At 42.3% G+C, this 72,089-nt stretch overlaps 1 protein-coding gene and 1 long non-coding RNA gene across 5 annotated transcripts; one reads left to right on the forward strand and one right to left on the reverse strand.

Annotated features, from left to right (window-relative positions):
- Window positions 1-7,049: 7,049 nt before the first annotated feature.
- ISX (intestine specific homeobox) lies at window positions 7,050-36,619 on the reverse strand. 4 transcript variants are annotated; one of them, XM_026118036.2, is made up of 6 exons: window positions 36,543-36,619; window positions 35,266-35,556; window positions 26,980-27,216; window positions 13,170-13,321; window positions 8,721-8,837; window positions 7,050-8,008 (listed from the first exon to the last, which is right to left on the reverse strand). In XM_026118036.2, the coding sequence occupies exons 2-6, from the start codon at window positions 35,441-35,443 to the stop codon at window positions 7,772-7,774; spliced, it is 921 nt and encodes a 306-aa protein (XP_025973821.2). In that variant the 5' UTR covers window positions 35,444-35,556; window positions 36,543-36,619; the 3' UTR covers window positions 7,050-7,771. The 4 variants fall into 4 exon arrangements, with proteins under 4 accessions (XP_025973821.2, XP_025973820.2, XP_025973818.2 ...); XM_026118035.2 differs by having other exon boundaries at window positions 35,266-35,653; window positions 36,543-36,594; XM_026118033.2 differs by lacking the exon at window positions 36,543-36,619 and having other exon boundaries at window positions 35,266-36,178.
- A 185-nt stretch (window positions 36,620-36,804) lies between these two features.
- Window positions 36,805-45,367, forward strand: LOC112993901 (uncharacterized). Its single transcript, XR_003261811.2, has 2 exons — window positions 36,805-37,255; window positions 43,645-45,367. It is a non-coding gene; the product is annotated as an uncharacterized LOC112993901 (long non-coding RNA).
- Window positions 45,368-72,089: the final 26,722 nt, after the last annotated feature.

Here is a 72,089-nt window from a genome sequence, read left to right on the forward strand (position 1 = left end):
CTGGGGCAGAGGCTGACAAAGTCTAGAAGCATTCCTGAGCTTTGCGTGCCACCATCAGAGGGTCTGAGGATCTTATTTTTGTAAGCACACAGTGCCAAACACAGTGTAGTAGTGTGACCCGATCAGGCCAGGCACACAGAAAAGGAGCCCTGCATTAGTGAAACCCACAGTGTAAGCCAATAACTGAGTATCCCATAGGAGCTTGGTGGCACCAGTAGGGGCTGAAACTGCCCCTCATCCTGTCTCAGAGCAAATCATAGTTCCCAGCTCTTTGCCACACAGCTCCATCCTGTCCTGGCTCCACAAAGCCATGGGAGGGCCCTCCGAACTTACTTCCCTAGCCCTTCAGCGCGGTCTCCTCATCCATCCAGCCTCGATCTCCTGCTCATGCAGTTACTCATCCTATTTTCCCTCTCTTCTTCCTGGACAGTCTCCAAATACAACTCCTCTCTCCCAACTCACCTCCCCCTGAGGAATTTGCTCCCTCTGTTAGACTTGGGGAGGTTCCTCTGCTCTCCCAATCCCACAATCAAGGCAGTGAGGCATTCAGAAATGAGGAGAAACAGGCTCCTGTGGCTATCTTGATAGTCCAGGCCATGCACTGTTTGCAGCAAACCAAGAACTGAGCTTGCAGGGAAAGTCATGCTTAGCTGTCAGACTAAGCATTGCCAAGGAGCATCAATTCCCTGGAGAATATAATTGCTATAATCTGAAGAACAGAGACTAAATCTGTGCAAACTGATGCTCTTCAAAGACTGATATCTTGGCCAGACAACAGTAGTTGGCAACAATGACAGCAAAGAGTGTGACTAAAAGAAAAGGCCACGTCCATGTCAGATTTCAAGTTCCTGTTCCAAACATTGTTCCCTTTTGAAAAGGTACCAGAATTAGTCAAAACAACAAAACAACACACTTTTCCTGGCCTCCTTCTCAGAGATGACTGAACTTTTTAGATTTACAAAATCGGTCTGAGGCACGCAAATAACACAGAAAAATGTAAGCTTGAAAGTTAAAAGTCACTAAAATTAAAAGTGCCTGAGAGCAGGGGAATTGAACTGAGGAGTGCTGGATACCCCACCCTGTTAAATGCCATCAATAAGAAATCACCTAGGCACCTGTGATGCAGACTGCTATTTAAGACTCATTAGCGGGGACTTGCTTTTCTCTGATTATGAGAGAGAAGAGCCTGGGAATCATATGCTTGCTAGATCCCCAGCACCATGCTCCTATATAGTGCTCCTTCTCCCCTCCAGGCAAAGAGGGGAAGGCCACCTATGCAAAGCACCTGTGAGCAGCTCCCTATGCTAGCAATGATTTCATGGCAGTAAGGAGGTGCTTTGCATTGCCCAGGGGTTCAGTGGAAAAGACAGTGCGCATATTCCTGTCCGGGAAATCCTGACAATTTCATATAGGATGGCCCTAAATTCAGGGCAGCAAAAAGAGATTAGCAAGGGAATATAGCAAGAGTAGCGGTAGCAATTTTTCTATCAATGCATTTGGGAGACAAAAGAAAGGAAAGGGGGAATAGTAAGGCTTCAGAGAGACTGGATTGGACAGTTAGTGACAAGCAAGGTTGATATTGCTGAGGGCCCTAAATGACTCCTTAGCCTTGGTGGACACAAACAAAGCAAAAGGTACCATCCCAGAGTCAGGAACGTGTTTCCTGGATCAAAAGAGAGAGAAGTGTTAAATTGGCTTTTTCTATTGTTGAGAAGCAAATGAAATGGCTCTTTCTGCTATTAGAAGTGTTCAAAATCATTAAAAGCTGACAAAGCCTGGGGTCTAGAAGGCTGCAAATAGCAGCATGTATATTTAATCGAAGATGATGAAGGATTCAGTGAATTGCTTCCTTGTAAACTTGACATCCGCTGTGTGACAAAGGGGAGGAATGAGGTGGCAAAGAATGTGATTATTGGAGAGTTCTGAAATGCAGAAGATGGGACAGCTACTATGAATTCCTGGCACGCAGTTACTGGCCAACACTCTTTAATTCTTAACAGGCTGCAGATCATTCAGGTGGTCAACACGTACCACTTGATATGCTGGTCCCAGTAAGGGTCACAGGCCCAGTGCCAATGCAAGCTATCCCATGAGAGGAAATTCACCTCCTGAAATGCTTATGAAAACATCTGTCTGAGTATTGAATTCCTTGCTACTCTGAGATGCAGGTTTTTTTTTTTTTTTGACATGATAAAAAAAATCTGTTCAGGTTTTCTTTTAAAGCACTTAATCTGAAATTGCCTTGTGGTTTTGACACCAGGTTCATTTTTGATCATATAAATGAAACAACTCTGGAGTCTTTTCAGAAACTCCCAACTCTGAGGAGCTGGAATGAAAGGCATTCTTCCCTTCCTGCCCTTTTCATACTGCTGGGTATCAAGAAGCCAGGGGTGAGTTTTTATTGCTAGTCACCTGAAAACAATGTAAGACTGTGTAGATATTGTCAGACAGACACTGTAAATGATGGATTTTGGCAAAAGCAAGAAAGTGCAAAACATCATAGAAGTGGGTTAAAAACTGGCCCAGGAATAGGGCAGATTTGCATTAATGCAAGCAAGGAGAAAATGCAGCAAGAGGCCTTCTTGGAAGAGCCAAGCTCTCCAGGCTGGATCAAAGCCTGTCTGAATTATTCCACTGACAGGTGTATTTTGGATCTAGGCTTTTGTTTACATTCAGTCTTTTGGGGTGATCCCCCTGAGATGGGCAGATCTGGGGTCATTTGGTACCTGAGCTAGAAGAGGCAGCATTTTCTGATTCTGAGACAAAAATACACCAAAACAGTGGGGCGGGGGGAGGGAGGGGAAGGGAACAGAACAAAGAAGAGGAGGTACTTAGGCAAGACCTGTAGTCCAGACTAAGGGGAGAAATAAGGTAATGGAGGAAGGATACTTTGCAGTTGCCAAGCAAAGGTCAGGTCAAAGCATAGAGTGGGAAAAGGACAGACAGCTTGGTCAACAGGCATGAGAACCAGATGTTTAGCTGCTTTAAATCACAGCTTTTTTCTTTTGACCTAGGGTCTTTAGTGTGTACCTGTCTGGAATTGCAGAGCAGAGAGCATCCCCTCTGCACACTGGCTTTCTGTGGTCAGAGCATGTGTAACCCTGGTTAAAAAAAATAAGAAACCCTCAAAAGCAAACAGCCCTGTCCAAACTCCAACTCTCTTTTCTCACTGCCACCACAAAACAGCAACAGTAACAGTAGAAAAGCGCTCTAGAAACCCCTGGAGTCTCTTACTGTGATACTGCTAAAAGCCTTGAAATCTGGAAACTCCAGCTAAGGGTAAACATCTCTCCCCCTGCCCCCCTTCAATATTAGCCATTGATCAAAAAAAGCAGTCTTTGCATATGTGCCTTCTTGCTCCCCCATGTTTGATTTTCAGTCTGATATGCAGCAAGTTTTACACATAAATTTTCTAAATAAGAGTCAAGTAACCTCATAGTCCAGTGTTTATGTGAGGTTCTTTTTAAGTCCGGCTTTCCGGTCATACAATGATGTGCTCTTCTCCTTCAGCAGCACACACCGTGCTCCCTCTTCTAGGTACGCAATATGTTAGCAAAGCTGGTCCCAACCCCACTGACTTGCTGTGCTCTCCATCCCCTTCTCCCCAGTGTGTATTTACTATCCCCTTTGGACTTTGTCCCAGTCTCCACCCTCTTGATTGGTGCTAATTTACCATGGTTCTCGGACCTTGCTCATCCATCTAATTGTTTTTAATCCAACCGAGAATTTTGCCCTCAATATCTATGTCCCAGAGGAATTTACAGGGACAGATTAAGGACACTAGATAGCTAAGTGAACTACAGAACAAGTCAGGGTGGTCTGAGGGCTCTGAGATGTCTACAGCATGCAAACATCATTGGCAGGATGGTGTCTTCCTTGTGCTTGAACAGGACTAATTCCCCTGAAATTGGTGGTCTGGGTCACACAGAACAGTAAGTATGAAAATAAAAATCAGGGTCATAAAGAGAGAGGAGGAATTGTTCAGGTTACAGGGGGTTTGTGGAGGATTAAAGGATGAAACTCTCATATGGAAAATGTAAGCTGAATGTCATGGAGAGCTGTGAGAGTGTGGAGGGGTCTCTCCAGAGGGGGGCTGTAAGCCCTGTCACTTGAGTCTTTTAGAACCAGGTGAGGCAAAACCTTTCAGCGTCTACAATAAATAATGATCCTTCATTTTTGTCAGGGACTAGGACGGCATTCATTTCTGAGATGCTATTAGACTAATGTAACCTGATCCATACGACTGTGGCAAAAGCCCTTCAGGATGTCCAGTGACAGGGAGTGTGCAGCTCCATGCTGTCATCTGCCGTTGTTGTTGCCTTGGAGAAGTTATTCAGATCTGCTAAGGGAACAAAATGTTATTGTTACCGGATTTGAGCCCAAGCTCTGTGCCAGGCCCTTCAGATAGAGATTATAGGTATGCTTTTTTTGAGAAGTGGGATGAGGCTGCTGAGATGAATCCAAGATATTTCTAGCTGGGACAAATGTAGCACAACTGCAGGGTGATTAGATGGACAAGTTCATTCTGAGGCAGCACAGCCAGAGCAAAGCACCAGAGATGAAAAATCTGACTCCTTTTTCCAACCACCTGCTTGGAGAGGTGAATCACTTATGCTCTCTTCCCCCTAGTGTCTCCCTGTTCAAAGTATGGACAAAAAAGTCTGCTTTGTAAAGGGTTTCCAGAACTTCAGAGGAAAATAGCTATGTAAATGTTAATTATAGTTTGATGATTATAGTTTGATGATTATTTCTGAGACTACCTCAGGCCATTACTCTGAAGTTAGAATGAAACTACAGCTGTATTTTTATGGGAAGGTCTTGTTAGTGAGTGGTCAAATGACTCATTTCGCTGATGACCTTTTGCCAGGCACGTTCCAGATGTATTTATGCCCAGAGCAATATTATAAGTCTGAATGATTCTGTGGAGTTTAGGGTGCCCCAAAATCTGGGTGTGCCCAACCTGACATTTTCTGAAAACAGTGCAGAACAGTGCAGAAATAGGATCCTAGAGACTAGCGCAGGCATGAAACAAATGGGCCTTTTCTTTCCTTGCTTTGATCATAGATAGGGGATGCAGGGGAAGGGAAAGATGTCATTATCAGACAAGATGGGATGAAAATTGGAAGACCAGGAGGTGCTGGGCTTCTAGAAGATGCCAATGCCAGAAATTGCCCCAATAGTTTGTTCTGCCTGCTCCTCAAAATAAATTTACAAATATTATGAAAAATAAACTGAAAATATCAAGTCGCTCTTAGGCTTGACCAGCTGTATGTGAGTGGAGATGCTACACATATTCTGAAACCTGGAACTGCTGTTTGGTGGTGAATTCTGAAACTACATAAACAAACAAACAAGAAAAAATGTCCTAAATCAGAACAAACCCTCCAAGTATTGACACTGCTTGTGAAAAAAGGAATTCTAAGGTATAAAAAGGAAAAAAAAAACAAACATTATTTAGTTTTGATTTTTCAAAATGAAGTCCATAAAGTCTGTTCAGCAGCTCTGCTTCTCATTGCTCTGCCTCAAACAGGGCTTCTAGATGACCTCAGAATGATAAGACAGAGCTTCCAGATTCTGGCACTCCCAAGCATCTTTCTGTGTAGGAACCTTAGCAGTGGGGTTATGGGATAGATGTGTGGAGAGGTAAGAAAGTAAACAATAACTCAGGAAAGCTGCTTGGTTTCTATTAAAAGACTGGTGAAATTGAAAAAAACCCTAGATCCTGACAGAAATAAATCAGAACTTTATGATCAGCCTAGAATCTGCCTATATACTACAAAGATCCCTTCACAGGAAAGGCTATCCCCATGAGCGTGCTGGATTGCAGCCCTGGTCCCCTTGTGCAGGATTATGCCTTGTCTGCTTTAGATGACTGCAGTGCTATATCCAAGCTAACTGTTGCACTGAGACAGTTCACAACTGTGAAACTGCACTAATGCATGGACTTCACCCAAACTGTAGACCTAAGTGTGAACACTTTTGCCTCCATAAAGTGAGCTCAGGGTGCTTACTATAGACACCTAACGTTGCATGAAGTGAATACCATAACTAATTCCTGTTCATTTTAATCAGTTAGGTGCTTAAACTCCTTCATTGAGCTGAGCTTTAGCCCTGTATCTGGCTGGACCATCTTTCAGATGCTAGGTAAGATGCTGGGGATGAAGAGGACACTGACTAAAGAGCCAAGCAGAAAGAGGCAAAAGGTCTTGGGTAAGACCTCTAGGAGGCAAGACAAAGTATATCAGATTTCTGCTGAACTGTTTCAGTTTGGAGAAATGAAACCCATCTAGGGTGTGCTTTTGCCTGTCTTCCCTTCCACCCTCCCCAGCAACCAGATGATCACTAGCTTTTAGGTCCCTCAAACCTGAGGATCAGCATAGAGAGCTAGTATCAGCCAGTAAACAATGCTATTGATTCACTGTGACCTACTAGGTAACTAACAATTAGTAGCTAGGAGAAAGCTGAAGTCTTGGCAGTCACAGTCTGGCCAGAGGGATTTCTTAAATAAGCAACCTGTTCAGAATCATTAATATACCTGCACTCCCATGTGCACAGCACAGCTTCTTCAGCAAGCCTTTGGGTCATGATTCACTTTGCTTTTGGACTGTGTCACTAATGGCTGCCCTTACAAGTGATATGTCTGGGAGGGAGACCACATTTTAATGGCTTTGCTCAGTAGCTTTCCCTGTCAGTGTGCAATATGTACTGTGGCCACAAGACTGAAGAAGATGTAGCCTTTAAATAGTGCTTTCCAACAGTGCTCCCTATGAATGCCAGTGGAGACATCAGTGAAAGCAGGATTGGACCCTGAATAAGCAGAAAAAGCAGCCATATGTTGGAAGGAGATGAATATTATGTAAATAATAAGGCTTACAGACATTTGGTATATGGGCAGGCCAATCTCATTATTGATCTACAATTAAACCAAACGATGGGGTCATACCATCCTATTAGGTCTAGTAGATTAAACTCACTTAAGCTGTCTCTTTTTGTTATTGTTTCTGATGGAGTTTTAGAGCTTTCTTAATTCAGGTCAAAAAATGAGAGGCTTCCTCATAAGCATTTTAATTAACAGCTGAAGAATTCTCTTGCCTCCAGAGACTGACAGTATCAAATCTAGAGCTCAGTACTGCTCCCCCTCTAAGACTGTCATATTTAAGCTCAAATTGTGTTTATGCCCCTTTATTTAAGTCAAAAATACAGCCAGCAAATCAAACCCACCCCCCTCCCTCACCAGCTCCTAAGGAAAAAAAAACCTTAGAAGTTTGATTTTTGACCTAGACATGTTCTTTGTCCACGCAGCAAATGAGGACCAGAATGTACAAGGAAAGCAACCCAAATCTACTGAGGTAAGGCCTTTGGGCTGGACCTCAGGGCTGTGCACACCTCATCACAGGTGTTTTCTCTGCCCCAAGCCATCTGTGTAATAGGATCATCCAGTGTTGTCTCAGGGCTGAGCAGAACTCCAGTCCTTTCACATGATTGCTCGTTGCACTTTTTCGCCAGGTAGAAGCTCTCAGTTAAGCTATTTGGTTGCTACAGAGCATGCTGTTCCTCAGATCAAAGGGGAGCTCTTTCCAGATCTGCGGTGGTTCATGTTCATATTTTCTAGGCTTTGGCTTCTTGCAGTGGCATTTCTGTGCCAAGCTGACTTCACTCCACAGGCCATTCATCATCCCGTCAGCCTTGTTCAAGGAGACACCTCACCCCAAATATGATCATGGATGATAAAAGAATGCCCTCAAAATTCGCTACTCTGCCATATCCTCCTCTATGTGGAGCTGGCACAGATACTGCTCCGTTCCAACCTGTGGGGCAGCAAGGTGCTGTAAGGAGGATGGTAGCTGAAGACCAAGTAAGGTTTAGGGAAGGGCAGCAGCTCCAAGTGATGGGGACCAAAGGAGAGCATGCTGGGCAGCCAGGCTGTTGTCAGATGCCCTTGTAGCGATGAGTAGTATCCCACAGCAGGGATGGTAGCAGTGAGCTTTCTGGGCACCAAGCTAGGAACCTTTCAAATATAAAAATGAAGTCTCAGGTAAATTGATACAGACTTTTAGTCAGATATAATTTACAAACAACCTTATTCATTTCCCCAGTGCTCAGTAGTTAAGAAGAAAAGTTTAAAAGAATGGACTCCCTAAAACCTAGTGATGTGTTGTCACCCAGTGAGAAGAGGCAAATACCCTTTCTTCTAACTGTAGAAAAACTCCTGGCAGGGAAAGAGCCTGTGCGCCAGCCTAGATAATACTGACAGTCCTGGACTTAGCAAGTACTTGGTCAAGGGCAAAAAAAGCTCTGATCAGCCTAACAAGGCTTGACATAGTAAAGAGATAGTAACTGTCAAAATAAACATGGTATTTTGGTTACAAATGTCATATTTCTTCCTATTTAGAAAATTTCTGGTTTTAAAGGTTCTTTGACCCAAAGTATGATTTAGAGGGAAATGGTTTAGAAGTAAAATGGGGAAGGAGCTTCCTGCAAGAGGCACCTTACGGCATATATACAAAACAGTTTTCCTTTCAAGAAGAACGGCATAATATTTATTCCTAAAAAAAAAAAAGGTATTATTCGAGCAAATTTTCTGAGATTTATCTTGTTCATATTGCTATTTTCTTTCTGTCCTGTCCTCTGTCTCTGGGCTAGCAGCATGTGAAAAGGTGACCTGGAGAAGAATAGCTTTCTCTCCCTCACTGGCTTTATACATAGCCTCCAATACTCACTGTGATATCTGCTTTGGGAGCAGGAATGAAATCAACTTCTGTCAGATGCTGAAGACCACCAAAGTTGCCAAATTTTTCGTTTTTCCTCCACTTTGCTCGCTGGTTCTGGAACCAGATCTGGATACAAGGAAGTAGAGGTGAGAAAGAACAGGCACAGAAATGAACAGATATGGAAAGAACTGCTCATATCCAATTACTTTCCCTACACTTTAAGTGATGATGTGTAGAAAATACTGACCTCCAGCTCAGCAAAGCCAGAGGCTGAACCTGGGGTTTGACACAGCACATGCCTCACTCTCACTCTGTATAGTGCATAGGATCTCTGGACTATTGTGGCAGTCACTTTTCTTACAGCTCACAGAAAACATAGGATCTCCCTGTTCAAGGAAAGACAGTGACAGAGGGTGCAGCAGGTCTTCCAGTGCTTTCTTGAGAAAGCAAATCCTTGACAGTTAACCCTTGACAGCAGTCAAGGCATTTGGCATTCTTCTTTTCCTAAGAAGTGCACCTTGTTGTATGGCAGGGCCCTTCTACCTGGTAGGTGAACAGTTTGGGAAAAGGTCCACCTAGAGGTTCTGCTGGGCTGCAATAAAAGTGTCACCAGTGGAGCTGTAGAAACAGCATTCTTTCTATATTTAGCTAGTAACATTTTGAAAATCACATAAGTGACCCAAGCAAAGGACCCAAGGGGATGCAACCTTCTAAATCACTCAGGACTATGAATATGTTACCTGCCATCTCTTTTGCACTAGACAACAGACAACTAATTTTCTCAAAGGAGTTCCTTTCATCTGTCGGCTGATTTGACCTTTCTGGCTTCTGGCTGAGCCACACAAGTATTTATTGTGCCATCACAGCACTGCATCTTATTGCACTGCAGTGAAAAGTTGCATTCTCCTTCCTTTGTAGACAGACTATTGCTATTTGAATGTAAGCATTTCCTTTCTAGGCAAGTAGTTCAAGTGAACACAAGGTCTTAGTGACCAAAAGCAGATGCTGTTGAATGCATGTGTGTGTAAATATAAAAATATATACCTGTGTGTGTGTGTGTGTGTGTGTATAGATATGTATGTATGTATTTTAAATCCAATAATGAACAGCTGAGTTACTTCTGCATCTCTTGTCCAGGAAGTAATGGGAATGTTAGGAGCCCTCTGCTATATTGCTGATAGTTAGAAGTATCTGAGGTTACTGAAAGGCCAGCCTTGTTTATCTGGGTTTGCACATGTTTGAGAACTGCTTAGTCTGTATGAACTGCTCCATTCCCTTTCTACTAAGCAGGAGTTATATAGTGAAACAGCACCATGAAATGACTTCTCTCTAATACTGATAAAGTGATTGAGGGCAGAGGGGGGACTAAAGCCAAAATTCACCCTTTGAAGTGTTCCTTCCAAAGTCTGCACATGGGCTAAAGTCCTCATTTCAGGTATTTTTTTTAATAAAAGGACAGCTCTGTTAACAGCCGACACTGTCTTTTTTTGCCCAACCAGCCCTTGACCACCCTTACCCCAAAAATGTTTCTTTTTCAGTGTTCGTCCTGAATCTCCCTTACTGAGATTTTAATCTATTCCTTCATGCTCTATCCACCACAGATATCGAGCTACCAATATCCTTTACTTTCTGCACTCTATTAACCTTCAAATTTCCAGTGTTCCTGAGTGATGGTACTGAGATAGAATACAATATGCCAGTGTGTGTTTGTGTAAGTCACACCAGTGCTGAAAACAGGTCCGAGTCCCTCAGCACCGGCCAGGAGCAGGGTGAGGGAGGGAGCTCAGTAGACTGTCTGAGGAAACAACTAACAAAAGAGTGCAAAGTGGCGGTGGAGTGCCACATTTCAGAGGAATGGCCTCCCTTTGTTAATCTGTAAGATTGTCCCTTTGTTGTTTTTTTGCAAACACATGATCAGTGATCCAGAGCAGGCTGTATCAATGACCCAACCTTTTCATTATTTACCATCCCTATAATCTTCTTACCATTTGCTAACTCCATCATTAAAGATTTCACTGATTGTGTAGCTCACATTCAGCTTTGTGTCAATAAACAATTCCTATGGGACATCACCTTGGAAATATCCTCATCTGCTATTGGACACCTGTTAGGTATCCAGATTTTTGTGTACTGGGACATGCCCTCTTGACTTGGTCTGCAACCTCAGTCCAAATGGGATTCTGGACTAAGTCAAGGTCCTTACAGAGACTTGCCATCAATGCTATTACCTCTATCAACCATATGTACAATCTCATCCAAAGATGATGAGTTTGACAAGATCTATTTTCTATAAGCCAGTGCTCATAAGTATTAAATGCATTACTACTTCTTTGATTCTTCATTAACAGAAACTCAAATCATCTTTATCACTGTTTTTGCCAAAAATCAATGTTTGGCTGACAGGCCAATCACTATCCAGTTGTCCCCTTTACTCTCTCAAATACTGACACAATATAAGCTCTCTTCCAGGCCCCTGGAACTTCTCCTGTGTTCCAGGACTGATTAAATATCAACGCTGATGACCCAAAGTGTTTCTCAGGCAGCTTTTTAACTACTACTAAAGGCAAGTCACCTAGATGTCTCAATTTAAAAATATCCGTCTGTAGCAACTGCTGTTTAACATTGTCCTGAAGGAAAGTGTTTCATCATCCTCACATGATGCTACTAACTTCGTCAGACATATTTCCAAGTATAGAGCAAAAATAATGATTGACCATCTCTACCATTTCTGCATTATCCTGGACAATATCATTGTTTCTATGGAGTAACAGATCAACAGAATTGTTCAGATTTTTTTGTTCTTAATGTACTTTTATTGAGTTTCTGATGATCCTTAATTCTTCTGGCCACAGATTTGAACTGTATCCTGCTTTGTTTATCTATTTCTTAAAATGTATTGCTTCTACTGTTTACACATTCAGCATTCTTGATTTTCTGTTTTATATATGCATTCATACATGCAGGGATATAATTCCATCTATCCACTTAGGCTGTTTCACAGCAATCATAGCTTTGTTTCTTGATTGGTGGACACTAGCTATCTTTTTGCACAGCTATGAAATGTTTCACATGGCTACTCCAGGAGATGATCACTTTTATTTTGGTGAGGGGGGTAAATTCTTTCTCTAAGGTAATTTGACTTATAGCTGCTTTTAACTTTCTCAAAGCTATCATTTCAAAGAACCAAGAACATATATGAATTCTCTGCACTTCATTTTGTTTGTATGCAACAAGTGCAATCAAAATTAATTATAATAAATGATAGCTAAGTTAATGCTAATTTTTAATTCTGTGGCCAGTTTCCCTTTATCAGCCAAGATAGGGTCAATTGCAGAACTTCCTGCCTTATGTGTAACAATTTCTGAATTGGCTGTCTGGAATTTTGGCACATAGGGCCTTTTCTCATAGATGTCTCTCAGGTTGATTTTTCACATGATAACTCTTTTTTTTTTTTCTTCTACATATTATAAATGATTTCTTAAAGAGCTGATTATCTTGGTCTTTCATGTGATTTGGTGTTTTGTAGAGGACACTGACTAGTAGCCCAGCTTGCGCTTTATATCATGGGAAATACGTATTTTTGGAAATGCATTGTGGGTGAACTGATATCACTAATGGGCATACTACAGCTCTGCTGTTCCAGTTCTCCCTGTCACCTAACAATGAAGCAATATCATCATGGTTAGTTGATAATCCCATGCATGTCACAGTCAATAAACTGCTCTGTTGAACTTTGAATGTTAGAGTAGGATATGTATATAGGAATACAGTGGTAACTCTAGCATTTTGGCAAATAGAGAAACTGTATCTTGCAAAAATCATCATGACAGTGACTGGTAAACAATATTATTTTCCAAAACACAGTGATATGTGTATTTTAATGTAGCAGATTTCGTATGCAGTAAGTGTATGTGGTTAGATTTTGAGCTCAGTCAACAGGACTGCATGTCCCCCACAGCTTTCCATAGTTTCCATATGCTGAAATTACAGACAGAGTATCTGTAGTCTGTGTTATCAAAATATAGAGCAGGAGGAGAGCATTTGGATTTGTGCAATTATTTTTGCTTTTTTGAGACCCTGCAGAAATGGAATGTGGATGACAGTTTATACCAGATGTACATTAGTCTATAAAAGATTGATAAATGATTAATAAATATTTTCATAAGTGGCTGATCTGTTGCTACAGAGTCCAACAGGTGGACCATAACCATCTGTAACTCATATTTGTTATGCATTTAATATGCTTAAAGCTTCTGTTAACCCTTTTTTTAATCCTATTTTGGTGACAAATACCTTTTCCCTATTTGTAAATGGAGAACATGGATACTGGCCTTCTCTGTCAGGTTACACAGAGATCACATATTTCATTAAAGGTGTTGCTTAGGCATAAACTGTTAAGAAAGTATCTTGAATAAAGAATTGGTGTGGTGAACTTAGCTTCTTGGACACAGAATATACCTGCACTCTGGCTTCTGGGAGATTGATCTTTGCTGCCAGCTGATTGCGGATATGGATATCAGGGTAGTGAGTCACTTGGAAAATCTTCTCCAGTTCTTGGAGCTGCTCGGCTGTGAATGTTGTCCGTATTCTTCGTTTCCCTTTCCTCTCATCTGTGCAAACAAGAAAAGGTAATTACAGTTTATAAAGAAAGGGTTTATTCAGACAGGGCCACAAGAAGATTCAGGGATCCAATTTCCGTTAATTGCTATGCAGTGGGGATGGCATCTCCAACACCTTCTAGAGATGTGCTTACCATAGGTGACCATCTCTTAACTCAGCAGTGAATGTGGACCCCATCATTCAAGGGGTGAAAGGTGTCCATTTCTAGTGCTAATTTCATTGGTCCATTTTGTGTCAACTGCTACACAACCAATGTGTTTTAACGACTCTGACCCCGTGACGAGTTTGCCATCAAAATTAGTTAGTGTTAGACAGACCTTTGACCCCTTTTTGCTCATGTCTATCACATGCAGACAGCACTTCTTTCTAAGTCATAATCCTTTACAAACCATTTATGAACAAACCCTTATTGAAAAGGGAACGAATAACTAGCTTACTCCATTTTGCCTTGGTGCTGTTCTCAGGCCTCTAATTAATCACCATTTTTCTTTCAGCTCGTAAGTTTTCCATCCCTATCCCCTTTCCTGTCATATTGGTCGTACTAAGCTTTCCTCAAGCTCTGAAATATAACACACTCAGAAGAGTAGTTTGAATATCCAGGTTCACCTGCAGCCTTTTATTAAATAAAATAGAAATCCATGTTTTCCTTAAATTTCATATGAATTTCTCCCTAATCAGAAGACCATGAATCTTTTTGGGCAGAAGAGGAACTATGAGTAAATGTGGTCACTTTTGCCCTTAGCAGTCACCCACAGTACCACCATCGTCACCATTGTCCCACCACCCAAAGACCCCCATTACTGCTTTCCCCTGTATCCTTGTGACCAAAAACCTTCAGCTGTTCCTTGCCCTCTAACATCCTTCAGCAACACTGCTCCCACCTTTTCACCCTGCTGCCATGCTCAAGTCAGTCAGTCTAGCCCTACTCTATATCAGCTGACTCCCAAGCTCCATGGTACGCAAGCTAAGAGCTGTTGAGAAATTACAATGTAAGTGGATATTTGCTTGGCCTGATTCTGAATTTATGACTAGGTTTTATTCCTTTGTTACTCCACTGAATTTGATGACTATGCTCCTCCTGTATGCCAGCAAGATCAAGAAATACCCAAAAAGTATGAACACGCAGAGGCAAGTAATTCACTCCAAATTGACCAACTGTCTTCTGCTCTCTCCCCCTATCATTCTTTCAGCAGTGTTTAGTGATAGTCAACAGTTTCATTGCAATTGGTAAGCAGTGTGATAGCTGCTTTAAAAATGTTACCTCACAAAGAAAAGTCATGGTGGTCTCTTGATTGCACTTTTGTGATGTGGGGACCTTCTGAATGAGCTTGACCTTAAAAGCTGCAAAGCAGTGACCTTAAAACCCACAGACCAGTGTATGGAGAACTTCAGGTGGTAAGAATACCTCAGGGACCTCTTAGACTGCTCCACTCCCTAATTTGCTGCAGTGTGACCACTCTAATAGGCTTTTCCCTCAGTACTCCTACACCATTTTGAAATGCCTTCCTACACTAGGGTGTTTTATTTAGAACATGAACTGTGTGTGCTACTTGGTATAAGTTAGAATCAGGCCTGGGCTGGTCTGACATGATGCTGAAGGGCTAATGTTTTGCAGGGAGAAGGAGAAGGGAGTAGCCTGGCTTTCTGGTGCACAAACAGAGAATTTTCCAGCTGATGTTGAATTATCAGTGTAAAAAAGCCCTGGCATAAGTATTGTGAGTCACAGGGGTTTTTTACTACTCAGCTTTCAAACTGCAGCCTGATAGGAGCATAAAAATTCTAATCTCACTGTTGACTATGATGAGCTTGCTACTCAATGACCTGAGGTAATTGGCAATGACACCATGTTGCTGGAGAAAATGACCTTTTTCAGTAATTGCTTTTGGTTTTCCATGGTCTGCTGAGAACTACCAGTTCATACTTTGTAACTAGATGCATACACTCCCTAATGGGAAAAGTTACCAGAGAAGGTTAGCTAAGGCCCTCAAAGAGATTTTGCTCTTTTTTTTTTCTTTTATTCCCCCATAAGAATAAACTATTCCTTCTGGGGGCTAAAGCAGTGAAAAAGGTAACTAAACTTCCTGGCCAATATAAATTGGACTCTGAGCCAACCAGAAATAACATCTTTCATTCTGTAACGGAAACCTCCTTGTGACCATGCTGACACAGAAAACAAGGAATAAATAATTCTGTCACTCCACTTGTAGGAAGATGCCTAGGATACGATATTTGGGGATCAGTAAGTGCATATATTCCACTTTGAGTATTTCATCTTTTTTAAACACTTCAGGCACTTTCAAATGGAAACCAGTTATGCAAGAATAAGTGAGGAGCATCATTTATCATAAACACTGTCAATATTCCCTTATCTCTGGAACAACTTAATAAAGCTCATGTCCAACACAGTTACATATCATTGGACTTTTCACCAGCCTATCAAAGTACCACTCATTAGACTGCATCCTTGGCTTCAGCCCCCAGGAAAAAATGCCATTTAAATTGAATTTGGCTGACACTACTGGGGCAGTGATCTGAAATGAGAAATATTTTTGTGCATATATACTGAAGATAGCAATGGGCTTCTGTCTCCTAGAAGCCCTGATTGCAAAGTTGCATCAGCTTGAACCTTCCCAGAAGACTGCTGTAAGGAAAGGGAAATTTATTCCCATATGGAGTAAGAGGGAAATAGAGACTATCAGTGCAGAGAATATGAATCTCAGGACACTAAGTCCACTGTGGGTATGGCAGTGTTGACTTAGTTTGTTATGGTGTCTCTTGTCTGGAAGATTTTCACCTCACACGTCTCTGTGGTCACTGGTCTTCATATCCTCCTGGGAGACACTGCAGACAGGTAAGATTGAGTACTGAGGTGATATTTTGTTAAGTACATCATGTTCTGTCATGCAGTAATGAATCCCTCTGCTATATTTGTATCACTATAAATACGGTATTTATATTTCTTTAGTACAGGGCAATTCAAACAGAGTATCCAGACAACAAATGAATTTTGCCCTGACCCTGGCATCATCTCAGACATCTGAGGTCTCCCTGAGATGTCTTATACATCTCCCTGAACACTGATCTGAGCTCCTGCATCTTGCCAGAATGGGAAACTGGCTCCCTAAACCTGGGAAAAGCTGCAATCTACCTCCAATGTTTCCAGAGTGGAGGAAGTGATCCAAGAGCTCTGGAGCTCAAACTATGACTACCTTTGTTCCTGTGTTCCCAACAGTACCAATAGTCAGAAAGCCTTCAGGAGAAAAAGAGGAACCTCTCCCTCCTGAAAAATTTCTGAATTAGCAAAATAATACATTTGTGTGTTGGTTTTTTAAATGTATTTGTTTAATGAACTGAAATATAATTTTATGAGTATGCAAAAAAAAAAAAAAAAAAAAAAAAAAGGAACTATTGACATTTTAAAATCTAAGAAATCATACCAGATGAAAAAGTGTATTTTAGTATTCTATCAGAATACAGCAAACTGGTTTAGTCCAGTATAAAACTTTCTGCCTCATCTATTGACCAGACCCTATAGAATTAGGATAACTAAAGTAGACTATGATAGGAATGAAGTGAAGCCAAAGACCAGGTGGATCAAGACCCCATTGCAGTCAGCACTATACAAACAGCTGGCAGTCAGTAGTTCTTGCCTGCAAGTGCAGATATGACAGCTATCGCCACCACCTCATAACTTGGAATTAAAGCTAAAATCGAGACATCTAGTGCCCAAACCAGAGGATGCTATCCAATCTAGAAAGGAATTGCTTACATTATTAGACCATAAAGGCTTCTGTTCCGTAAAGAATATGTCATACATACCTGGGACAGAGATGATAATGTGGATATCTACCCATGGCTACCAGCTTAAGAAGTTCTGACTGCTGGCATGACACTGGGTGCGGAGTTCATTGGATTAATCAACCTAGACAGACTCAAGAAATCAGGTGTAACAAGCGATGCAGTACCATCTCTAGAGAGACATGGTGTGAAACAAACTCAGTAGTGAAGTTCAAGAGTCTGTTTAAGGAGATGCAAAATCTTCCCTAAAAGAAATATATGAGAATGAGAAGATCAAGACTGTGTGTAGCTGGAGCAGAAACTTTTAGTGGAGATGGGATGTCTTAATGCTCCTGAGACACATGGTATTTTAAATCATGATGGAGATGGGTTGGACAACAGGACTACCAGATCATCTCTTAATGTTCTCTGTCACACTGGCAGCTGAGAACTGTCCAGGACCAGATAGCAAGGCTTCAGAGAGAATAGGCCCTTGAGCTGCTGGTGTATCATATCAGCTTCTTTAGTACATAAGTGACCCATATAATTCGGTGATGAGCAGAAGAACCCCTTGCATCAGTGCACTTTTACATTCCCCACATTTGTCCTTCTTGAAAGGGCGTGGTGAACTCTTTTACCGACCACATGCTTACATGAGGGAAGCATCTATGCAGTGCTCAGAAGTGTCACATCTACTGAAACCAGATTTTCAAAGCTGGAACTCATCAGATTGAACAAGGTCAGTGATGGTCAGTGATGGGCCAGTAGAGACTGAGGGACAGCCAGCCTTTGATTTCAACTGGAAATAAAATTAAATTGCTGGCAAAATAGACTCCTGTGAACTAATCAAGGTTTTGCCAGCAGGAAAGCTGGAAGAGCACATTTTTTTACTATAACTAATCAGTCATTCTATTTTTGTTTCAAAAAAATCTATGAAAAACAGAAAAAATCTGGGATTGCATGTTAGCATTTTCCCCTGCAAGAAGAAACTTTCTCTGACTGTAGCTTTGATACTCTTCTTTGCCTTGGGGCCTTAGCTTAGAGATCCCATAGCAAACAACAGCATTCAGAATTACAGTCTAATAAAGAATGTGTGTGGAAGATATAAGACTAGAAAGTGTCAGAAATGTAACATTGGCTTTACAAATGCCGCTGTAGGGACTCTGGGGAAATAAGACTCTGTCTGAGTTTCCTGAGCTATTTTCTATGTAAAAACTGGGGATATTCAAGTGTGCTTTTATGCTCTGTGAAAGTCATTTGCAGGTTAGCTGACTGCTGAAACCAAGCCCCCAAATACCATACAGCTAAATATGTCAGCATTTGCTGATGCTTAGAGATAGGGCTGTCTATACTTTGCTTTACTGTTGACATTGGCAGGGCTATATTCTTCAAACTGATAATGCAGTATAGCTCCTTTAAGTTCAGTAACAAGCACATTTGCCCTCTGTGAATTTGGCTTTATTATGAGGTCACACTTGGAACAAGTTGAAACACTTGAACTTCATAAAAATAGAGACTGTTTTTGGAGAAGTCCAGTGAAAGAATAAGATACAATGGGCACAGGTTGCAGTAAGGGAAATTCTGATTAGATACTAGGAAAAATATTTTTCACCAGGAGGGTAGTCAGACACTGGAATGGAGGCCTGGGGAAGTTGTGAAATATACATCCTTGGAGTTCAAAACTTGACTACACAAAGCCCTGAGCAACCTGATCTAAGCCAGCATTGTTTTGAGTGGAGGCTGGACCAGATGACCTCCCCAGGTCCCTCTCAACCTACCTTATTACATGATCTCTGGTCTCTAAATATCCCTATGAATTGCAGTCATCTGAACATTCCTTTCCTAAAAAGCCACAGCATTTCAGGCCGTAATACTACTCCAGCTCAAAGGGTCTGATTTGCAATGCTTGTTTACACTATTTTGCCTTAGCCTATAATGACTTGTTTCTACCACCCAGTAATAACACAGCCACAAGGTATCAAATGTATGAGCAAGACAATACTTAAGACTGCTGCTGGTACCTGAATTCGCTGGGTAAAACCTGTGTAGCTGCAGCAACACCATGCTTCGGCAAGTTCATTCTAGACTGTGGTCTGTAGTAGGCAAATAGCCTATGCTGCACCCTGTGCTGCTGTGTCTTGGCTACTCTCTGTGTACCTGAACCAGCTAGATAAATGCTGTGTCAGGGAGATCAGCATCTGCAGTGCTGCAATTGCATCTCCCATTTGCACTTAGTCCATTAGCAGGTTAAGAATGTATCAAGTCTACTTGGTCTCATTATGAGGGTTCATACACTGGAAACAAAACCCCTAGAAGAAGGGCTGGAGGTCAGTGCTGACACTTCTTCTTTGCTTTGAGGTATGTAATCTAGGTAGATGAAAACGGGTGGGATCAGTTTATCTTGCCGCAATCCTCTGTCATTTCTGGATAAACACCCTCTTGCTGCATGTGATAACCAGAGCCAAAGATTTGGCCTCTTCTTTGACAAGAAGAGAGAAAGCAGTTACATAAGTAAGCAGTGGCTTTAGCTATGTATCCTCAGAATGACAAAGAGCCTCATTATATCTGTTTGGGTTCTGTTTTTCCCTTTTAGCCTCTTTAAAAGAAGTTCTTCTCTCCCTTTTAATTCAACCAGTTATAGATATTTGAGTCTCCTAAACAGTTCTTTCCTGTGGCTCTTCTTAACACTGTACTCTTGTGGTGACACTCTGTTCATGGTGGCTAAGCCCCACAGCAAAAACAATTGAGATTGTATGATAGAGTGCTAATGGCATCAGGACAAAATGTGCTTGTCTATGTACAGAGATGTGTCTGTGGCAGTCCCTCTCCTAGTTAAAAAGATAGGTCACAGCTTTCAAAAGAGCTTGTGCTGCAATACTTAGGTGGGAGTATGGCAGTGTGGTTAATCTTTACTAAAGTGGCTCCTCACCTCTTGTTAAGAGGGACTGGCATAGCCAGTGAGACTGATCCTAATTGGATATATCCAAGTGCTCTGGATTGAGCCCCCTGCTAGCAAAGTGTAGCATTTAGCATCCAGCTGCTGGCTGCTGAGGCATTGCAGAAGTTGAAGCAGAACAGCAGGACTCAAAACTTTTAGAGGCTTGACTTCCCTCTCTTCAGTCCAAAACTCTTTGACAGAAAGTTGCCTTTCACCCAGGCACAGAATAACAGTGCCTAATTACCGGAGAGCAAGGCTGAAAACCAGAAAGGTACAGACTTGAGACAGTGAGACAGGAATGCTAAAAAATACCAGGCCAGAAACCTGTTTAGACAAGCTGTACAGTGGCTATTTTCTCCTTCAGTGAGAAACCATTACACAGTGACCACCATTTTGGCACAGGATCTACTGAGCCTCAACTGATAAAAATGTGAGGAGCAAGGGAAGAGAAACCAGGCATGAAAACTAAGTAATCAAATCAATTACTTTCAAGATGGCTAATGGTAACTGATAACCAGTTTGCTTTTAGCAGAAGAGCAAGCACCTTGTATACTGTGTTGTTCACATAATGAACTCTCAAGCTGAGGAAACAGAGCACAAATAAGTAGATGTGCACATGTTGTACGGGGGAAAGAGCCACAGGGAAAATCCTACCCCTTTTGAGCACTAGCTTCCTTCAAAATCTGCCCACATTGGTATCAAATGATGTCTACATCCTGCAAAGCACTGTTTCTCCACAAAACTAAGCAGGGATAAGAATGATTATCTTATTTAAAGACAGGGAAACTCAAAGGCCACAGGTGTAAAAGGGTTTTCTCAATCTGTTCAGCTAAGAAACTATGTCATAAAACAAGTGCCCATCAACACATTCATTGCACACGACTCATCTGAGACTTGGTTGCTATGTGGTCTGTGCAGGAGTGTACGAACTCCCTGTACGCAGCCTGCCCCTTGAACACATATACGCAGGGGGAAACAAGACCACCTGCCTTTATACAGTCTTCCTAAGGCAGCTTCCAGAGCGAAGATGAAAGTTTGGCACATTTCTTTACGCTTTCATCTGAGGTAATTTTCTCCTGTGCAGGCAGCAGGACTTACCGACCACCAGAAGACAAGGAGGAGGTCAGGGGAGCTACTTAGTCTACTTTTCAGAGGAATCAGCTGGTAGGAGATAGCACATGTGGAATGGTCCATGTGGACAGTTCATTGCTTAGGATGGTGCTCACCATCAGCCTGAGCCCTTGGTGAATTTAACCCTTTCCATCTGCCAGAGAAGATATAATGATGTTTCAAATGCTGCTGGGTAGTTATAAGTGTGGTTTCCCCACTCAACTAAGTCTCAGTATTGAAACTTACCCTCTGAGAAGGTTTTGCAGTTTCCAAACATGCACTCTAAAGGTGCATGTTTATTCACAGACAGTGAATAATGAGAGAGAAGTGACCAACCTAATCCAATAATGGTTCCCACAGTAGAAAATAGGTTCCCCACTGCTCTCCCCACACTCTCTGGTCAACCAGCTCTGTAAGAAACAGCTATTTGTTCACAGAGAAAGCTGAGCTTACTGCAGGTTGAACAGCCAGCCTGTTTTCTGCTTTGTTCCTTCTCTTTGTGATTACTTGTACCTGCAAACCTCTAGACATCAATCAGGCACACTTGTTTACATCCCTGTCTCAGAGTCTCTGCTTCCTCCAGAAAAGCATAATTCCATCATTATTTTAGTGTGTAGTCTCTGCTGTTTCCCATTTCAGCATAAAGCAGTTGCTAGTATAGTAGATAAAAGGCCTGCCCTCAATTTTAAAGAAGAGTAATTAAAAATATCAAATCCTGGGGGTGTCATGAAAAGTTCTTATACATTTGGGAGGAGCCAAAAAGGTACTCCTAAGACCTTTGAAATAAACTTATCAAGATAGGCCATCAACTTTACAAGTGGTCACATTACCCACATTTGACTAGCAGGAACAAATTAACCTCTGGCTCCTGTGAAATGTGCCCTCTATATCCAAAATTCCCAGGAAAGAAGGGGCTGCTGGAGGGAAGCACTGAATGCTGTATTTGTTTTACTTAAAACAAAAACAAAAACAAAAAAAAAAAAAAAGAAGAAACAACACAACCAAAATTTATGACAGTCTTCAATTGTCAATGGTTTTGCTTACTTCAGTGCTTACTTGTATTAGTGAGACTTGTGTATGAACGTAGTCTGGAGGGTGGGAATAAAAGATTCAGGTTTTGTGCCTTCTATTTAATATACAGGGTGTAATTATACACAGTCAGTCTTGAAAGAAGGAGAAAAACAAAGAATCAGCCTTCAACAATGCCTCGGGTAAACCCACCAAAACAAGGACAATAGTCTACTGCATTTCTAAATTTATGTAGGAATATTGTACTTCAGAGGCACATGGCTGCTGGGACTATTTACACTGACAAGCAGAAGACTGGTGAGACAGCTAATGGCAATTAAATTAGATATATAGGCATTTATTTCCCCCCTCCCCCCTTCCTGTTCATTTAGAATTGCTTCTTTTTGTTCTGCAGGACAATGGGATGTTTTTGCTCTTTTTCTTAGTCCCATTGGCATATTCTGGGCAGCTGATGTTTATCTGGGATTGTGATTATACAGTGCCTCATTGTCTCTCGAGTATTTTATAAATGCATTAAGATAAGTCAGCATATTGGAGAAAAGGCTGTTCTGTGAGTGATAAACCATGGCATTTCACAGAGATACAGGGATTTGACCACATTGTCCAGAAATGAACATTACAAATGAATTTATGGCTTCAAAGAAAATGAAAATGCTAAGCTAAAAATGCCTGCAACTGGCATCAGTACAGAGGGGACATGACTTATACTGGAGATTCTCCGGGACAGGGATCATCTCTGTATTTCCTAGTGTCTTTATGATTATCACCAGAATTTGGTAATATGCTTTGAGGTCAAAGATGCTATTATAATAATAAAACTATCAAAAAAATAAAAAGATCCTTGAGCTCACAGTCAGAGGATCTCTGCTATGGAAATATTTGGGTGATGTTGATTCACTATGACAGAGGACTACAATGAACAGTGGAGGCATGGGCTGCAGGAAATAACATTGTCCAGTTGTTCCCATGCTTTAAAATGCCCAGTTTCTGGAGGAATTAAGAGCCAGCACTATTTATGGAAGCCTGACATACCTTGTGCTTGAATTTTTGCCCAGAGAAGAAATCTCAGCAGATTAGACATGCATCAAAATCTTAAAGTGATGCTGCTGTCTTGCTTCTCCAAAGCACTAGCTGCTCTCTAGCTGGAGCAGAGGACTGGAACCATCACCCAGGCTTAACAGCCCATGAAATAATTGCAATGCTGGGCACACTCATCCACTGCCTTGTATAAAAAGTTAAACAAGACACACACACACACACACACACACACACATACACACACACACACACGAATAAATCAGACCCAACATGCATAGAAAACATCTGAATTGCCCATGAAGATCTGAACTAGGCTGGAATCCAGTATGTGGCAGTATCCAGCAGGAGCTGTTGTAGGTCAGGCAGGCATGATGGGCTGTAATCCTCTCAAGCTCTGGTGTCTGTCTGTACTGAACTGGTGAAGTCCCAATGATCTTACACAGACAGAGCAGAGAGAAGGAATTAAAACAAAAGCGGGAGATCAGTATTTAACTTAGGCATTTGCACATTACTGCGATGGGGTCTGACTGCCATAAGAGTTTGCCCTGCTTGTACTTGAAGATCCTGGCAGCTATGATAGTTGCACATGGCAAAATGGCAGAAGTGAGCCATTTCATGGAGAGCTGGCCCAAGCAGTTTCTGTATCTGTGGCTCCAAAGTAAGGACCCTCTCATTCTGGTCTCCCGAAACACATTTCACTATCACTGCTTCTGAGTGCTGAAAAAATTCTGCTGGGCTTTTCATGCAGAAGGAAACAAGTGAAAGCGTTCAAATTCAGAATGATGGTTTCCAAATTCAAATACGGGTTTAGCAAAATTAAATATCATTGTAAGCATACTTCTAGCACTGGAGGGCTTTTCCTTTTTTCTGACAATGCAGCCTCAAAGGTCAAAGTGCAGGAGGCATTACTTCCTGTAAATAGTTTGTGAGAAGGACATAATTCTGATTAGTTTAAATGACACTGCATTTCTAAACCACTTAGTGGCAGAGGCCATCTTGTGGGAAAAGTAAGTTTCTAGGAACACTATAATATTATGGGCTTGCCTAGAGGTACATTCCTAATCCACACTTAGGAGTCACAATCAGCGTGTTTTCGCTGTCTCAGACCACTGACTGTGAAGGGCATATTACCAAAACAGTCTCAGTGTCCTCTTTATCTTTCTCCTCCTATTCAGAAAACCGCCAGACAAACGCAGGCTCTTATTCCTCCATGAGGATTTTATAATGTGCTTGTTTTCTTCTGCTCTCTGACAACTCCACAGACAAGTATACTTAGCTGGGGGTCTTGTGGCCTTCTTTGCAGATTACATAGGTGTTTTATATAGATACAGGCAGTCTGTGAGAAAGGGCTGAAGAAGCCCCTAGTTAAGGACTAATGTCCATCGTGTCAGAAGCTTTCCAGGGGACTTGTAGCATCCATAAGTACCTCAAGGCAGAAAGAGCAGAGAGACTTTCCCAGTCCTGAGGCTGGTCCTGCTTCAGGGGATAATTGCTGTAGGCAACCTTGGTGTGGGTGTGAGGGAGTCCTTGGGGATCCCTTCTGGGTGTATGCATTGGGCATTTGGCACCACCTTGGTACCTTGTTAGAAGACCCCTAACAGGCCCATAGCTACTGTTTCAAAAGCTTATCTGAAGCACTGCAGAATGAATGGAAACAGAAGTTTATTAGCTATTGGCTCAAGCTGTAAGGATTATAGACTACTCCCTGAGGTGGCTGTCAGTCTACCTTTTCTGGAGATACTGCTACTGACCACATCTCGGAAAGATGACTCCTGCTTCAGCCAGAGGCAGGGGTAAAAGAGCCATCAGCTCTTCTCCCCTAACATCAAGTGGAGGAAGGATGCTGGAGCTTATGAGCTCTAGCTCTGTGCTAAGAATGACACAATGTGTGAACTGGATCTGAAACATCATTGTTTGTGTGTTGCAGGGAAAATGCCAATCCAGTCCTTTAGGATTCTCCCCCTCCTTCAGCCTGTTTCTATCAAAAGCTCAGCAACCACAGGAACCAGTATCCTAGAAAATGGCAGATTATTAAATCTCTGCTTGGTTTCAAAACCCAACTGTCAGCTGGGAACAGAGGGATTTTGTTTAAAAAGTGTTTAAAATATAAGTTGTCATTGAAAGGATCTGCTCAGCTCAACTCACTTTCATGCGGGTAATTACCTCCTTCCCATTTGCTTTGCTGGTATTCAACCCTGTGCGAGTCAATGATGCTGCGTGCTGAGCTGGGACACTGAGGCCCAGCCTCCCTCCCTAGTCACAATGGGAAAGCTACCTCCCAACTTATATGTGTCCCTCATGGCTTGGGATTCCCTTCAACATAAAATACACTCTTTGTTAAACACTTTTAGAGGAAGTTCTGAGTGCCAGATACGTATGATGGCAGGGCTGGCTGAAAACATAGGCAAAGTATGCAAGGCAAAAAGGCAGCTGCTGAGGGAAGACTGAGGTGTGGGGGGCAGTAGCTAAAGCCAGTATGAGAAGGAAGGGGAATGGATCCTCTCGGAAACAACAGCTGCCAAAGCTGCAAGCCCAGTTTTGCACCATTTTTGCTTGGCTTTCCCTCTCAGCTCTCTTTTGTCCTCTCCTCTCAATGGAAACAGCACCTCAGCCCTGGCTCTTGCTTGAGGAGGCAATGTGCACTTTTGCCCTGCTGCTATCAGCTGTCTGATGAGCAGAGATGGGCTAAAATATCTGGTTATCTTACTATGCCTCCCCTGCGTCAAGGAGGGGGTGATGACAGTTTGTCACAAGACGCACATATACCATAGCAGCAATAAGAAAGAGGCTTTTCTTTCAGATGCATTTCACAGGAAGAAATGTTTCCCCTTCTGACTTTAAGAATATGGGCTGAGGAAGCTGTTTGCAGTCACGTGAGCCCATAAAGAACACTCAGTGGTCTTCATTGAAATTGCACTGTTTTTTGTTTCAGAAAGGACTGACCAGATAACAAACTATGCAGGAAACATCTTATTACTGCTGCCAAGAACCTGTTTTATCAAGTGTATGTCTCTACACTTGTTGGTCTCTATTAACCCTTTCTGAAACTCGAAGAACTTAAAGCATTTTTTGTCATGCATTACTAATAAATTGCAGTTTGTCTATTATGAACTTGTCTCATTCAGCTACTGCAGGTCCTGCTGTGTACATGGTCTCTGTGTAACATGGTGGCAAAACATATCGACATTGGCCTTTGCTGTGCATGAGCCATAGACTCAGTCACAGACTGCTGTTTAGGACTGCTTACAACTAATGAAATTAGCAGACCTGCCAACATAGTCAGGTCTGAAAATGTGTTTGCCGCATCCTGCATGCCAGATCTATTGCACATCAACCATTTGCCTATGCTTAAGCTGATGACCTCTTCATCGCCTGTGCAGTGGGTCCAAGATATACAGAACACATAGAGCTGATTCGCTGCGTTCAGCTGACTTGCTCCTAGCTTGTGCAATGCGCATTTCCTGGTAACTCCGTAGATCACCACCCAAAGTAGGAGGGCAATAGACTAACATATAAAGCAGTCCCTACCACTAAAACTGGTAGAGCTTGACAGGTCCGAGCTAGCACTTTAGCTCAAAGGGTGGGTCTCCATGATTTGGATGGTGAGACTGAAGGATCATCGCTGTGACTCAGCCAGGAGTTTAGGAGCAGAAATATTTGTGATGTCTGTTGCTGGGTGTTGCCATGTAACAGCATGTAAGATAACAACTGTGTTTTTGGGCACTCTGGGAGAATGTTGGATCTAGAGGCACTCACCATGAAGTGGATGGTCTGCTGGTAAATCATACAGCTGATCTTCCTCATATTTTCTTTTGCCTTCTAGGTGTTCATGTCCTCCATCCTCACCCAGGAGGGAAGCTGGGCAATCCGTAGGGCTCCTGCAGTAAGCTGAATGCACTGTCTTTGCCTTGGCTGTGGGTGTAGTGCACATGGCTGGGTGAAGCATTTTGACTGAACGTAACTCACTGCCTAACTGACTCCTGCTGCTGGAATCTGTGAAGGACACAGCACAGGAAAGCTTTAGATAAAGGACCCATCATTCAGTGTACCTTCCAGTTTGTAGGAAAAAAAGAAAAAAACAACGTGGATGTGGTCTAGCTGTCTTAACAATTCAAGCCTGATTGTAGTTAAAATGGCCTTCATCTTTCTGTACTGTACATCAATGCCAGGTTGACATTAGCTTGATGTCTATGGTGCAGGGCATGATCTTGGTGAATGTTTGTGCTCCAAAAATGTAACCTCTGTTTTCCATTCCTCCCACCTTAATTCTTTCAAAGGTCCTTGTGGGAGATTTTCAATAGAGAACTGCACAAGCACGAAAACAGGACCTAATGATCAAGAAAGCTTCCATGTTAGCATCCAAATTGGTGTCTGGCTTTTCTAAAGAATTCAGAATTATGCTAGATGTGGAGCTGTTCTGAAAAATCTGTCAGCAAGATCACTGTGGAATTTGCTGAATGCCAATTGTTTTTAACAGTCTGCTGCTTTCTTCAATATCTCAGTAGGTACATCTACCATATAGGAAGATGGGTCAGAGAATAGGCTAAAGTTCAGTGTGTTCCCTGATTCAGGTCCATATGCCCATTTTTCTACATCTGAGCTGCCTGCACCTCAGATTTATGCATCACTTCTAGAGGCAGCCTATGCTTAGGCTGTTGACATATCCCATCTGCATTTGTGGTGAGTGATACTAGGTAGGTGCTCACAGCCAACTCATGTCCATGAAATCACCTGCATGGTATCATTGCCAAGGAAAACGTAAGGGAGGTGCATATTGTCTCAGTTTCATGAAATGCAGCCATAAGGGTAGCTTGGATTTGAGCATGGGCCTTGTATAGTGCGGTATAAGACAACCTCACTGGGAACTGGGGGTAAACTCAGCCATAACCAGCGGTGGTGACATGTGATAGGAGGCCTGCCCCAGAGTGGTAATGAAACTGGCTGCAGATTCCATGATCTTCCTTCTGCTATGGCAGTGCCTTGTTATGAACAACACCATCTCAGGTGTAGTAAGGGCACTGCAAAGACCTTTCTGAATAATTTTCTACCCTCATGAATGTAGCCTGAGTCCTCACTTTAAACCTTTCTTTATAAAGGTAAGAGGGCCTTGGAGAGCCATGCACTGAAATATAACACCATGAGAAACATTCCGATTCAAGACTGGGCTATCCATTGCTGTTAACATCTCAAGAGAGATACACCAAACAATTCCAATCTCTTACCAGCTCCTTTTTGTGAACTTCTCTTTGTTATATTAAAGGTTCATCATAAGCTCCAATTCTTTACTATATGTGCTTCCATTGATAGCTGCACTCAAGGCTCCAGCTTGACTCTTTAGAGATGAGATAACTGGGTCTGTGCTGCCTTAATGGACTAATCTAGAACTTGGTCTAGTTTTCCCCCAAGCCTGGAATTCTTTGCTTGGAAAAGCAGAGTAACAGGTAACGCATAAGCAGTGCAGACCCACTGGGGAGTTTAGGCTGCATGGTAAGTGTGAGCCTGAAGCTAATGTGACAACATAGATTTGTCTGTTATTACCACTGAAGGACATTAAAATCCTGATGCAATAAGGGACTGCACTCCTGAGAGGTGACCTGTTTCTAGGCTCTGGGGTGTCCAGCACAAGTGGCTGTTCTGCTCTCCTCTCTCATATCTAAATAGCAGCAGGTATGACTGTGTCAAATTCAAACCTGGTGCAAGCAAGGCAAACCCTTCAGCCATGTCTGTCATCTCTTTGATTTCTTCCCTCCCTCGACAATTTGTACAGGAAGAAACTTTGTTTTTTAATAAATATTTTATTTCTGGTGCAGGATTTAGAGTTGGTAAAGCATCTAACTTTTTAGGCTTTTCGGAGTTTTGTTTTTTGACTAAATAGCAAGTTCTATTTCTAACCAGCCGTGGAGCACTGGTAATTGTAACATCTGTAGGCAGAATGCCCAATTCTGCCCTAAGTAAAAGCCCACACAATAGGAATTAAACAGAGGACTGAAGCTGACATGAAGGAAATACAAGATCTCTGGAAACTAGCCAAAGCCTCATGCCAGTAAGGGATGATTGTTCAAATGTTATCTTTTCAAATTATCACAAATCTTTGGAGAGACTTCTAAATACAATTGCATGACGCCCAGCCATGCTGACTTTAAAAACCTGGTACAAGGTCCAGTTCTGTGTTTGCAGTTTAGTAAGGTGTATATTGTGCAAACTGGGACTCATTCAATTCATTTAGGGTCAATTCATTTTGAGGCTTGTGGTGAGAAAATAGCTGGACTTTGAAACAATGTTTGTAGGGTAAAGGAGAAGGATAGGCCTGGGAGTGGTCCCTAATATAGACCTGAGGTTAAAAGACTTGCCCAAGAACTGAGAGGACATCTGCTTTGGGGTACTTCTTAGCTCAGGATTTCTCAGTCCTCTCTCTCTAAATTGAGGACCAGTGGCACTCCCATGCTAGATGGGATGCTGTGAAGATAAACATGCTACAGAACTGATAATGCTTATATCCTACAGCAATGAAGGACAAAAGGGTACCTGACCAAGGTTCTCTTAGGGGCAGTGATCAAAACTTCCTATGAACAAAACTGGTGTTTTTTATACAACAGAAGTCTTCTCGTGTGTCTTCTTCCTTCATGCATACCCTTCCCTCCCCAAAGTATTTCTCTGAGATGGTCACATACCCCAGTGACAAGCATGACTTATGTATCAGCATGAATAGAATGAGCATGAATAATTATCGACTGAAGAAGAGAAAACAGGGAGAGAACAGGAGACCATCCTAGGCAGATGGGAAAATACTAATGTCTGTGTTAAGTGGTAGAAAGGACTTGGAGGATCTGTTGTTTGAGATCACATAGCAAATAAGAGCGGCATGAACCGTAGGGAGAGGCTGGAAAAATCAAGGGAGTAGTTTCCTGGAGGATGGAACTAAAGATAGATGATACTGTGTTTAAAGCACACATCTCAGAGTAAGGAGTCCCAAGTTCTACTCCTGTTTCTGTTGCAACCTCCTCTGGTGCTTGCCTTCTTGAAAAAGCAAGGATACTGTCTGAAGTGGCAGCTTTTTAGGGCAGACAATATTTTTCGGTGTGTATTCATGTGACTACAACAGAGAGCTCTGAAAGATATCTACGAATTGGAGTGGGTAAAATCTCCTCCAGGGAATGCAGTTTTATTATTTTCTTTCTGCAGCAGGAATGGCGATGACATTTCAACCTGGTGCAACATGAGATATTTGTTACTGTCATGCACAGAAATGACTCCTGGCTCGAAATGGTCTTCTCGGCCTGACTTTCAATTTCATAAGAAAGGGTGGGAAAATACAGGCAAGATATTAAATTTTTTCTTTTTTTTTGAAAAGGGGTTATTTCAGAAGGCCTAAATTCCTCTTAAGCCTCTGTGTGTAAGAGAGAGTTAGGCCTGTTGCAGGCCTCAGGCATGTGATTTTAGGGTCTTACTAAGGTCTCAGACAGGGAAGTGTCTGGCACTAGTCAGAATTCCCTTGGAATTTAGGCCTCCTGAACACAGCTCACAGGTTTTGGGGAGTACTGAGAAGTGCAAGCAGTTTTTTACTGTGCTGGTTTTATCTTGCGTCTATACCTACTTTTTTTTTTTTTTTTTTTTTTTTTTTTTTTTTAAGTGGGTTGGTTTCCCTTGTAATAGGTGGGGTGAATTGGTGATGTTGGCCAGGTGGTATCTATTCAGTTATGTTCCTGCATCTGTTTCCTCTTTTGCAATGAATCTGGGTGGAGTGTTGTTAAGGGTGAGGTAAACAACCACTATGTTGACATTTGTGTGCACAGTGGCAGTTGTCTTCCTATTAATTTGCACACCCCTAACACAATGGGCATAATGCAGCACAATAAAAAAGTTGCTGTATCCATTACTACTCTTATAGTTATGTAACTATATGAATAGTTAATTTCCCAGACGTAAGGTCCCCATCCCAAGCTCTCCTTGACTTGACAAAGGAATTCTTGATGGTGGAACCTCACAGAAAGAAACTGGGGGAGTAAAGAACAAACATTTCGGACATATTCTCAAGACTATTGAAATCAAGTTCTCATGAATTTAAGAAGGGCCAGTCTGCTGAACAGATCACCCATCATGTAAGATCTGTTATTCTTCTCCATTTAAAATGAGACTTGGCACTAGGTGAAGACTGGCACTTCCTAGGTGTTTATTTGTGTCTCTTGCAAAGGCCGTGGTTACCCTTCCTGGCCCTGTGAAAAAAGAAGAGGGGGAAAATCTATACTGCACACTAAAATGACTTTTTGGTCGCTGTTTCTTTTTTAACTTGGTAGGAGTCTTTCAAAAACTTGAAAATTTATTAGATTTCAGGTCACGGGCTGCAGTTCCAGTCCATATTGTAGTCATGTTTGTACAGTAAACTCATAGATGGCTAACACTGCAATTGGCACTGCAGGAAGAGTGCAGATTCCTTATTCCAAATCCCAATGGAAATATAATCATGAAAAGCTTTGGACTTAGGGATCAGGCCCAGAGATCTTCACATCTGTGATCATGTCTTGCACCAGTTTTCAATATGAGGCTGGTACTGTACATCACAGCATCCCTTTTGTGGAAGAATCATAGAATAATTAAGGTTAGAAGAGACTTCCAGAGGTCATCTGGTCCAACACACCCAGATTACTGTGGTGTGGGACTCCAGCGTAAGCTTTGTCTATGTCCCTCATTTTTGACATTCTGCATCTTCTGCTTTTCTGGTCCCACCCATCCCCTCAGCATTTAATGGCTAAGTTTAGATTTTAGCACTAGTGTGGTCTTAGTCCTTTGGCTGTCTAGATCAGCAGACCAGATGGATCATCCTTCCTGGCCTGAGTATCCACCTCATGGAAGTCCCAGGAATGTGTGTCTTGCCAGTCCTTGCATGTTGATCATGGCTCAGATACACACCATATGGGAACTGGGGAATACTCTTAAAATACATAATAAGATGTAACTGATGAGGCTCAGCCCTGACCTATTGTACTTCCTTCTTTGCTGCAGCTGAACAGTTCTGGGAAAGCAGCTGAATTTGTATCCCATCCTGGAATTTCCAACAAGTTCCCTCATTTATTTCAGTTCCCTGTCCTTGGCCAGCACCAAGCCAAATTAGATATGGCTGACTATTTACATAACTTGTTTAATTCCAGTGTTATATGGCATAAAGTTGAACGACTTTGATGAAATACAGCAATTATGCCAAGATGTATAGCATAGTGTGTTGCAGTTTTGAAATAAACCTTATCTGCAAAAACTGGCAATTCTGCTGGGAAAGCAAAGGGGTAATTAGCTTAGGCATCTCTTTGGTTTTAATAAGAAATCTACAGTGTCACTGTCCAGCAGTGAAAAAGATCCATTTTTATCCTCTGTTGTAAAATCACTGATCAGTTACCCAAGCAATGTGCAACAATATTTTGGATTATCTCTACAACTTTCTTATATTTTCCCTGCTTCAGTGACTGACTGGTGAATGTGTGTATATACTACTTTTATTAGTTAACATTTTACATTGCCTTAAGTACATTAAACTAATCTTGCTTTCAAGTAGGGGATGGAAGAACAACCATATTCACTTGCTACAGTTACAGTCTTTCTCTCTAAGTGACAAAGTTTCTTTTTTCCGTGCTTAGTTTATTTGTTGATTAGTTCTTCCCTTTCGTTAGAGGAGGTGGGGAGCAATTACAACTAATCAAGTCAAAGGCAAGGCCTGGTTGTTCTGCCCTGCATTGTTTTCAAGGTGAAAAACTGAATGTACCCTCAGGTGGAATAGTTTGGGGTGAGACTGCACTGGCAATACAGTAATGCAATCCCAGGAACCCAGCACGTCCTGCATACAGATTTGTTAGACCTTGTACTTGGGCTGACACGTTTAGCTAAGGTGCTCTGTGAAACAGGACTGGTTATCTTGAACGTACTCATTGCAACACACGGTTAATATAAAAAGGTCCTGTCTCTGCTATACTTCTCTGTTCCCGAACAAAGAAGAGTGCTATGTTGTTAAAATGCAGTGTGGTCCATGCTGTGAAAAACACTGACTTTGTTTTCAGTAGTGTTTTGTATCTCTCCTTGGATCGAATGGCACAAAGTGACTGTGCAACTAACTGTGCACAAGAGCTCACTCCCACAGTGTTCACTCCAGCTTTTCTCCCCATTTGGTAGCCTGGTTCTTGGGCTCCTTCAGCATGTGGGCCCCAGTGTGCGTGCACTGGGGTTAGTTTGTCCCTGTCCAGCCCTACAAACTACTAATATGTTTCAGGACCATATTTAAAATAACGTCCTGAGACTGCTGTTGTTAAGGTCTGATCTGCACTGGCAGCTTTAGAAAACATTTCGGTGCTGCGCTCCTCCAGCAATACCAGTGATGAAGCAGCCAACAAACTGGCCATGGCCCTGAGCAACTTTGTCTGCCTTCGAAGCTGTCCCTTCTCTGAGAGTGGGTTGGACTTCCAGATGACCTTGAGAGGTCCCATCCAACCTGAATTACTCTATGGTTCTGTGAAAATTGAGCAGCATGCTATCCCTCTCGCCCATAAGCAGGTTTCTATGGGAAGCTGCAGATATAGGCTTGGAGGCAGCCATTGAGTACTCAGCCTCAGTGCTGGGGGCTCCCATGGCTGTGACATGCGTTGTGACTGTGGCTCTGCCCCATGGTCAGGACACAACCTCTGTACAGAGTGAGTGAAATTCCCTGGTATTTATGGTGAACAAATAACGCAAATCTTGTGCTAAGCATGGTAGAGACACAGCGGTAGTAAAACTGGGCTTTAACCCAGCTGGCTTGCTAATATTACACTACTGAGTATGGTGTTCACCTTCCTGCAATTTCCTTCCTGATTTAGCCATTTTTTGCTATCCAGTCTAGGTCAGGATCCATTTTCAGACATAAAAAGAGCTGAAATCATGCTAATACACAATGTTTTAATACACTGTCATTCTTTGGGAAAGGGACTCCCAGTATCCAGTATTCAGTGAAATGGGGCCGTGATCCATGAAGGATATCTCTGTGTTGCAGATAATAAATCATAGCATTAAGCTTTGTTGAAAGCAATTGAGCAAGAGGTGAAATAAAATTTTCCTTCAAAACTCTTCGATTTTTTTTCAGTTAGGTGGATGTGTCTGTGTATATAAGCCATCTTCTTTTCAAAGAAGATGCAGATTAAAAGAAGAAGTACTGAATCCAGAAACTGTTGGCTGTTCATCTTTGTTTAAGAAATTAAAAAGACAATATCTGTGGGGGTAGAAGTACACTCAAGGCCCAAGTTACAAAACTGAGGAAACTGCAGTCAAAAAGGCTAATGAACTTGCTGGTTTGCTAAGACTGAAGCTACGCCAATTCTTTACTAGCTGGTTTTATTTAGTTCATGAAAGGACTTGGTGTCCCTGACAAAAAGGAGAAATGATTAAACACAGATGCTTACTCTTTTCTTATTCCAGCAATTGAGTTCTAACACTCCTTAGCTACCATTACCCTTACAGACCATTTCTCCCACTTGAGGATGAGTGGTCAGATTTATCAGAAAATCATACTGATAGGAGTCTTGGCTGTAATTCCAGACCACAGTCTGCTCTTGGTATAAGTGAAACTTCAACAACTCCATTAAGTTGCAGCAGTTTGGGGTTCCTGAGTATGAATGTTTGTCCTTCCTTACCACAAAGGATTTTTTTAAAAAAATAACAAGAGTATGCTTATTTTTTACAGGAAAGGACCTCAGGATGTTGTATTTGTTCACAATGAGCACTTCTCACTCTTACTGAAGAGAGCTACCTGCAATGACTGTTCAGGTGGCATAACCACCTCTCCAATGATATTAGGGCTTCATAATGTATTAAATCCCGCCAAAGGCTGACAACAGCCTATTGTGAGGTTGAAAGCAAATTAATTGTTTAAGATTATTTTTGTGTATGTAATTAACATGTTGTGCCTGCCCAGGGAAATCCCGGATTCCTACAAAAGCCAAACAATAAAAATTCTACATAATCAAATGGGACAGCTGTAGGAGAAAAAGAACAGGAGCATTTTTATTAAGGGTTATAACTGGTGCTTACCAACATCCAGTAGTGATCCTGCTTTTAGGATTGGAGGTCTCTCAGCATAGTTACTTCTGTTCCTGGTTTCACTGTTTAGGTTGGTCCTGGCAGAAGGCTTCTTTAAGATCTCCTCAATAGAAAAGGAGAGACTGGGCTTCCCCTGGCTGGCACACTCCTGAGGGTCTGTCATCTTCATGCCAAAGCAGTCAAGGGACAGAAAATCCTCTCCTGTTCTCCCTGCTCTCGGTACACTCCAGGAAACATACAGCTGAAAAGGTGTGCTTCTCTCCCCACTTGTGTCCTGCCAACCTAAACAGGTGGCAGAAGGAGAAACAGAGGCAACCCACAAGTAAGGACACACATGCCTCTGTTGGCCAGCTTGGGACCAAGCGTTGCGCTCCCGTGTCTGGGAAAATAGCATCAGGAGTGGGGGGTGAAATGTCTTATCTACCCCACCCACTCCCATACAACCCCCAACCTGTGCAGATTTACAGAGCTCTGGGCAATCACATTGTCATTCCAGGAGGAGGTGCGTTCCTCACAGACATAGGCTGAAAATGTCCTGGAAAGAGCTGCTATGTATTGGCAAATCCCGTCCTTTGGGCAATTAGCCTCCCTTTTTGGATTTCAGACTGAAATCTGCAACAAGTTCATTTGCCTTTGTACTATTATGGACTTAAGAAAATAATTTGTACGACAAATACGTGTCCCCTGTGCCGTTTACTAGCAAGAGAGACACCTTGTAAGCTTCTCTCACATACTGGGAGGTATCAGGAAGGAGGAAGAAACGTCCGTCACCAATAACTCCCAGGTTATCCTTCAGCCATCCCCTACAGCAGTCAGCTTTGGCTCGATTCTCTTTTCTTCCACTCTGGAAACCCTTTGAACTTTCCAAACAGGTGCTTTTCAACATCATCCCATCTTGTCAGTCACAAGAGAAAAAGAGAATCCCCCCTTGCAACACACTTAGGAGCAGAAGTTAGTGCTCTGTACCCCCCCCCCCCCCCCATGCTTTCTAAGATAAAACATTATCTTCTTTCTCTCCTGAGCTATGTAGCAAACCCACGTGATAATCATCCCACTAGTTGTCTACATCTCCCAGTCAGGTGTCCATTGCAGAGGGAGAAGTTTTCCTGGATAATGCTGAAGAATGCCAAAGATTCCTCTCCTGAGCCATTTCTATCTTCTCGTTAATTTTTATTTCAGGAAGAATGTGCAGTTAGATACACTCCCATTCCTTCCCTCTCCCTGCCCCCCACCTTGTATTTTTGCATTCTTCTGGAATTGCCCCTCACCTTTTAAATTGTCACTGTTCTGTCTCTCTTCTCCTGCTGGTTCTCCGCTGTGCCTTGCTTATCAAGCTCTTATAATTGTATTGGCAGGCCCTGCCTTATTTGTCCAATGAACTGACAATTCTTGAGCTGATATCCCATCATATGATCCCTCCATGGAGTGGAGACCAAAATTACTGTGTAACCAGGGGCAATAAACCACACCTGATAAGATGAAAGGTTTGCGGCTTTTTCCAGAGATTCCAGATACTGGAAAAGCAGAGCGAGTAGGGGGAGTTGGAAAAAGAACAATGAAAGAGGTAAAAAATGGTGCAGCCAGTCATACTGAAGAATATTTAATTATCTGATTTTATTAATCAAGCTACTCCCCATGCGACAGGGTAGACAAGCGAGTGTCTTTTACACTGATGAAATGCATGGGATAGAGAATGAGGAATGCTTTTCTTCCTTCTTTTTGCATCTCCCTGCCCAGTGGCTCAAGAGAGCCCTTTGTGTGAAGGAGGATCTTGTGCCTTTCTAGTCAAGCAATGAGTCGGCAGTCGTTGCGTGGGCACAAGAGACCTGCTGGCCCTCTCGGCGAGAAGGGCATACCCTGCCGTCCCAGAAGACGTCCTCAGCTGGATGCTGCTCTGGCCAAGGGCAGCATCACCATCCTGTCTTGCTTCTGAGTGCTGCTGGTGACTGACCCAGGACACCTGCCCGGCTCAATGCTCTGGGTAATTCTGGCTGGGCATATGACGGGGTATCTCTTTCCATTCTGTGCTTAGTCAGACTGAGGGAGCGGGTGATTTACAGGCTGAGATGAAGTGAGAGTATCATTTGTACGCTGAGGGAGGGGAAGGGAAGACACTCTGAACCTATGACCTGCGTGAAAACAGCCTCTTTTTTGCTTCCAGTTCTTGACTTGAAAACCGGTTTCCATCCATTCTATGAAAAAGCAAAAGGAGAGGCCTGGTACATGCTCTTATAAATGACTTATTTCCACCACTCAGCTTGCCTATAATACTAAAAAAGGGGCCACGCTACATGCTTTTACCTGCTTCCTATAGAATAATGGCTTCCAATCGTACTTACATCCCAGACGTCATGAGTGGAATGTCCTTGACCCAGCCTCTAGTGTACTAGTTTAGCATATATGACAGCCTCTGGACTCTCTGCTGTTTACTATGCTACGTTTTATCTGTATCCTTTCAGACACAGGGCAGCTCCGTGGACTGAAAGCCTCCGTTTTTTAAGCCTCCCCTTCTGTTCATTTTTTCAAGGGTTCAACACAGGCACAGGAGTGAAGCAGAGCTCATGGATTTGTCTGCTTCACTTGCAGAGTGAAGCCCAGGAAAGGACACCCTGCCCCTCTTCCTTGGCTGTGGAAAGCTTTGTCTTTGGTTTGTTATTAAAGCCTCTTTGTTTTCAGGGGGGCTCATTTCTTGCTGCAGGGGGAGAGGGGGAGGATTTCAGAGAAAAAGGCTAATAGGTCCCAACACTCCTTATGAAGGGACTGGTATCGTTGGAGGTCACTGACGGGGTAAATTAGCCTAGAGACTCTTGGGAAAGAAGTACATCCCCTATCCCTCATTTATGCTCCTGCTGCATTTCGGCTCAGTTAAAAACAGCCTGTTTCGAAAGGAAGAAATGTAGCCTTCTGGCAGTTATGCCTCTATGAATGCTCACACCATCTCCCAGAGAAATGCAAGTGTCTCCACATTAAATATATTCTAAAGAAAAGAGAGCTGAGACTGAGGCACACTCAAAGTTTTCATTTCGGTGAAATGCCTTTATTCCATGATCACACTGACAACACATAACAAGTGAAATCAGAGTATCTCCTCATTCACAGAATATGTGCTGCCTGTCTCTATTGCTGGATCGAAACTCTCTCTGGGTAGGCACCTGCTGAGACAGCTTTGTAGCCCCTTGTCACAAAATCAAACTGTGCATGTATATATATATACACTGTCTTAGTTTGTGACTTTAAACCTCCCTGCTGCTTGCAAGGGCAAGTTGTTGTTCTATGTGTGTTTGAGTTTAAACAAGATGCACACACACAAATTTATAACTTGAAAGCTTCCTTGTGAAGGCTTTATTTTTGTTCTGTCTTACTGCATTGTTCTTTTTATTAAAACTGAAGGCAATGCTGACTGAAAGATATATTTTTGTTCTTCTATACAGAAAAACACGACAAGCACTAAAGTAGGAAATAGGATGAATAAGTGATGACTCTTGAAAGGGGATTGGAAAGCAGCAGCATGTAATGATGCATAAATCCCATGTTTTGCATACAAAAGTTTCTTCAGAAAAAATGCAGATTTGATATCAAAATGTTTAACAAATGCTTAAAGACTTTTACATTTTTAATACCAAAATGGTAAAAGCAATAAATACCATTTCTATTAACTAAAAAAAGATTTTCTTTCTTTCTTTGGAATGACTGGTAGTTTGGATTTCCTTTCTTTGTATTATATTAAAGTAAAGATGACTGACAAAAAATAGAAGCATGAAATGCAAGTGAACATTTTGCAAATTAAAATAGTTCAGTTGACCCCTTTTTTCAAATGATCAAGTTGCTGATGTGTAACAAATTATTTATGTTCAAAACAAGAAATGATTTACTTTTAAATTACTGAAGAATGAAGTAGTTATTTTTTTTTTTCCCAAGCTCTAATGTGATAGCTTTTGTAGGGTAGTTTGGGGATATTTTTACATTTCTACTCGACCTGGAAATGCAAATGACTCTCATTTGTTACAATTATTGTGCTACCTGTCTAATTTAGTCTATAAACTTCTTGAGGTAGGAAACACATCTTCCTCTGGGGCTACTGAGCTCTGAAGGCAACTCCTCACACCAGAAGGCAGCTGTCAAGAAGAAAATAATGCCATGTTCATTTCCTCCACTCATTCTGCCTGGGCCACCAAATCTACAGGTCCACAAAAGCCTGTGAGGCTTATAAAATATGGTGTGCTTTCAAAAAGTGAAGAATCCTAGATATGAGGACTCAGAATCAGCTTGGGATAACTGCTTGGAAGTTTTTTATTCTATATTGCCTGTCTCAAAAAGAAAATGGACTGTATTTATGCTATCAGTCAGGAAGTGTTTCCTTTTCTGTCTCACCAGTATTTTCCTCTGTGTAAAGAGCATAATGGAATGAGATTCCACCTGAGGCTCCCGATGCCTCTGCTTTATTACCGATTTCAATATGTGACACACAATCAGAGCTGTCTTGTGTTTATGCACAGCACAGAGACCAGAGCTCACAAAACCTCATCTTGGAGAGCTTGTGCTCAGTCAGCTATACGGAGCAAGTCTGGAAGCTCAGTCAGCCAGGGCACCAGTGCATAGGTGCACCAGCAGTTGCTGGGTATGGTACAGCTGTGAAATGCCCATGTCACCTCTGGAGCATCACGTCCTTGTAGATTGTCTTCCATCCTTTACGCCTTGCTGGACTCTGACAGTCTCCCCAGTGACAGCTGCTCTGATCTTCTCAAAGTTCAACAGCTGGCAACGATCTAGCAGAAAGCCCACACAGCCTGCCTTCTGGAGTCCTTTTAACCTTAGATTTATTAGCCTTGTTGTCTCTGCAGATTTCTCAACAAGCCCATAAATTAGAAATATTAATTAAAGGGACACTGTAGGTTTAAACTGATAACATTTATTATGTTTTTTATGGCACAATTATTATCAATTGACATTTAAAATGGCATCATAATCCATCAAGGTGAAATGAATTCAGAAAGCTATTTCTCTGGGGCCAAAAATAATAACAGCAGCAGCATAAGGACTGGAAAAGAGAGAGCACACAAATAGTTTGAGTCCAGGTCATTGATTGCATAGTCTGGGGGTGGGTTTTAGCAACATCATCCTCAATTTAATCTGTTCTTATATTTCATAATGCTTCTTCTCCCTTGCCATTCCCCTCAAGACCTTTATAGAGGTTTTTTCTATTATAGATTTTTTTCTTTTAAAAATCTTTAGTTTATTCGTGATAGGAGGCCCAGCTCTTTATTTTGAACAGAGCAGGAGCTGTTCTACGTGGGAAGGGCTGAAGCGATCAAAGGTTGTCCTTTTTGTAACAGTTCAGGCCTCTGAGTGGCAATTGCCAAGGAGAACTGTCCAGCATGACCATAAACAAGTTTTGATTCATCTGCTGTTTGGTTGATGGAAAGTTAAAAATAAATAAGGAATTTGTTTAATTTAGCCCACCCTTGCAATCATGAGAAGAACAATGTCTCTCTCCCCACCTTTTTTTCTGAGCGTAGAGGCAACATGTATAGAAATAAAAAGAATTCTCCAGGAAAAAAAAAAAAAAAAAAAGCTCCAGGAGTAAATAACAGAATCAAACAAAAAGTCCATGACCTCTAACTCATTCTTTCAAATTGGTAGTATTTTCATAGTGAATAAATGTCCTTAGTGATGCATGAAAACGAACTCCTGTGTCCCAGAACAGTTTTTCATCATCCAGATATGGAGAAAGCATTGAATCCTTCCATGAATCACTAGCATTATGCTGTACTGCTGTTGTTTTGTAGCTGTATCTACAGTTAAAGAATCAGGCCTTCAATGCATTTTCTATTATGGAGATGCCTGGTAGAAGATAACCTTCTAAAGAGTGCCATGGCAAGTCATGTTGAATATCATCTCTAGTTCATTTTCCTTCATCCTCTCCTTAGTGGCTGAATTCTGCTTCCTAGGATCATCTGGTCATTTTCCCCTGGACCTGTTTGTTGTTACTGCAGTTGCTACAGCACTGCTGATATCCCTTATATCTCCCTTGTCATGCAATAATTTCTGAGGGCTAGGGTATTTAGTACTACCAGGCTTTGAGTTTGTTATAGGATACTGGCAGACCTTTGTACCTTCTGGTGGGTAAGTAGGGTAGAGAGAATGGAAAAGGTCTCTCCTGGATATCGAATGGGAACTTATATCATCTAACTTAGGCATTCAGTCTATGCTCTCCCACTCTTCACTGGGGAGAGATTGGCAGTTCCAAAAGGGTGATTCAGCTGATTCTCAGATAAATGCCGCAGAGATGATCTGAACCTCCCTCTGGAGGTCCTTGTCTCTCTCTGCTGACAAGAAGAAAAGCTTCAACAAGTATCTTAGGTTATTTATCTAAAAGTTAGATGTGTACAGTATGGCAACATCCTCCCTTTCAAATTCACTCTGCAATCTATTGATTGCAACTGTGAGGAACTGCAGCATGAGACTGAGTCTTTTTTGTCCTGTGTTCTTAACCATGTGTGCACCAGACTTCTGTTTTTTTAATGTGATTTTATGAGAAAAGGCAACCAAAAAGTGAGCCTGGCAGTATACAGAAGTCAGTAAGGTTAAGCTGGCCTTCAGTGTCTTCTCTATGGGAAACATTTATGCTGTAGCAGAGGAGTGGAGCTGCCAACTATTGTCTTCATCCAAGAGAAGACTGATCCAGAGTCATTCACATTCTGGTATATATATTCCCATACAGTTGGGACTCCTGTCCTGGGAGTATTTCAAGATTTCAAGAGAGGTTCCTACACCAAATCAGGATAAAAAGTCAAACTCTCAAGGACTCAAAAAAAGTTTTATTTTCCATTCATTAATCTTAGCTCAATGACATCCTTTCATTTTGACCATTACAAAATGCTCTGTCTTGCTGTTGATCTCTCAATTTTTTTCACCATAATTCATTTATTTTTAAATAAAGAAGTAATTTCAAACATGGAAAAACAACCTTTTAAAAACTATTGGAACAACATATTTCAGCAATATGAAAGATTTTCATATTTTTTTTTTAATGAAGAATGAATCCAAACAACACTACCTTGTGGCGTAGTGTTCTGTGTGTGCAGACCAAATGCATGTGCCTGCTGACCCAGATTCCGGATCACCTAGATGCAACTGGAAGAACAGCTGTTTGCCAAAAAACATTCAGGAAAAGCTGCATTATGTATGCTTTTCCTAAGGCTGCCAGCTGTCCAGACTAATAGCAGGCATAGTCAACTGTACAGTCACATTGTAGAGTTAAAACCATGTACTTTATGAAAGGCATATGGAACATGGGTTTTCCTCTATTTCTGTAGCTATTTTTTTTCAAATCCAGCAGTCTAGTCTGTGAGGCATCCTGGAAGGCAGTTATTGCATATATACAGATAACTTATGTAGGAATAAAGAAATTCTTTATTACACGCATAATAGGGTTTTTTTTAATTAATCAAGCTTCTCCCCAGGTGACAGGGTAGACAAGGGATGGTCACAGATTTCAGTGTAGACATCTGATAACTTTATCTTTCCCAGAAATTGCTTTGATTTCTGCAGGAAAAAGCATTTTTGTGTCATAAAGTTCCCAACTAGCTCTGACACTCTTTTATTCATCAAATATCTTTCATATGATAGGCTTTGCAAGCAGTGCTTTAGTTGCTAGCAATTAGTTCAAGGTTAAGGCAGTCAGAGCCTGTATTATGTGACCACCACTTGAACCATTTCTTCTTCTTAAAGTCAGACAGAAGAGGGCAGTGTGTCCTGTGGAGAGCACATCTGGGTTGCTACTGCCCGGGTGGGGAAGTGAAAATTGTCTTACACGCCTGTCCTCCCTTTTAAGGCAGCCGTCCCCATGGTAAACAGATACCAATGAGTGAGAAGTGATACTCTTATCCATCTGATTTTCATGCAAAGATTCTCCTGCCATTACTTGAAACAGTAAAATTCAGGAGTTACCAGCCAAGAACAACCTTTATTTTTGCATATATGGGCCTCTGCAGCTTTGCAGGATGAGAAAGAATCACAGGAATATCTGCCAAAAAGCCAATAAATCTAAAACAGTTAAAGGCTGGTCACTGAAGACCTTTTTCAGGTGACAAGAGAAGCTAGGAGCTATCTCAGCCTTTTTAAACTTCAGACTTCCCATGGCCTAGAGATGCCATTGTAAAGAAATTCGTAACATGAAAAGTGACAATCACTCATGCTTTTTCCTGTAGAATAACCTAAACCCTACTTACGCCAAAAAGTATAGGGAGTGAAATGGTCCTGATCCAGGCTCTGCTGCGCCAAACATCCTCTGGCCTGACAAGATGCTTAATTAGAATTTCACGGTGAGCTGGAAGCTGAGATGGTTTGCTTTGTCAAATTTCTCTGTAGGTTCTGCACAGGAATGGCAGGAAAGCATCAAGATCTGTCCTCAGAGCCATATAAAGGGAAACCCAAGAGCAGAATAAACTATGATGACAGAGGAGAAAGAGAAGTGGATGACGAAGACTTGATAGCAGGAGAAGATATTGGGAAGTAATGAGATGCATTGGCAGATCTGTCTGGGAGATACTATCCTTGCAACCTGTCCTGTCAACACATCATCTTCGTCAGTAGTAAAATTCAGGTCAAGCTGTGTGAAGAGAGAGCAGAAGAGATTACACTGTAGTGATTCATTAGTTCTGCTTACAAAACCTGGAGAAAATGTCACTTCCAAATTTAGACAAAGCATCAAAATTTCAACCTCTGCCAGGGACAGTTGTGTCAGGCTGGCCAGATGGCAGAGTGGCAAAGCAAGCAAACAGTCCACTGAGGACCTGCAAAATCTTGAGAGAGCACAAGACTTCTGCGTAAGGACTAGAGAAGGAAAAACACCACCCGCAGATGCACCAAAGGAGACGTTCACCTATTACTGAGAAGAATACAACCCCTTCTTTGCCCAGCAGTGCTCTCCCCTCCTGAGCCAGCCCTCCATTTTGGTTGTGTTGCAACTCTCCCCAGCCTCCCCCTGGGGATCCTCAGAAGATGATGAAGTGCACAATATTCCTAGGCCTTCAGCATTTTGTTTTGTTTAATGGGCTCCACTGGGAGCTGCTATTAATCCACTCTAGAGAGAAGAGCTTTTTTGTTGTTGTTTTTGTTTGCCCCCTTCTGCCTCAGGCAGGTCATGAATTATGTGCCTGTTGTTCTTCCTCACTTCAGGACTTCCCTGTGATGTCCCACAGGGGCCCATTAAGAGCTTCCTTGCTGCATCCCTCCAGAGAAAGCCCAAGTGCTGAAGTGGCAGAGGCAGGGGAAGAGGGAGGCTCTTGAGGCTCAGAGAATTACAAGATCTTTGGAGGGGAGCAGCGAGTCTCTGTGAGGATTTGGGTAAGAGCAGGTCGTCTCCATAGCTCAGGGGCATATTTTGGTCTGCCGGGGCTTGAGTTGCATGCCAAAATTACTGATGGATAAGTTGCCCGATTACAGAGCAAAAGTATGGATTACAGAAGCAAAAGATGCTTCTCTGAGTTGCTCTCTGAATCATGCTATTTCCATTCATTTAGTAGCACAAGAACTCAAACTTCGGGGAAAGGGATACTCTTGACCTGCAGCTGACTGCAGGTCCTGTTATGGGTCTGGCCCACAAATAACACATGCCTGAGCTGACTTTTAGCTCCAGCTGCCTAAATAGCCTGTGCCTTTAGGGCAGGAGAACCCCAGTCTGGTTCCCCTGGATATGATGGCTGCTCTCATGCATTTCAAATAAATTTCCTGAAAGAAGCCCTCCCATATTTTTATAACTGCAGAAGTTTTGAATGTATTTCTGTATTTTCTATATGCAACACTGCCATAGGCTATGAAATTTTTTTGGACTACATAGTATTTGCTTTTGCAGTCCTACTGTATAGGAAAGCAACCTTCTGTAATTGCCAGCCCGGCTGTCTTCAAGTGCACTGTCTGCTTTTTATGCACAAAATCACACCCCAGAAAGTCCCTCTAAAGAACATTATTAACTGAGGCTGCAGAATTAAGTACTGGAAAGCTAAGGCAATGCCAGACTTAAGACTGCTTCTGCATGTGCATTAAGAGACATGCATTAGGACATACTAAAGGCTTTCAAAGATAGTTAGACTTCTGCAAAAGGTGGGAGGATCTGTTCCGCAAGTAGGACTGATGAATTACCCAGTGACTTGTTTGCCTGAACTCTTCCTCACCCATGACCCCCAAACTCTCTGCAGATTTTGGCCTTTTGTCTATGTCCTCCACACCTTCCAGTAGGTACTGAAACCATGGTGGCTGTAGCAGGCACAAGAAGAGGAAGAGTCAAGTGAGATTTTAGTTCCATGATTCAGATAATCTCTGAGAGGGAAGAGCATTTTACAGCCCAGAAGCCAGGACGGGTTTTAAGGCTAGCACTGTTTGGGAGCTGCTGAGTGAATCACACCTCTCTAGCTGTTCACTCCCAGCTCTTTCAGGCTCCTTTGGCAATCAGCTGTCCGTCACTTCTGCTGAGGCACTGAAAAAGGGCTAAGAAAGTTGTGATGTTTCCTCACCCATTAAAGGTTCTCCATCCCCTGCAAGGAGAAAAGGAAAATTTAAGCCCCTATGTCAACAGAGTGAAGAACAGATGAACTGCGCATGGCCAAAGCAAGGCATTGCAAAGTCCCTGGGCATATGCAAAATCTGACTGAGAATGGGTGAGAGTTGTTAGGATCTCCCCCTCTTCTCCTGCCCCTATTTACACTAATGTAATGTGATAGTGTGGTAAGGGTCCTCTCTGACTGAATACAGAAGTCTATTCTCAGTTTAGGGTGCCAAAAATAAAATTAATTGGCTGAAATGTTCAATTTAATTGTATTACTATGGGAGTAAGTCTTGAAAAATGAGAGCATTTTCAGATTGTCAGGGCTGTTTTTATGAAATACATGAAAACAACTTTTTTTAAAAAGATAAATCGTTTCTGTCTTATTTATTTACTTAAGGAAAAAATTCTCTGTGATTTCCCTTTAGCTTTAGGTACAGCCCTTCCCTCTGCTGGACACTGACAGCAGAATCAAGCAGATGTTGCTCTATCTGTGACACTCAGGTTGCCATTTCCAGCTTTCCCTCACTGCCAGGAGGGCTAAAAGCATTTCTCAGTAATGAAAACAGAGATGTTGTTGTCATCAAAGCAGAGCTGGAGCCCCAGGCACATGCCTATGCATTTATCTGTCCTGGGCATCATGTAGCTTTGTCCCTCTTGGCTCTGCAAAGGCAGGTACAGCCTTGCATTTGCTTTATACACAAGAACTTCCCTGCAGACACCAAATACTAATTGCCATCCCTGTTTGCTGACACTACTGGGTGAATATACGGTACAGTCATTGTCAGTTTTGTTTTGTTTTGTTTTGTAAATACTGTTCTAAATTTTGCATAAATTTTGTACACCAATGATGGAGATGACATCAGGTAGAGAATTGGTTCATAATTACCCATCACTTCCTATTTTAATGAATAAGTTTCTTTTACTCTTTTGATGAGGCATGAAGAAGTGGAGAGCAAACTCACATTATTTTACAGCCCCAGATCTATGATCTTTAAATCAGTGCTCAGTAACCAAGAGATGTGAGCTCTCACTTGACTATCAGTAGCAACACATGAAGTACATTTAGATCCCTTCTCATATCCCAACATTGGTTATTTAGAAATGGTACAAAATACACAAAATTCTACTGCCATGGACATGAAAAGGAATTTGAACACTGCATTCAAGCATCCTCCTGCTTGCTGCTGAAGATCTATAATTTCACTTAAATATTTGAATAAAGTTGAAACATTGTGTGTTCAAGGCCCAAGCCAGCTCCTATAAATCTCAAATAAAAATTTCCTTTGATTGAAAGGGTGGCTGGATCAAGCTTCTAGCATGTGTATGTTTTTTCATTAATACCCAAGTGTTAGAACTACTGAATACATCTGAAATAATCATTTTCTGAGACTGTGTTTTTAATTCAGCACTTCTAAGATGCACATTTTTGGTCTGGGGCTTATAGTTTGTAATAGAGATATCATATTTCAATAAAAATCCACCTCAGGCAAAACAAGCTAAATGGGTAAATATTCAGTTGTCTCCACCTTAATACACAATGGCTACACAGCAGTAAAAAAATATATTTTATATATATATATATATATATATACACACACACACACACACACACATACACACACACACAAACATACACACAAACAGACATCTATAGCCAAGGACTGTTTTCTCTTGGCAATCCAGCGTAATAATGATAAAGCTGGCATAACACACCTCACAAAAAGCAGTAAGAGGGATGGCATTAAACACAGCTGAAATGGGTAGAAAGCATACAGGGACGATGCAACAGAGAAGAGGATGAGGTGAGTGATCATGTAAGCACAGAGATCCCCAAGCCAATGTCCAGCAGAGCTAATGCCCCACATAGGACTTTACAGATGATCTGTCTGGATGTGCAAATAGCATAGCTGTTTCATGTGGAAGGTGATTCTGCAATTAATGCTCAACCTGGATAATGGGCATACAGAGAATCAAGGAGAGTCACAACATAATCTCTTTATTCCTGTTTCACCCTCAAAAACAATACTCTGTCTTCCACAAAAGTCTTCCCATTAAGACTTTTTACCATATGTCATTGTGATTCAGTCCAAAGAGAGAGCAAGGTCCTCAGTCTGTGCGAGACTCCACTTTTTTTTTTTTTTTTTTTTTTTTTTTTTAATAACAAAGATGAATCCAGCTTGAATATCTCTTCTATTTGTAGCTGGAGCAGGGAGAAAGACAGGCTAACAGGTTCAGTGTCTTGAACCTCAGGTTCAAGCTGGACATAAGGTTTTGGATAGCTAAACTCACATGCTTGCAGATGAGATGCTGTTCAACTTATGAGCTGCTAGAGAGACCTTTCTCTGATGGCTGAGGCATCACACTGAAAAACTCCACGCAAAATTCAGTCTCATCCTGTAGATTTAAGTGTAGCACAGAATAGTAGCACTTGGAGGGAGGAAAGGCAATTTTTTTCTGCAGAAGAGCTAAATAGTTCACTTTAACTTTTGTCTGATTTACTCCAACGCAGCAGTGACTATGCTTAGGGCCTGAACAGAAACTCAGAAGCTAGACACTACAAACGTCTTGTCTTCAAGCCTTATCCCTGTGGTGTGCCTGCCTGCTTGGCAGTTGCTAAGTAGTGCTAATGGCCTGCTTCTCCTCCCCCTTTCGTCTCCACAGTGAATTGCTGACATATCTTCCCAGTGACCTTTCAAAAGACCAAATATATATAAAGTATTTTAAAGAGAGAGAGAGAGAAAGAGAGAGAGAGAGAATCTGCACAGGCTTGGGTCTGTGAGGAGGAAGGAAAGAATGCAGCCTGAGAGTACATTTATTTATTTCCTGAGAGAGAAAGAAAATGACAACAAGCATTTGCTTAGCCACCTTGTGCATGACAAAACCCAGTCCACAAACAACCTGCCTACTTTTTATGTCCGTGCAGCCTTGGATTCCTGCCTGGGGTGCTGGGTCAGTATCCCAGGAGGACGACAGCTCAAGTACTGGACTTGAAGTGTGCTATAGACCTTTGCACATGGTGAAAGGGCAGGTTAATGCACTTTCTGAAAGCGGTGAGGGAGTTAAGTTGCTCATGTAGACTTAATTCACAGCTGAGAAAAGCAGTAAGGCTTGGATCACACCTGATACAGTGCAGTAGGAGCATTTGGGGGAACACAGACAAAAGGAGTTAACCCATTTGTAATTTATGCAGTGTACCTGATTCTCATATTGGCTGGCCTAGAACATTGATCAGGTGAGTTCTTGCTTTTTGGCTTACAATTACCACTGTCACAATGCTGAGGATGTCTTATTTGGCACTCGAAGTTTCACTCAGGCCAAACTGTGCATGTTCTAGGTCACAGGGAAGGGGAATGACTCCGTGTCTGCACAGGCCCTCCTTCATATCGTGGCTACATTCAACCTTGCAATGGGGCCTCTCTATGCAAAGTCCAAACATGTAGTCTTCAGAACAATAACCTGCAGTCATGGATACAGGCTGGAAACTGTGGGCTAGGAAATACACACCAAACCAATGTGATTTTCTGCTAATGTGTGGACTGTAGTCATATTCACTGTTCTTGCAGTCTATGTTTAATGCTCCTAAGTGTTCCGCCTGGACTTCTCAAGGCACTAGATTGAGATTACAGACCATCTTTAGCACTGAAGAACCTGTGCTATGTGTGCTAGGTACTGTACAAATACAGAATAAGTAGACACTTCTGAGTGTATGATGAGTGCTGCCCAATGAATGCAGTGATGCTACAAAAACAAAAATGTTAACAAAAATCTTGTTACCTCTTCATGCTGTCCCTGGTGGAATGGGCTGCCATGAGGAGAGCTAACTCGTGGCAGCAATTTGAACATTTGCATCTGAACTTCCCCTTAGGTGAATCAGGGCATCTCAGCACTGTGCAATGCAGAGATGTATGGGCTGGCTTCAAATGTGCTGGTCTCTCCTGTGTAGGACTGTGCTGAGATATGCTGCTTCCAAGACCCATGAAACTATCTAGATTAACACAGAGTCCCAAACAGGCTGCTTAGCCCTGCTCCAAGGAATGTGCCTGGTGAAGGAGTTAGCTTTTACAGTGCTGGCTCTTTTATTGACACACCGTACAGCCTAGCACGAGGCAGGTGAACCCTCAGTTCAGAGCACACTGCCTCTGAGCAAAATAAGCTGGAAATCTGCTTCTTCCTGGGCATTTCTCAGTCTGCACTGTACAGCACAGACAGCCAGTTTGCCAGCACTTAGCAGTGTGCCTACAAAAGCACTGAGCTCTGAGTTACAGCAGCTAAGTTCCTGGACCAAAGGCACTACTACCCTGGCAGAGTCCTGGGCTCCCTGTCTATTAGGTATTCCTCTTCAAGAGCTCCAGCTCTATTTTCTCCTCCTATCTCCCTTTGGGAAGGTGTGAACAGCAAGCAGGAGATATATACATATATACATATATACATACATATATATATATATATATATATAAAAATAAATATATATGTGTGTGTGTGTGTTTATATATAATTTTTATTTTAGTTTATTATTTTATTCTATTTTCTATTTTCTATTTTATTTTATTTTTATTATTATTATTTTTTAAATTTTCTGTGAAAGAGTTCATCTGCTGCTGCTGCTGCTGCTGCGCCTCAGGTAAACTCGCGGTGGCTCCCGGCGGGCGGCCGCCAGAGGGAGCCGTGGTCACGGCCGGGCCGGGCTGTGCCAGGGCCGCGGGGGCTGCGCCCGGGGCCGGAGCGGCTTCTGCAGGGGCGACACGGGCGCTGAGCGGGGAGGGGGGGAGCGGGGAGCGGGGAGCGGGGAGCGGGGAGCGGGGAGCGGGGAGCGGGGAGCGGGGGCCTGGCCCTGGGGATGGAGCGGGGAGCTTGAATGCGGGAGGAGGGGTGCGAAAGGGCGCAGCTCTGCAGGAAGAGCAGGGGGGCGGCGTGGCCAGGGTCCCCTCGAGATGCCGGGCGGGCCGCCGTCTGCCAGGGCGCCCTGGTGCTCGAGCAGGTTAGGAGAGGGGCTTTGCAAGAGGGAGGCTGCTGGTACGGCCCCGCAGGCGCTGCTCAGCACCCCTAAATGTTCGCTTTGGAAAAGTGAGTAGTGAATTGGCATCGCCAGCTGCTGACACAACATTATTTACCGCAGTCAAAACTAAAACTGGTTGTGAAGGGCTGCAGAAGGAGCTGGAGATACTGAGTGATTGGGTAATAAAATGGCAGATGAAATTCAGTGTCAATAAATGCAAAGTAATGCGCATGGAGGAAAACAATCTTAACTATACATGCAACAGTGATGGACTCTAAATGAGCTATTACCACTCAGAAGACAGATCTTGGAATCATTACATATAATTCTTCAGAAACATCAGCTCAAAGCTAGCAGCGGTCAAAAAGACAAATGGAATATTAGAAATAATCAGGAAAGAAATAGAGAACAAGATAAAAGACATTCTTTTTGCTACTGTGTAAACCCATGCTGTGCCCGTATCTTAAATGCTATATGCAGCTCTGGTCTCCTCTCAGGAAAAAAAAAAAGGCCTAAGGTAGATATGGAAAATATAGAACTAGGAACTTCATAAAGAGGTGACAAGGTTCACTGGAGGAAGGGAACAATTTCACCCAAAAATGTGAATAGGAAATGATTATTCACTGCTTCTCATAATACAAAAACTGGGGCATCGAGTTTATTAGACAGCAGGTTTTTAAGAAACACTGTAAGTATTCAATAGACAGTTGCACCGTGGAACTCATTGCTACAGGAACTTTAAATGCTCCAAATACAACAAAGTGAAAAAAAAATCCCAACACAACAATTAAATAAAACTGTGGGCAGTTTGCTGAACAAAGCCTCATTTTTGGAGTGACCTGGATGCAACTAAAGCTTAGGAAATGTCATCATTTCTAGCTGCTAGAAAGGCATATGGGGGCAAGAGGCGTCACTCTATCGCAGCCCTGCTGCTAAAATTCTTTCTTTTTTTACCTGTTAAGCTGCACAGAACTTTGCTTTGAACCGGAAAGGCCATACTTGTGTCATTATGCTAAGGATACAGAAATATTTTAGTCCCAAGGAAAATCAATGGCAGAATTCATTGGTTTAAAGAACAGGGAAATCAGTTCTGCCTCCAGCTGGGTCATGTCTTACTGTGCAAGGTGTTGCATTGATTGAAGCGAGACTGCTGGCACAGCATGAGCAGCTTATAACAGGTAGCTTTGAGCTACCCAAAAAGTAACAGTGACTAAGAGTGGGAGTCATTTCACCTAACTTTAGCTGTTCTAAACTGTTCTAAAGAACTATGTGCTTATTCTTTAGGCAACTAAGGTACTTCTCCCTGTCACAGTCTTCCATGGTACCAGGTCTGCCAGAGGAAACAAGGACTATATATATATATGTGTGTGTGTGTGTGTGTGTGTGTGTATTTATATATTTTTATATAGTGTTCCCAGAAAGAAAAGCAACCAACCCAAACACAGAGAGCATAAGTCACCTTGCCTGCTTTTCCGTGTCTGTAATAGGAAATGGAGATGATGTGGTATGGACATCTTGGGGTAAAGACAAGAGCAGAGAATTTAATTTCCCTGAGGAAATTAAAATGTGACACTGTTTGCCTTTGGGTTGTGACAGAGTATCGATGCTTTTCAGGTGTCTCAAGAGACAAGACGAGTGAGCAAAAACCAGAAGCATTTCTGTGAGAGGCATAAATATTTCAATTCAGTGCAGGATTATTGAATAAGGAACACCCTTTAGGGCATTAGTGAACTGCTGCAGAGACATAACTGCTTTATGTAACCAGGGCTTCATACCCTTCTGATGGAGAAAGTGCTTCTACCAGTGGGGAAGCATTACTCCTCAGAACTGGGTCCTGACTGCTGGAGCAAGCATGATTTAGATTAATAGTACGCAAATCCAAAGCAAAGTGTTGCAGAAGACAGTACAAAAGAAAGGATGGTTTAAGCTATATGTTTTTGTAAGACAGGAAGTGGGAGAGGAGACTTGGGGGATGTTAATCAGGAATCTGTTCCAGGGATGTAGAATATATCTCTTATTTCTTTTTTTTAAATGCTTATGGAGCAGCTGATCTCCAGTTCTTCCCCTTGCACTGAGGGTTTTTCTGTCTTACTTAATGGATCAGAGACTTGAGCAGTAATGAACATACAGCATGTTTATTGCAGAAATAATGAAAAAAACATGGAAGACAGCATTTTAAAAACCTGAATAACTTCAACATTTAGGAATATTTCTCCCTTTCTCTCCAGACTGAAAGCCTTGTTTAGCCTGTTTTTTAAATGACAAATCACTTAAGCTTTTTTTCCTGGAGAAAAGAAATATGTATATACATTTATAAACGTATCTGTAAGCAGAGAGAAAAATAAAGAGCTGATCATCTTGTCAGAAGTGGGTATGTAGGGCCTGTCTGTCAGCTGGTTTCTTTGGTATACACAACTAATTCATATTAATTATCATGTATTGCAGTGGTGCTTAGCAGCTGCCACTGAAATTAAAGCTCCCTTGTGCTGGATCTGTACAAACACTAAGGACTAGCCCTAGCCTTGAAGCTATCAGTGTCTAACTAGACAAGAAGCCATCGCAGGAAAGAGGAGACATGTCTTCCCCATCTAATCTCTCTGTCTACCCTCCTAATTTGTAAAGGAACATCCACCCAAAGCAGAGCTTGTCTAGAAATCCCTGACCAAGCTAGTGGCTTGAAATGGCCTGGGGCAGTACCGTGAGAGATCCCAGAACAAGCACAAGATCCAGAACAGTGTTGTAGACGGGGTGCTGTGCCCGTAGCAGAGTCCCTCTGCTGACCGAGGCCAGTATGGGACATGCTGATGTGGCTTCCCCTTCTACAGTATGTCAGTGGAGCACTGGCAGAAGGGCCACCACACATCCTGCCTTGAATGACAAACACGTGTAGGCGATGGCTCAGCAAAGCGCAAACATAGTGGTGGCACTAAAATCAAATGCAAACCTTCCTAAGTCTTCCAAATGAAGACCTCCCAGGCCAGCACACCTTAAGCACAAGTGTAGTCACATGTAGTTCTGTACCACTTACTGCACTGTGCATGGCACATCGTCTCTGGGAAGAAATCATACGTGTTTGTAGTGTATCTCAGTTTGGGTTATGCCTATTATTTCAGCGTGGTTTCTGAGTACCACCTTTTATTTGTTTAAAATAAAAAAAATCGTCTGAAAGTTGCCATTAGCACTCAGTGTTATTTTAATATGATGACAATGCATGCATTAAAAATGAGTAGGTAGATTAGATATTTAACATTCAGTGGGAGTACTGGCACAGTCTGAGGGCATGAACTGTAGCCAAGAATATATGGATTCTTAAAACTGTTTCCTGTGCTAAATCTCAGCATCAGCCTGTCCATAAGTAATGAGGAGAAGGATGATGTAAAATAACTGTATTGTTCAAATAGTGTCACCTCTCCCTCCCCTACGTTTTCTTAAGAAATATATTACAAACCTTCATAAGGCACCTGGCCATCTTTCTCAGTCTTTCTTTTTTTCTCATCCTGATGGAATCAGTGCTCTACATTACTCCTTAGATTCAAGAGATTATGGCAATCTTCTGTGTTTTTTCATTAGTTGAGCTCGTTCTGTGCAAAAGCTGTTTAAGATTCATGAGTGATTTTGCCTCTGCAAAGAACAGGAATGCAGCTGAGGGAAAAAAAGGGGGGGAGAGATTTCTGATATTCCACTCTGACCATGGGATGCTGATGAGAAACGTGTGCACAATTAACTCGCAGTTAAATGCAACAAATGCCATTTCTTCCTTCAGCACATGAAGACTGTCCCCACCAATTGAGGTGAGCTCAGCTTGCTGCATCCAAACCGTGTACATCCTCCCTTTTGTGCAAACTGATGTTACGCAGGCAGACTCTTATTTTACTACGTATCTGCAGAGTCGTAAGTTCCCAACATTTACCATGGATTTTCCCCAAGCTTGGAGCCTTGAGGTCTGTGGTTTCTGCAGATAGATCACATTGTTTCAGGCCAAAGTTTCTTATCTTCTCACACTGGCAGACTGGTAGACAGGGCAAATCAGATTCTGCTTTCCACCCTGAGAAGGTGGAGAGGGACGAATCCCCTCTCTGCCCAGAGATGAGCTGTACATGCTATCATGTCTGGGGCACACCATGCGGGCAGCTGACCCACCTGCCAGACCTTGACAAAGGGTGGACATGGGCTTGGATAATTCCTAGGACCTGTGTCTCTCTGTGGTTCTCACCCGCAGTGGAAGTAGGGATCATTTTAACTAAGCAGCTGTAGGTTCATTGTCATAAGGGAGAAAAGCAGACGTAGTAACAGGATCCCTGCTCCAGTGGGCTTATCATACTTAAAGGTGCCAGTAATAGCAGTCCGAAGCAGTACAGTACAGCACAATGGCTTTGTGCATCCTCATCCTCCAGACAATTAAAACATCTGATGTGAACAATTCATATATCCTGGATCTGCCGGAAGGATGCTGTGTACCATTGATTTTTCTATGCTGGAATCTGTTTGTCAAGTGTTTGCAAATAACACCAAACTCCCCTCCCTCCTTGCTTTCCCATCCTATTTCTGCAAGGTACTTAGTGCAGGCGTGTAGCATTGAACTTGAGAGAGTCTGAAGCATTACCTTCAGGCTTATTGTTAGGCCACAAGCTTCATTACTTTCTTGGTTCAGGGCCTTAGCAGCCTGCAGTCACCAAGTGAACAAACCTGATGTGAAGCCAGTGCCAACTTTGAGTGGCTAAGCAACAGAACTGGCACATTGTATTGATACTATCTTCCTCATTAAGAAAGATGATTTGTATATCATTATTTCTTGAAAAGCATCCAGACTGTGAAAAGATTCAGACACTGTTGATCAAGTTACCATGGATTTCTTCTGAGACATTCAAGCTATTAAGAGCAAGAATGTTTTGTCTGAAATGCTATACAGAAACCTATTGATAGAAACAATCACTTGCTAGCTGTTACCTTTCATCTTTTGTGCATGAGTAGAAGTTTACTGTGTTCCTAATTACATTGAATTAGAGGAATTTGTCCTAGCAAATCTGACCATTCCGAGTATGAATGTTTTCTGGAAAGGGAATAGCAAAAGATACTTCAAATGGTGAGTCCAGGAGGAAAGTTCTGAAGATGGACAGACCTGAGTCATAGAGCAGAAGGGATACAGTAATTGTCCTTCATACCTCTGTTTAAATTTTCTCTACCTGTACAAAGGAAATCGATAACATTATACACAGACAATAGTACATCTTCATTTGAGAACATAATTTATTGGAGCCTGTTAAAGAACTACCCATGATTGCATATAATGGGGGCAGATGCCTGGGCACCTGGGAACGTGCAGGTTCTATCAGTCACAAAAAGATCATTTCTACTGTCTCATCCCACTCCAGAAAGTTACTAAATTAAACAGAACAAGGGACTGATCTCAAAAATGTGTATGGGCTTTGTTTCTCATTTACAGAAAGGTCTTTTTACACATTTTAGTAGTGTAGTTGAGCTGACTGTGTCCACAATCTAAAGAAGTAGAGAAAGAGGAGCAGCCACTCCCCCATCTGTGGCTAAGAGTTTACATGGCATCAGGACATATCATAAGCAGAGCTACAACCCCATTGACCCCCTTTCCTGTAAATCTATCCCTAGTGGTAACAGCAAGGAGAAATGTGCAAAAAGAACATTTGCTTTCACTTTAACATCCCTTTCCATTGCCTGGGTAGCGGAAATAAGAATCAAGGTCTTACCTTTAACCTGTCTTCCCCAGGCTTACAAGGAATAATTGCTTGGTAACACAGTTGCAGAATCTCTCTCTGGAGCTGTCTGAGGTTTCAAAATTGTTTAAATCCTTCTGCAAGTAATGAGAAAAGTTAGCACAAATATCTCCTCTTTAATTTTTAATCCAGAGGACTCTGAAGCGCTGAAACTGAGACAAGCCCAGATTTCATTTACCTCTCTAAATGCAACATCCTCTGGGGCAGAATACAGTTGCTTTTTAATAGGTTTTAACACAACTGCTTAATTGGTTGAGGCAGGACAGTAGGTGACTAAAAATGTAAGAATAACTCCTTGATGGCTGCTCCTTCCTTCTCTTTGTATACTAGGCAAGAATCCATAAGCTCATTGAGATTCCTTGGGAGTCAAACAAATGCAGAGGACAAGCTGAGGAGGAGAAAGAAGTGTCACATTACTGTACGTCACAAAGGAGACTTGGACATTCATTATTTAAACTCTTATGTTCCCTCTGAGACTTGAGGATTATGACCTGTCCTCACCGAGAGCAAGGTGACTTCTTAGTTAAGTACTTGATTCCGTTTTTCACTGACTGCACTCCATTCCACACCCCACTTTTCAGTCTGGTCTCTTGATTTGGATGGCAATTCCCAATCTCTCTGCAGCTGAGCTTCATTTGAGAAAGTTGCCAGTGTGCCTCACATGTCACTGAGCCCAGCTCCCAGAATACAAGCACAAGCAGGCTACTATTTTGCATGCCACCATTTTAACACATATTATTATTATTAGCAAACACTGCATGGCGGCATTTTCAAACAGCTGAGGGCAGGAAAAGGAGTGAGAGGAGAGAGTCTGCCTGAATTGTCTGCTATATAATAAGAGCTACAAGATTTGTTGCTTGTGTTCCCTGACTGAAAGAGAACATGTGGTGTAGGTGCAAATACTGCATCCCTAAATCAATGACCTTGTGCTACTGGCAGATAGCCCAGAAAGCTTGACTGGGCCCAGAAGCACTCGATGTCCTATGTGTGCCACCCAGGTAGCACTGCCACTTTTCCCTGGGTGGGAACATCTCTGCACATGTAAGGAGCTGGACACTTACTGGTTGCATCACAGCTGTTAAGTGTGTCTCTCACAGGCAGCAAATCCACTTCTTTCTGGACTGATTGTGCTAAGCAATGTTTTTTCAGAAAATCCCAGGAAAATATCAAAAAACCAATGACTTCAAAAGCTACCTGCACAGCATTTCCAGGCAGAAAAATACCAGATGTGTTCCAAGTAATGTGGATGAATGGCAGCCATACATGAACAGTCTATTTGCAGTCATGAGAACTGAGGCACCTCAGATCATGGGAAAACCTGGATAGTCGGAAATACAGGATTACATGAGATCATCATATCAGACCTACAGGGGTGACCAGAGTATGTCCTGCTTCATTTTTTCCAGCGCTATACAAGGACTTCATTAGATCTGAACTGGCTCTTTGCCTTTGTTTTTCACTTGAGCTTTCCATTTCTCCTCTTCACCTCCCAAGCTGCTGCCTGCTGGCCATACATACTTTGCCTTTCTGCCCTAAGACTGCTGCTTCCCATCTTCTCAGGGCTGCAGTCACTACTGCCACCTCCTATTTAAACTGTTTAAACTAACCCAGATGATTTTACTTGGCACAAATAAACCAGTGCTGACACAAACTGCTGTGCTGGCAGGTTCGAAAGAGTGCTTAACACTAGGGGAGGGAGGAGGCGGGAAGAGGAGGACAGGGGACAAAGCAGATGAGCAGCTGCAGTGGTAACATCCAGCAGCACAGCTGGATCTGAAAGAGGATGTTTGTCCACAGCCTCTGAAAGCAATTAAACTGGAGCCTTGAGTGGTCTGGCCCATCTGAGAATGAGCACCACTTATTTTGTTAATTAAATAGGAACTTGGATATTTGTCCTTTTTTCCAGATTGTAACATTCATGGGCTTGTGTAAGGACTGAAGACAAGGATGGTTTATTATTGGTAGCAGGTCCTCCATTAAACTCTGCATATCACATGAGTAGACCATGATGCCTAGTTCTAAGCGATATCTAAGACAAAGTAGTGGAAGGGTAGTTCTGCTGCAAGTTTCATTGGTCTACAAGGCATCTTTTGTTCCAAAGAGAAGTGTCTGAAGTAAAAATGACACAAAATTTCTGAAGAATTCAATTTTGGAACCTGTTTTTTTCCCCTAGTTTCTGCACCAATCCTTGCTTTCCTAATGTACTGTGTCACTGCTGTATTCAAGACTATGCACGTCAGGGCATCCTGGAACTGTGCAAAGTGCAGCAGCCTAAGAGAACACATTGAATGGTATTATTGTGAATTGTTTCTTTGCTACCTAAGTGCACTATATAGTCCCTTATCCAGTTTTGTCAAGCTCTTATCATTATGTCCTTTTTGTATTGTTTCATTCAGGGAAATTCAAAGGATTGGAAAATATTAGTTTGGCCTGGAGAACATGACTGCAGCTTTCTATTAGAAAATGCTACTTCACCAACATGAAAAGAGTTCTTTAGGATCTTCAGTTCTTTATCAAATTTCTTATACATCATCTTGGGGGAAATAACCTCAGTTACTGCAATGGAAATGTTTTGGTTAAACTTCATCAAACCAACTTTTTGCTCTAATCTAATAGTAAAGCTGCACCATTTTGACTTCTAATATTAAAAATTTACCTCAGCTTGCCATACAAAATTGAATGATACAGCCAAAATGACAGTCTTTATATCTGATCCTCCTCCAGTTTATCTGCAGCTGTGGTCACATTGTCCAAGCTGGAGTGGGACATGCTGTCCCAGAAGGGATCACACAGAATACCTATGCCAGCTAGACATCCTGACACTAGTGTGGACCCTGATGCCAAACCATGATGAGTGGATCACATCTACGCTGTGCCAAACCAAGGAATATAAGACAATTCCTTGCAGGTTCCCTAATACCCTTGAAAAAAGGGAAATTAATTTCCTTCTGGTCAAATAGCCCAATTTGACATCTCTGCTATTTGTTCAAAGTTGCTCTCCAGGATATTTTTAGCGCAGAATATGGTCCCACCAACATCTGCTCTTTCCAGAGCTTCAACCATGGCAAAGGAGGTAGTGTTTACCGAGCCCTTTCAATTATCCCTGTGTGCCTGCACCCATGTGAAGCTTTACTGGAAAGCAGTTTAACAGCCTTCTATAGACCGTGTAGCAAGAGCTGGTGGAGGCCTATAGGTGCCTCGGCCATGCAGAGAAATCCATCCTCTAACCACCTCCAATGCCTGCTACCATTTCTCTCCTCCTCCAAGCACAGGGCTATACATACTTTTTAAAATTAAAAATGGGCAATGTTATCTATAATTTTAGTGTTATAAGCCATTTTTATCATTTACAATGCACCTATAGTAAATTATTTAATTGTATGGCACCTCTTTGCCCCTCACAGCAAGCACATCACATTTATTAGCTTCAACAGGAGTTATGTGCATATAAATATGCAAGAAATGGATATACCCCTTTGATTACAATAAGGTTATAAGCAGCAGGAGTCCATTATGATTAGCAGTAACATGAAGAATTTTCTGTAAATCATAAATGTTACTTTATAATTTCCATTTCTCCTTATCCTTTTTCTCTGTGTGCATCTACAAATTTATATTTTTGTCCTAATTCAGGCACTTTGCAATCGTCCCAAAAGCTGTTATTCATTATAAACCAAAATGAATTTGCTGAACCTTTTTTTTTTTAATTTCCAAAGGATCAATTATACCAAAAGAAAGGAAAAAAATGTGAGCAACAAATGTATTAAAATCAAGAAAGAATATTTGCCTGAATTGACTTTCTGGTTCTCTGCCCTAGGGCTAGATATGACTTAAATGTCAGTTTGCATCCTTGCAAAGTCTGCCACATCCTAAAGCCCCATATTCCCAAATGGCCACACAGGTGCCGTTAGTACCACCTCAGCCACTTCAAAGTGGTACAAGGACTGGAGGGGAGCAAGGAAATGCTGTAGCCAGCAGTACTGTTATGATTGCTACCACAGTATCTGCCTAGGGTGGTACTGTGTGATTTATTTTCTTTTGGTCATGAACCTCTTCTAAAAACGTATTTTCCCTGCCACTTTATCATCTGGCAGTGATTCTAGGAGGCCGTGGTTTATATAATGTAAGCTAAGTATGCAGATCTCACGCAGATAGGATCTCAGACCTCTGGTTTCTGTGAAAGCTGTGGGACCATTGGAAGAAAGGTGAATTGTTTCTGAGATGAGGGTGGGACTGGAGGCTGTTTCTTTTAGGTATCACTTAGTATCATTTATTGTATGGAGGTAGGACAGTGGACTAGGCAGCCTGCTACTCTCCTGTGTCAGCTCCTGTATTTCACACTCATCTGCATAAAATCATAATTCAGGCCAGTGCATATGCTGTGCAAACAGCCAAGAATTATATCCTCCTTTGACATTACAGAAGACATTTATGCTGGGAGAGCAGGGAATTAAAAATCAACAGAGAAAACCTTTGGCGCTTCAGGTGGAGTTATGTATGTCAAAAAAGGGAGTAGCATTTCTCGCCTGATGCACAAAGCAAAAGTGGAAGATAAGCTGTGTTTCCCAGGTCCAGATTCAGAATTATATCCTATGATACTGTGTACTGAACAGTCATTAGAAAGGACGGTTAACCTTGTTGCCTTTTCTATTGTTTTTCCATGGCTGCTCTGATTCAGGCTGAGAAAGTGCATCCCACAGATTGGCCAGAGTGTGTGGGAGGTTCTGGAAAGTGGCCATCCCATGTTTCTGGAGGATCGAGCCTTCCTATGGGGCAGATCTGCTGTCACAAGGAATTGCAGTATACCTGCCATTAAAAATAAAAACAAGAATTCCTTCCAAACGCTACTTGGGTTTATAAGCAAGTAACAAGGACAATATCAACATGGAATGGGTGACTAAATCACATGTTCATCTACAGATTCTCGCTTGGGATACCAAAGTCAGCCAAATCTTACTGTCATTGACTGTGGTTGAGAAATGTGTAATCAACACATTTGTGCGCATATTGCTGCCATTTTTTGCTGAATATCCTATCAGCCCAAGCATTCCCCATAAGGTTGAGCACTTCCCATTCAAATGCTAGGAATTTTTCCACTGACTTCAGTGCATGTTAGATTTAGTCTTGTGACTAAAGAAGGTAATTTAGCTGGAATACTGCAGCACAAAGAAAAGATTTCTTTCAGTTAGAGCACTAAAAGCATAAGATTTGGTGTGGAGATGAGTATTTTTTGGCGGGGGGGGGGTTCCTTTTGAGAAGTGAAATAGTAGCTTTACTTGTGGAGGTGAAGGCACTGGCTTTTCCCTTTGAAGCTCATAGAGTTGCTCTGCTATAGAAGCCTGCGCAGCAGAGCAGAGACCTAGGCCCAAGTTGAAGAATATGGTTAGTGATGATGGAGTCTCTTGCTTAGTGCTAGGAAAAGGCGTGAACAACTCTTTTATCACTGTGTTTAGAATTCTTGCAGGATTACAGAAGAATGATTCAGCTATAAAACCAAGTAAGCCAATGCCTTATCAATTCTCCCAACACTGGCAAACACTAATACCTTAATGCTTCTTGTGCTTTAGTTTTCAAAAGTGAAAGGAAAGAACAAACCACATTTTTATCATGTTGCTTCATATTTTGTTACTTCATTCCTCCCTAGAAGACTTTGAAGCCTAGAATCAAAGTCCTAGATACAAAATGATATGTTATTTGTGTATTTATAAAACTGTATTATCAGGTATTAAAGTGAGTGACAAATAGCACTATTTTTCGGATGGCAAGATTTTTTTTATTATAAAACTGTATTTTCCAATAGTCCTAGCTCATGAAACATCCACCTTCTAGGCTGAAATTTGTCATGCTTCATGGATAGTTTTGAAAAGTTTACATATAAAATATTCAGACTACTTTCAAGTGAGAATAAGAAGCAGAATACGTTTCTCTCATGACTCTTTTCAGCAACCCTTACTGCCAAAATGGCTGACATTTGAAAACCGTGATTTGGCATGGAAATAGCTCTGCCTAAGTTGCAATGCCCATCCTTATTGTGAAGGAAATTGATTTTTATTTGACTCAGTTATGAATATTTGAAAATCTCACACAAGCCATGCACTGTAAAAAGTATTTTTTTTTTTTGCCTTGCTAAGCCTCTTACAACTCTGATCTTGGAAAAACTTACATAAATGCTTAACTTAACATGCTCTGAGCAGTTCCAGGAGCTTCAACAGGATGACCACAATGCACACAGTCTCTGTGGGCAGCAACTCTTTATAAAATAGCGTTACATGCATATTTTTAATACCCTGTAACTATTTTCAATGCATAATGAACTAGCTGCATTCCAAATATCTCTAACAAGCTGAAACAAGCTTGAAGTACCCAAATTCCAGGCAAAAGAAGCCCTCTTCCTAGGGTGTTTAGTACACTTGTCCCCTACTACTCTGATCAACAAAAAAATATCCAGGACAGGGAAGAAAAATACTCCTGGATTTTATTCTGATCTCTTTTTTGTGATTGGACTTCATAGTCTCCTGCAATTCGTGGCCTCTACTGTGCTGTGAACAGGGGTGCAATCTAAAAGATGGGAGCCAGAAAGCTGTAGTTTAGGATACAGGCTGGCATCACTAAGAAGCCATCCCTCTTCTTGTTCCTGAGGAAGCATCTGGCAGTTGATCAAAGGATGAACATTTGCAATTCCTACTCTGAAGCTGAAACAGTGAGCTTTTGGCAAGCCTGGTTAAAACATTAACAAAGGGGTTCAATCCCATGGATGTTAAAGGCGACATGGAAGTCACCAACCACAGGGAAAAGGCTGGGAAAATTCTTTCTACTGGGTAATGCCTTCCAGTTTCTGTGCAACTCTTACAGGTACCTGCAAAAGAAGGTTGATACAAGAAACAATAAGCTAGCAACAAACACTGAGAGATAGGTAGTGAGCAAGGATTTGCTTGACAGAGCAGAGCTAGAGAGTCTGTAAATGACTTTAGTGCATATTTCTTACAAACAGCTCTAGAAGCACATGTCAAACGGGCCAACCGAGCACTGCCACTCACTCAGGCAAACTGATTTCAGCACAGGAAAATGGATATGGTTCCCATACATACTCTATTCTCTGCTGTTGTATGACACTTCCCATACCAATGGCAGTCTCGCCTAAATGTAATGGAGTCATTTGAGCTAGCTGTTAGCCATCTGGGTATGTCCACAGTGCAGCAGTGCACTGAGATGCAGTCTCCAGTCTGAAGGCATTACAGTCATATTAATGTGACCAAGCTAATAAGCTCTGCCTCAGGGAACTGTTATCTAATGTTACAACAACTGTTTGGGGTAAAATGCCAAACCCAGATAGTCTCCCATCCCACACAAATGCTCTAATCACTGGAGCAGAGAGTAACAGTCCCTCTTAATAGTCTTGCTGTCTGACCTGATGATTAGCCATTCCTGTCTGCATCATGGCCCAGGCTGGAGATGCGCTGGGAAAGCCTGAACTATGGCCAAGTTGTTAAAGAACTCACTTGAGTGGTGGGAAAGATGGGTATGAATTTCTCATCCTTACTGAGCAAGGAAGCAAACCCAGGTTTTCCACTAGGAAGGGCATGCTCTAAATCTGCCACTGAATATGGGCAAACTTCCCATGTTCTCTATGCTTGGAAAGCAGGAATGGGAACATCTCCCTGTAATCCATAAAGTTTGTTAGCCCTTAGCTCTGGGTCTGGGTGCCAGTCTGAGGATACCTGCCCAAAAGTTCAGCACTGCAATTGCTGTGTCTTCTCTCTCTTCTATCTTGTAGTGACACTACAGCCACATGGCAGAGGCATCTTTGTAGTATCCCGTCTGTGACTGACATAACAACTCGTAAGAAGGGAGGAGGAAGATGGGTGGAGGTCTGTGCAGATGGAGTAGATACATGATGGGACTGATCAAATGAGGCACATTTTTCATAATTTGGAAGTGGACCTTTATGATCTGTCTCTCAGCACTTAAGTGGAAGCAAGAGGGTGGTACATTACAGCATGTTGACTCTCAAGTTGCAGGAGGGAAAGTATTAAACCATTTCCTCCTTGTTATGGGCAGTTAAAGGGCTTGTGGGTAACAAAGCCAGTTTATCTAAACAAAGAGGCAATTGTGTATTGCACACATATCATTTTATCCAGGGGCTATGATGACTCAAGCTTCCTATCTTGCAGCTGATGGCATCATTAGAAGGTATCTGCTCTGAATTAGAACAGGAACCCTTGAAGGAATAATAGCCTCATGATTCATAGCCTCTTGTTATTTATTTGCTCTATAAATTACTTAATCCCACTGTACAGAGCTCAGGGTGAGGCTGGGGGTAGTGCAGGGGCTGCCAATAAGCATTAAGGCCTGGGATGGTGGACTGGCAGAGGCCCAGGCAAGAATAGGCACAGGACTGCCCCTTACAGACAAGCCTTAAACAGGTTAGCAGGTTTGTCTGGTGCTGGGGAACTTACTACCTGTGACTTTTGCTGGAGTACATTTTCCACGAACTTTGAAGAATGGTGAGATGTGTTGGCCTCATTCCAGTTGAATTTAATCACTCAGAGCTCGTCTAATATTTCCTAGGCTCAGTGGGTTGTAGAAAACTGTCGTTAAACATGCAAAAGTAACATTGACGTTTACTCTGCAAGGAGAGAGAGAACATATGGAGTGAGCCCACGCTTTGTGAACTGAAGCACTTCAGAGACTGGATTATCATCCCTTTTTTGCAGTTGCTAGTCTGGCCTGGAAGGTTTGTTAATTGACTACTGTTGTTAGCATAGAGGAAACATCAGTGTGCTATACTGAATGCAGCTGCAAGCATGACCCTAACATAGTTTTAAACCTTCTGATTCTTGATTTCTAGTAACTTTCAGTAGGTTATCACCAATAGTCAGATACTGACATCACAAGTTAGGTCATACCTGTAACCAAGATGTTTACTTTATTGGTGCCTCTCTCTTTTTCATCACCCCAGCCTCCCCTGGCCTCCCATCAACACTCAATAATCATGTAATAGAGTGTTTGGTTTTGTGGCTTTACTCCATGCCATATAACTGGCATCAAAAGATAAATATTACCCACAAAAGCTCTGGAAATAATAGAATTTTTCAGTGAAAAATTATATTTTCAAATACACTTCACAGCTTTTACATGGCAATAAACACTTCTCAGAATGCCATTCTGAGCAAAATGGAAGTAGCTTTCTTTAACACCAGTTCTTTTATATTTGCAGCTTGATGTTTCCTATATGAAAAATACTGAAGTGAAAATGCAAGTAGTAAATAATCATTCTCCACTAGAGGGAATTACTGCAATGAGTATTTTGGAATCAGTGCTAAAGGCCTATTCTGCACTATAAATAGAAAGAGATGGAAGGGGAACAGAGCCAGTTGTAATTGGCTTATGGATTTTGTAGTTCCTTCACTCTCTCTTTTTCACTCTCTCTTTATACATATATATATGTATACATGTGTGTATATTTCATGTACTGAAGCTCCTTCATGGCTCCCCCAACCCCTTCTGATGCTAGAGGGGAAAAATGTTGTTGAGCTCAGGACATCTTGATAGTTTGGAAAATGAGGAGAGAATCCCAGGCTGGCACCTAAGCTCTTTAGTTGCAGTTTCTTACACAGCTTTCTCTGGGCTGATAGAACTGATCCAAGGATAGTGACAGGCTTTGGGGTGAGCTCTAGAACTGTGTTTGATGTTTGAATTAAATTGGCCCTGGATGGGTTAGACTTTGTCTGCATCTATAAGCTGTGCTCCTTTTCTGTGCAATTCTCTTATTCAGCACCCATTTCCAGAGTGCAAGAAATTAGGGTTATTTCTTTGACAGCTGACCTAGAAACTCAGGGTCAAGTTCTCCTGCTCCTTGGTAGAGAATTTTATCACATCCGTTACTGTAGCATTTTTTAATGTCAAAAACAAAAGATCAGTAAGTCCCATAGAGAGTTCATGGGGCCTCAGGCAGTTTCCTTTTCTTGGGTCAACACTCTGTATGGATGGCAGTTCTGTTGGGAGCGAGAGGGAATGGCTGGATGAGGTGGGAAAAATAAAGTTTTTTTTGTATGATTAACATCACTGACAGCAGTAAAGTTCTCTCAAAGACAGGCCTGGCTACATGCCTTAGAGACCCCCAGACAAGAAGTGCACTTGCTCCCCACTTGAATAATTTCCACAGAGTCTTCCCCTTTGATCAGGGCTGTTTTGTCATCAGTTTTCACAGGAAAACACAGCTGGGCTCACAGGAGCCCAGCTGTCACCAGGGGTCAGAGATTGAAATTTGGTCTTTCATGGAGCAGGGATTCAATCCTTCAGCTGCTTTGAAAAATGAGACTTTGAATTGATGTCAGAGGCTATCTGCAAGCTAGGGAAGGGACTAGAGCAGAGGCTTCTCATGCTTGCTACAGCTTCAGCCATACAGACAGCAACATTTTGCATCAGCTGGAATTGAGTGGCATCCTTTAATTGCGGTTCAGATATGGTTGCTTCCAATAATCCAGGCTGATGCTGACAAATGCATAGATTGTAGTAGCCATGTCCCACCCCTGGGAAGAAGAGAGAAAGTTTCTTTGCTAGCTGAAGGTGAAAAATGGCCTTTTTAGAAATTAATGCGAGTTGGTTGTCCAGGCTTAGTGAGGAATCTGAAAGGACTCTAGAGCTTTGCTCCATTCTTGATAGATGGGCTTCATCAATGGAACCCTCCCCCGCCGCCCCAAAGTGCATTTGGCCCTGAAATGCCAGCAAGCAGGCGGGGCATTTTATTACAAAGCTGTATCAGTTCAGTGAAACCTTCTGTCTCCAGACTGGCTTGGATTCTGCAGGTTACAAATGCTCCATCTGTGGTAGCGGATATATTACCTGTGAGGCAGCGTGTGTGGGTTGGATATATAAAAAGAGGAAGAACTACTTTGGTAAATGGAGAATGGGACAGGCAGCAAGACTGACTCCAATGCCTTGGGGTGCTATACTGTCAGATCTCATCACAAGTTAACTGTTGCTCGGCATGGAGAAGGCACAGCAAATGGCAGGCATTCATATTCTATCCACATGCTTCAAACTCAAGAAGTGATCTCTGTTCAAGAGACAGCCCCCGTCCATGCACTGAGGGGGCTTTGAATGCAGTCCTGAACATCAGGAGATCTGAGGTGGGAAAGGAAAGGCAGACTTGGCACTTCTACAAGGCCAACCCCTATAAGGTTGCAAAGGCTCAATGGAGAAGGTATTTTTATTATTATAACCCTCACAGGTGGTAACTCACAGGGAACTCTGCCTGGGACCCTGTCTCTGGATCTCAGTGACAGATCGCTGTCCCTCAGACTGTAGCTGCAGCTCCAGTTGAGATGGCCTCGTGAGGAAAGCATCATGGGTGGCCCATGAGCAGGAAGCAGAGAGTGACAGATTTTGTCCTGATCCAAGGAGAGAATAGAGATCGGGAGCAGCAAAAAGCTGAGCATCCAAGCCCTCCAGCAGAATCAGTGGTAAAATTAAGGCAAGAGAGCAGAGTTATTGCTGTGGAGTCGAGGGTGTTTGTGCAGATGTTGAGGAAAAATAGGTGTGAGAAGAGTCCAAAACTGCTATGACATCTTGTACAACACAGGCCACAGATTTTCACTTGGAGCCCGCATATAGCATCTGGTATCTCATGTTGAAAGTGTCTCTTACAGAGAGGCATTCGACCTGGCTACAGAGATGGAGAAATCACCATTTACCTGGGTATTTTGTTCCAGTGATTAATCATCTGTGCTCCTAAGAAACTGTGTCCTGTTACTACGTTGGATTTTCTGGGCTTCACCTTCTGGTAATTAGTTCTTGTTATGTCTCTCCCTGCTAGATTGAAGATCTCTTTTGTAGCCAGTATTTTCTCCCGATGTGGGTAATTATACCCAGTAGCTATGCTGCTTCTCAATCTTATTTTTGATTAACTAAAACAGATTGAGCTCCCTAAGTCTTTCACTGAAATGCAGAGGGCCTTTTGTTCTTTTCTGACTCCCAGTCCTTGATTTACATTTTGTGACTCTTCTCTCCATTTTGTCCAGTTTTGCTATATCTTTGTAAAAAATGGGTGCCAGAATATGACTCACTGTTCTTCTGTCAGCAGCGCTTATCGCGGGGCATCAGCCATGCCAGAACTTTTTAATTTACAATTTTTAGCGTAAATGGTATGCTATTACCACTTTTGTTTTCCTTGTTTTTCTTTAAAGATCTGAACTCAGAACACCTGCAGATGCTCAGAGGGAGCCACTGACTATCACAAGAGCAGTATTTTACCTCATAGCTGCTCCAGGCTGGGCTCTTATTTCCTTTGAGTTCCTGTCCATGTGGGGCATGGTTGACTGAAAAGCTGATGCCCTTCCAGAGGGCAAGGATTGCTGCAGTGTAGGGCACCCTGCTCTCTGGTGCTGCAACAACTCAGCAAGGAGAGTGGGAATAACTGCCTTGCCTGGAGCAGATGTGGGCTCTGTTTCTCCCAAGGGGAAAGCAGGGGCTTCCACATTCAGAACCATATTTCTACATACCTCTAGATTCATACTACTCATGCAGTACATAGGAGATAAAGTCTTTTCTGTATATGACTCACTATCCCTTTGCAGATATGTCCAAATACTGCATTTTCTCTGCTTGCCCCAAGCAGTTCATGTTCAGCTCTTTGTCTGTTATGACTCTCAGTACTTTTGGGGGTTCATTCTACTGCTGACACCGAGATTTTGTAAATGTCACAGACAAACCAGGGTTAGCTTTTTTTGAGGGGGGGATTCTTTGTTTAAAATAGTCCAGAAACACAGATTACTATTTTCTTAACTATCAATAATTTAGCCTTCAGGTTCTGAGATGAAATCACTCAAGCATCAGACAAGACATAAATTTATTCCACAATATTAACTGGAGTAATCTGAACCCATTGACGATTTTCTATTCTAGATTCATTTGTAATACATAAGGTACCATATTATTGCTGTTGTTAGTAAGTTAGCATCAAATGTGGAAGGTGTCTAGGTGCAGCTGAGCTGCTGTTGCAGAGACAGCACTATTTTTCAGGACCCTTTGCCTTTGGAGCACTAGATTGCAAGACTTTAACCTTACACTAAGCCAAAAGGCTTGTATTGAGGTATGACAATACAGGCAGCACAGTGGATGTTCTTCAAGTAAACCTAATCTACAGCAACAATCACCTAATCACTGATATAATTAAAAATAGACAGACAGGAAGATAGAGAGAAAAAAATAATCTGACTAATGGATCTTTTGTTGATTACATGCACTGAGGGAAACATCAGAATAAACAGATTTAAGCATGGCTAGTAGCTTAGATCATATATTATTTCTTTCTGTTTGTAACACAAAAGAAAGGGCTCTTTCTGCCAAGCTTGCCTGATTGCTTGTGACGAGATTTGGAGGGTTGGCTTTAGAACAAATGGAGGTTTTTATCTTCAGTGATCCCAGCCTGGGTACCTCAACTGGGCATCAGTGAAATGTGACACAAAGCTCCCTCGATCACAATGCAGTCTCTTGAAGGAGGGTGAGATGAACAGTTTTGAGACAGGGTTTGAGAAAGGGCAGGAGAGACACTTCAGCACTAAGAAGAAAAAGTCATCCAGGGCTGTAAACTAACTATGGTTATATGCCATAAAGCCTGTCAAGAGCTGAGTGTTTGTGGCAGTAGGATGATCAGACACTTAGAGCATTCCCCATGGAGGGGCATAGGGAGGTGGGAGCCCGCTTCAAGGTGCTCAGCCTGAGCCGGCTCTGGGCTAGGCCAGGTGGAGGCAATAACTTCTTCTATGAGGCACACGCAGAAAAAAGGGGAAAGCAGAATTATGCCCCTGCTGTACAGATGGCAAGCTGACACACAGATGGCAGTGACCAAAAAAAAAAAAAAAAAGCACACATGAAATTTATGGCCGAGTCAGGCCTTGAACCTGGATCTTCCGAGTCCAAAGCAGAGGCTGCTGGAGGGGCTGAAGCAGTTGTGCTGGAAGCAGAGAGGGAGGGAGCACTGTCGGGGCAGCGTGAACATCTAGAACCAACTCCAGGAGGCAAAACAAAGTCAGCAGTGGGAAGGGAGTGAAGCTGGAGCACCGAGGACACGCTGAACAAAGCTATGCTGTCCTTAATCAGCTTAGATGCTCCCTTTGCTGCAAGCCAACAGCAGGGTGTGTGAAATTCATAAACTCCTACCTGCCAGCTTCACAAGTGCTTTTATGACCACAATTAACTCCCCTAGGCCATCAGACACAGTTGTCTAGAATAATCAGACAAAAGAGATGGAAAGAAAAGAAAGAAAAAGAAAAAGAAAACAAGGTAAAGAAAGGAAAAGAGAGCTCTCTGATCAAAGCCTTCTATGGAGAGGATTTATTATTATTATTCTAATACCTTCTACTGCAGCAGTGGGCCTTTCTCAGGCAGAAGATGCCAGCTGGGATGAAACAGGTGCAAAGCTAGTTCACTTTACGATGTGGATTCTTGCCTAATAGGGGCTGAACTCTGGCCATTAAATGCATTTCAATTAGAGCCTGAGATTTGTCTCTGAAATACCAGACAACTCTGTGATTCAGCCAACTATGCACATCTTCCTGGTAAAGTCTTTTGCACTGGCTGTGGATCTAAGCAGGACCCAATCCCTTCTTTTGGCTAGAGCATTGCTCCCATAGGAAGCAGATTCTAGGAGGGAAGTATAGATACCATAGGTTTTCTGTAGAATGGCTTTGGAAAAGGAGCGGGTCCACACTCATCTCCTCAACCACGTCCCTCTAACACTGAGAGAATTTACGTATAAACATTTCTTTGCTTTATTCTAGTAAGGCAAGAAACAAGCTTGCATTTTCAGGACACACTCCAAAGACTGTGACTAACCATCACCAGCTTCCCTGGGGGTTTAAATCAGGTCATCACTGAGGTGCATTCCTGGAAGCTGAGTCGGATTTGGTTGGCTCCAGACATCTCAGAGGAGGGGGAAGATTGTTATTAATACTGCCTCTGCCAGAGCCCAGCATCCAGAGAAAAAAATGCTGCCCCTACAATTTTTTGACAGGCAAGAGAGTGGTGATGCTATACCAACATTGGGCATGAAGCAACAGAGAGTCCAGGGTGCAGGAAAAGAGGAGCTGGGTTACATGAGGGCTAACAGAGGAGGAGGATTTCTCTCAGCAGGATTCTAGCTGCCCCATTGAGGCAAGGGCAAGACTCCCAGGCAATGAGCTGGTGGGCAGCAGCAGTAAAATCAGCAAAACAACTTCTTGCCAGCTGACTGTACCTTCCTAACTGCAGTGTCTTTCCTAGCTGGTTCTGCATGATTTTTGTCGATCAAATGAGGCCAGGAGAAGGAGGAGGACAGAAACGGCTGGGGCTGCACACTGCACCTGACTCAGACCTTCCAGCCTAAGATGTCACAGAAACTTCTGGACAGAACTGGGTATCATTATCCTCATTTTGCAAATAAAATTTTAAATGGATTTCCTTAAATCACAGAGCAAACTCTAGCCAGAGCTGAAACAAGCACTGGCTTTCACTTGCCTTTAATTGCACACTTGAACCATTATTA

Source organism: Dromaius novaehollandiae, chromosome 1 (assembly GCF_036370855.1).
Source record: "Dromaius novaehollandiae isolate bDroNov1 chromosome 1, bDroNov1.hap1, whole genome shotgun sequence".
Taxonomy (NCBI): Eukaryota; Metazoa; Chordata; class Aves; order Casuariiformes; family Dromaiidae; genus Dromaius; species Dromaius novaehollandiae.

What these genes read in the sequence shown, in the direction of transcription:
- ISX (XM_026118033.2), bottom strand. Translation starts at nt 35,713, where the DNA reads ATGGGAGTGGGTGGGGTAGATAAGACATTTCACCCCCCACTCCTGATG. An exon ending in AGCAGACCATCCACTTCATG is followed by an intron (nt 13,322 to 26,979) that starts GTGAGTGCCTCT and finishes TTGTTTGCACAG; the next exon opens with ATGAGAGGAAAGGGAAACGA. An exon ending in TCCCAGAAGCCAGAGTGCAG is followed by an intron (nt 8,838 to 13,169) that starts GTATATTCTGTG and finishes CCTTGTATCCAG; the next exon opens with ATCTGGTTCCAGAACCAGCG.